Genomic DNA, 71,718 nt, shown 5'->3' on the forward strand with positions numbered 1-71,718 from the left:
TGGCTAGGGACGCGTGGTGATGTTTTGGCTTGGAGGAACATCCTTCTACCGGCTCCTCCGTCTCCTGGGTGAGGATCCCCGTGCCGCAGGAGAGGGGAATGTGCTGATCCCCGGTGTTTCCCTGCTCCCGCACCAGGGCCCCGCCGCACCCCGACTGAGGGACCGGGACCGGCTGAGGGACTGGCTGAGGGATCGGCACCGGCTGAGGGCTGCGGCGTGCGCGCAGGGCCGCCAGGGGGCGCTGCGGCCGCGCCGGGCCCGCGCCTGAGGGACGGATCCGCCGGAACAGGGGGTAGGGGAATAGGTGGGTATAGGGACAGCGGGACCGGGGATACGGGGGATAGAGGGACATGAGGATGTGGGGAAAGGGGTGCAGGGGAAATGGGGATGCAGACAGGAAGATATGGGGAAGGGGGAGAGAGGGACAAGGGGATACAGGGAGATGGGGACAGCAGGATATGGACATATGGGAAGATGGGAAAAGGGTGACAAGCACAGTGGGTTGTGGGGAGAGGGGGATATGAGGACAGGGGGACAGCGGGATTTGGGGAGAAGGACAGGAAGATATGGGGCATGGAGAGAGGGACAAGAAGATTGGGGTGATGGGGACAGGGGTACAGGGACAGCAGGATATGGTGACAGGGGGAGAAGGGACCATGGGGAAGTATGGAGCAGGGGGATATGGGGACGGGGGGAGAAGGGACCATGGGGAAGTAGGATATGGAGCAGGGGGATAGGGGGACAGGGGGACATGCAGAACCTCCTGCTGAATCACTGCCTCCTGCAGAGGCCAGTCAGGCCTCTGGGGAAGTCACCTGTTCAGCCCCTCTGCTTGGCCCTGCTGCTTAAAGGACACTGTTAAGAGCTACCATCAGGAAAAAAACAAACTAACAAACAAAAACCAGAACAAAACCGTTCAAATGCCATTATTTTGCCTCAGAATGGATTTAGAGGGGTTTGGGGGCTTTTATTTGGGTGATGGTTTTGGTGTTGTTGTTTTGGTTTGGGGGCTTTTTTAAGCCCAAGGTGGAGCATTGAGGGGTGGCACTGCTTCTCAAAGGGACTGACAGTGCCCTGTCCCTCCAAAGCCCAATTGCTGCTGGGGACAGCCAGCTGGGTCCTGGGGCTAGAAGGGACAAAGGTGACACAGGGCTGTGCTTCCCGTGGAAACAGCTGCCAGCAGAGCCTTGAACGGCCAACTGCAGTGTCCTCACCTCAACCATTTCAGGAAGGGAGAATAGCCCAGGCTGGTCAGACACAGCAAAAAATACATCCCTGCCTTCCCCCTTCTCCACCACCTGTTCTGATCCCAAACCAGCCAGCACGCATTAGTCTGGACGTGGAACAAATGCTGCCTGTGATCCAAGGAGACAAACCCAGCCCTTCTGTCTAGGACAGGGTGGCTCACAGCCAGTGTAATTAACTGATGGCCACAGGCTCCAGGTGCTCAGTGCCCCAAAGAAAAATCATCTGATTCACTCCCTCTATTGCACAATCACCCTTCAGGAGCTTATACACTTAATTACAGGGAACATGGTGCATTAGGAGCCCAGATCCAACATTCAGGAGAGATGCCATGGACTTACCAAGAAGGCTTGGGGAAGATAATCCTCGGATCAGGGTTGATTGTGCATCGGCAGCATGTTGGAATGGAAATGACACTGTGTTAATGCACAATGCATGGCACATGCATCCCAGACAGGGCCCAATATTTCTTCCAGTCTGTACAAATTATCCTCACCGTGATCTTGAAAGCAAAAATTAGCGTCCCTGGGAACTTGAGCATGATCTGAAGAAAAGAGAGGACAGCACAGCACTGAGCTGCCATCCTGCTGTGAGCTGGCAATACACACCCATCACTACTGCAGCAGCAGCAGAGCAAAGTGTCAGCTAGTAGGTGAGCAGTGCCCACCTGGCCATAGCAGCAAGCCCAGAAACAAGAGCAGGGAGAATGCACTCTGGCAGCAGCACCACCCTCTTGGGAGGAGGGCAACTGCAGCTTCTACCTTTAGGTTCCCCTACAGCCTTTGATAGGAGCTGGTCTCCTCCTGGGTGTCACATCCAACACAAGAACATCACAGCTTCCTGGCACCACAGTAACCATGGAAAATATTAGTGTTAGACAAGTTTCAACCACTGCAGTATTGGTATTATCATCACTAATAAATGTACACGGTTTAAACTGTTGGGGCTAATCTCTTTAGCTTTTAGTTTCTTTGAAGGATGAGGGAGAGTTTTTTAAAATGCTGCTTTCAAAAGAGATATTTCAACTTCTTGCTCTTTTTCATCTTTATTATGCCACGCTGCTGCAGGGAGGCAATGCAGCCATGTTTTTAAGGGAGAGGTTGCTGTCAGAAGGAGGGTGCCAGCAGGGAATGTGCTGTGATGCCAAAGGGTGAACAGCAGTTGTCCCTTTACATGTGCTGAGGAATGGGCCTTCCCTGCACTCTCCACTCTGTCCAGCAAACAGGATTTGAAATCAACAATGTTAATGAAATGTGGAAGTTGTAAAAGAAAACCAGCCTTTTTAGAGCTCTCTGAGGTTAGAAAAACAAAGTTAAGACATGGTTTGGCAGATTAATAGCCTGCTATTTTACCTGTTAATTACTTCATGACTAACTGCCTTCTTCATTACATACCTGGCTCAGAAAATGTATGGCAAGGTTTACCAAACTCTTTCTCCCTACTTATTCTCTAGGCTAAAGCAACTGTAATCACAAGCATTTTCCACAGTCATTCCCTCCCTGCCCAGGGTTTCGTTCTCAGTCTGAAGAGCAATCAGTCTCTCAGGGCTTTGCACCTCAGAAAAGTTTACAAAGGATGTGTTATCTGTGCTTTTAAAGATTGAGAAACTGAGGTGTCTGTAGAGAGCAGCCAGGAACAGCAGACAATGAGACCAACTGGGCAGCAATTCTGTAGCTCCTGCTTGAAGTTACCCATCCATTACTAAAGTTAAGCTTCTCACATTCATGGTCTCTGTGCTTCCTTGAGGGTGGTCCCTTCCCAGCCCACCTACCCTCAAACATTGAAGGGCTCAGGGGCCCAAAACCATCTCAGCTTTGCCAGGATGACTGAGTTCAACTGTGAAGCAGCTGGGAGTAGAGGAATAGGCTGAACCAAGCAGTGTGAGCATGTACCGTAGACCTGACAGTCCTAGAGACAAAGATGACTTTGAAAAAATTAACATGCCACCTGTACTGACTGCAGTCAGATTCCCCAAAGCCTTCCAAGAGAAGCTAACAGACTGCTCCACTAAGGGTTAACAGACTACACTAAACACTGCCTTAATGCAAAAACATCACACTGAACTCATTACTCTGTCAAGCAGGACTGGAAATTTGATATTAATCAGCTCCCAGGATGGAAGAGCACAGTGTTTTTACAGCACTACTGAAGAGGAAGTTTTTAGCAGTTAACCTGACCCCCACCTTCCAAGGCTTTTAACTCATTTCCCTTCACCCCAAGCTCCTCTACCCAGTTTATAGGCAAATACCATCAGCATCTTTGTTCAAACCTGCATTTTAACTTTTCTTTTCCAGCATTAAAAACAGGAAAGAAGTGCTGCCTAGGAGTGGCAGAGCTGAACTCCCCTTTTTCTGAGTGGTGACATAATTCACCCTTGCACTGCAGCAGATTGAAGCTCACCAGGAGTAGCTGTGATGTGTAGCATTCCCCCTCAGTTTGCTCAGAGCTCAGCTTGGGCAGGTAGTCCTGGCTCCAGCAGGCTAAATAATCCTGTTCACCTTTGCCAAGCCACCCTCTTCACTGTCCACTTTTGGGGGGGAAAAAAATACCCAGTTACTCACTGTTCATGCTCTAAAGCAATCATTTTATTTTACAAGTTATTTCAGGACTAACAGAGGGACTGAAAGTTGTTTACACAGAAACTGTGCTAAGGCAAACCTGAAATCTTATGTCACTGCATTTTTTTTGCCCAAACCTAATCCCAAACCTGCTTGCTGCCCAGAGCAGACACTGTTGCTGTGTGTAAGTCCTGTGGGAGCTCACTTTCAATGCCAACCCTGAAATATTTGAATTCTTAACACAAACATTAAATAGAAGCAACTGGAAAATTAATTCTCATATTGGAATTTTATTTTGATATTAAAACAGCAGCTGTTACTCTGAAATACAATCCTGCACCACTCCAGAGCCCAAAGATGAAGTTTTGCACCCTAGCAGTCAAAAAACCCCAATGTGTGTGTGAATTAAGTCTACCTCAGGTCCTGGCTCTGTAGTTTCTGTGAGGCAACATTTCTCTATTCTTACAGGAGAAACCATATTCAAAACAGATGCAAGACAAAGCAATGCAAATGTCACTGTAACTGTTTCAGCCCAGTAACTATTCTGTTGTTACTTGTGCTCCTTACCTCCATGAGATGCAAGGAATTGAAGGCAGGTGTGATTGGGTTAGCCAGGAGAGGTCTCTTGCTCAGCACTGGAATCTTTAGTTATGATCCCCATACTTACTTATTTTCTGGTTGTTGCTTTTGAGTGCATCTTTTTTTTTTTTCATTCCTTTTCACAAGACAGGAAGACAACAAGGCCATGCTAGTTTCTCCATTCACCTATTGCAGACCTAGCCCTCAGCACACAGCAGGAGCATCCCTTTCCCAGGTTACATGGATTGGGTGGTAGACAGCTAATACATCCCATACATCACCTACAGATTTATTCTTCTTGATGATTGCAGTGTTGAACTCACACAGGAAAAGAGAGGCTAGCAGATCGGTTCAATATCTGGCAGCATGTTATGAACTCTCAGCCTGGGGTTTGGACTGGGTTAAGACTGACCATGCACAACATATTCAGGTATTTCCAGCTGGAAGAATTTTCTCTTCATCTTGTTTTCTTACCTGACCAAGAGGCTCAACACTCCACTTTATGGACACACGCTTCAGTCACCTACTTCCACCAGAACAGAGTCTGCAGGAATTTCTCCCCTGAGACCAGCAGCCTCTTCTCCCTGAGTGTGCCCTTCAGATTCCCCTGCCAAAGATTTCCCTCACCCACCCCAATCCCTTGGTTGCCACAGAAGCAGTACAAGAAAGAACCATCTGTGACAAGCCCAAGGGATTAACTGCTTATCTTTTGGAAAGAGTTTTGCACTCAGGAGAGTCCTGCAAGGGGCATGAAGAGATGCCCATGTGCATATAAACTGCTCCACAGGGAACAGGAAGAAAGGCCCCAAAGGTGCACCGACACATCCTCGTGAGGCAGTTTTCAGCAGTAACTTGGGCACACCAAAGTAGAGTTCTTTTCAGATACCAAACCTATGGATAATTCATCCACAGCAGAACAACTTCAAAAAAGGTCATCAGAAGGAGGGACTAAAACAAACAAGCAAAAATCCAAACAAGCAAAAAATCCAAACAAGTGAACAAACCCCATCACAAAAAACCTAACCAACAACCCCCTACACACAACAAAAAGGTCTCACAAAAGATCTCCCTCCTTTCACTCTTCCTAAATCTCAAACAATTACACAGGGCTCTTTACCCCAATATCCTTCAGCACATCCATGATCCGCAACACTGACTGTTCATAATGCAGTTTTATTTTTTTCCTTTGTACAAAAACAAATATAAAATTTAAATCCAATAGAAAGTGTATACTAGCAATGACAAGTTTACATTACAATGAGACAGGACAATGCGATGTGTATTGAACACCACATTAGTTTTAAAACTCTCGGTGATACATGCACTATATAAAAACTGCTAGAACTTTTATTCTATTTCTACCAAGAATATCCAGGTACCAAGATACTTAAGAACCAAAAGTAATCTTGATAGGTGGTATCTACAAAATTAGACCTTTTCCACACACAAGAAGAAACCAACATTAATAGAAACATTTATCATTCTTTGTTAAAATCCTCTCACAAAAAGCCATACATAAAATTCTTAGTAGATACAGAAAAAGCTCAGAAGCTGCTAGCATAGGTAACCATTCAGTAGTTTAGAGAATCTTTTAGACATTTTGAAGAGATACTGTAGTTTTCAATCTGTATTTTCCCCACAAAGCCAGAACTATGTCGACTCCTGTTTCAGAACCTAGTCAGTGGTTAAAACTAGTTCTTGAGTGAAGTCAAAGAGCAGTGTACAAAATATTTAACAGAACAGGGGTGTGCCTGTTTACTTCTTGAAGAAAGTCTTTTCCACATTCAAGGTTTGTTTATTTGTCCCATAAACAAGATTGTACCTGAGGGATGAAACAAAAACAAGGGTTACCATCATCTGTAAATAGAGTTAAACTTTTCCATGAAAGCATTAAGTCCACAGAGCACAGCCAAGCTACCTCGCTAGTCTTGTCCAGCCTCCCTGAGGTCTGTGAGCCAGGGAAGTGCATGTTTGGATAGGTGGCCAGCTCCTATTTCTAGAGAGACACAGCCCTGTTGATGCTCTGTGGAGCCTGGGGCTGGGGCCTGCTGCCAGCAGCCTGCTCTTCCCCCAGTGCTGGCACCAGTGCCTGGCTCCCCACTAACTGACATTGATCATAGAGGTCACTGCAAGAAGGGCAATTCTACTCTGGGAGACTCAGCCCAAGAAGCTGTGAGCATTATATTGGAACACTCACTTATGTTCAGGCTGGAGCAGTACTCCAGATCCCCAACCCCCTATTCTGCCTTGGCCCTCACTATCTGACTGTCCAGAAAGCTGGGTCCTGTTCAGCAATTCACTACCAGTAAAGAGCTATTTCTTCTGCACTTAGAGAAACTATTACTATTAAATACTCTTATACCCATAACCTGCCATGCTTGTTTCTGGTAACTTGACAGCCAAAATATATATTTCCCTGTTCCAAGTTGTATTCCCAATAAAATAATATAAAATTAAGGGGAAAAAAACTCATGCAAGTGCATTTTTATAATAGTTACTGCCACTATATTACATAGCTGATACTCAACTTCTAAGCCAAGAAGTACTTACAGATGCTGCTTACCTGTAGGATTGTGCCGGATGAAAAATACAAATGGTCTGTCGACTATGAACCAAGGAGGGGACGACCTGGCTATTAAAATTGCAGCTTGCAAAAAACAAACAAATTAAAGGTTTAGAGTGAGACAAATCAAGCCCTGTAATGCATTTTATACTCTATCAGAGTAAAGGTTCCTTGTAGATATACGCATGCATGTGTGTATATATGTATCTATAGGCTTGAATAGGTGCAGACAAATGCCTAAAACCTACTAACTTGGACATTTAAAGCCACACAGGTCACATGATATCCTTGCAGGAAGCATTTAAAAATACAAGACCCACAGAGAGCTGGAAGTCCTGGATTGTCACCCAAAGGCTGTAGTAGCTTACTCCTCCTTGTAACCTGGATAGCCAGACCCTGCTATCAGTGGCCTGATATAAAGTATAAGCTATGACAAGACACTTCTCTAGAAGTAAGCCTGTCAATATTTCTTACAGTGATCAACAATGGCAAGTTGAGATTTGACTGAGAAATCAGATAAAACCCCTTAAGTGATCTGAGTCTGAGCATACTGCTGCAGTGATCTCCAAGTGGGCTATCTTTGCCTAGTGCCAAAGCCTTCTAAAGGAGTTTTCCCAAGTCTGACAGTTATCAGCACAATTGCTTACTTGTTGCTGCAGAAGCTTTGGTTCCATCTTCACTAACTTCAATTTTTGTCTTTTGCAGAACATTAGATACATGAAGACCTTCTGTTCCTGAAAGACCCAAGGAGAAAGGCACCTTCAGTAAAACTCACTGACAGAGTCCTGAAGTACTGTGTAGCTAAGCAGCTCTGTCAGAATGGCCCAGAATACTAAAAGCTGCTACAATCCTGCTGGAATCCCAAAGCTGCAGTGCAGAACAATACCTTTGAACACAGTCACTAAGTGAATAATTACAAAAATAGGGACTAACCTCTCTTACTCCTCCTTCCTCCCCATTTTCTAAGTTTGCTTATTGTTGGTTTAAAAGTTAGAAGTGCTCACATGCATTTTCAGTTTTAATTTAAAAAAAAACTGAAAAATTTTGCTATCTGAATTTAAGTTACACTCCTACGTGTCTCAATGTCAAGGAAAAAAAAAAGCACTTAGCAACATACCTTGCTTTTAATGAAACAAAGCACAGGCATTTGTTTTCAAATTAAGTCAGCACAAGGTAAGCTTTTTTGTTAGACAGTTCTATAAAAGCTCATCAGGATTTTAAGGAAAGCAGATAAGAGAAATAAAGTGACATTTTACAGCCATGAGTTCAGAAGTGTTTACACCCTGTTTTCAGATACTAATATTTACAGCTCTGAGTTGGTTCAGTCCCTTAAAGCGTGAATGTTTTTCATACATGCTTTCTTACAGCTCAAGTCACTAAACACATACTTCAGGGAAGGTTACACACTGTAGTTGCAGTATTTGCTACAGACTAAGGTATGGTACTGTTTAAGTCCTGCCAAAGATTTCAGACAATGCTTGAGACCCTCAGGTTGCAATATCAAATCTTAAGAAGCTGACCAGCATGATTTACTGCTGTAATGTAAGATGAGGGAGTAAAAAAGCCACTGCAATGTTGAACAGAAGCAAGCAGTCATGCCTGGCTGGCTACAACATAAAACCAGCTCCAATGTCATGGCAACACTTAGCCAAAAGAAAGCAGACAACTGCACTGGTAAAGCAGCACTTTATTCAGAGCTAGGAACTATGAAGGACCACCATGAATTAAAACAAAAACACCCTTACTTGTTATTTTTGCAAAGTTTGCCTTTGACTGGTCAAACATATCTGTAATACCAAGTGCTTGCAGAGGTTCCTTTAAGTCTGTTTCTGCTTCTGCTGTAAATCTGGTTGGAACAAAAAAAGAATGCATCAGTATCATGCAGGAAAGTCACCTGAAGTATTCCTTCTCCTTTATCTGATGAGATACATATAAATAACCCCACACACACTCCCAGAAGATGAATGGATTTATAAGTACTTACTTTGGTAAAATAACCTGCACTCTTTTTGCTACCATGGTTGTCATCCAGCTTCCTATTGTTTTAGTGCTGATGTGGGGGATGATAGCAGAGAGTGGCGTTGTGCTTTCAGTGGGCAGTGCAATCAACATGCTGATCATTTCCCCGTGGTATGGCAGCTCAATGATGTTGTACCACAGCTCATTTGGGGTACTTGTAGTGCCTAAAATAATAGAAACCAACAAACCCAAACTAGTGAGCCATAGCCATTTTAGCCTTAAATCTCTACCTTAACACAACTACTGCTAGAAGAATCTGTCAGGAAAGCTTTTCCCATGCCTTAAAACCAACTCTAAAAGTTCCAGGCTTCCTGATGGGCCTTCAAAAGGCATGGGCTCTGTAGAGATGCTAGTATGACATAAAACACAGACAGGATGACACCATGGAGCAAATATTCATTTAACATACATACTGTTTCCCAGACAAATCTCACCAGCCCAGAGCAGCAAGCCAGCTATGCTAGCAGAGACCAGGTCTGTGAATTAACTGGATGTCTGCTCCTGATCTCAGCTGTACCAGAACCAACTGTGAATTGAGAATAAAAATAAAGCAAGGAATAGCAGCAGACTGTCTTTCCAAACTGAAGAGATTTTGCAAACAAGCTTCTTCCTCCAAGAGCTATTGCAAGATGTCCTGGTTCCTGTCTGAAGTAGTCTGTTGCATTTGCTTAATTTTCTTGCTTAATAAGGATCTGATTAGGAAGCAATCTGAAGTCTTTCAAGATAGTGGAAAACAGCCGCTTTGAGGCAGTGCAAGAGGCTAATTAGATGAGATGGAGGGAGATAGCAGCACATCCAAGTTACAGCAAGACTGTCTTTGAGCAACCCTCTCCTCCTCCAAGCTCCCTTTGCTTACTGTGGGATTTCTGGCATGTGGCTGGGAAGCAAATGCTTTTTATAGTAGTTTCAAGTTAAAATTTGTCAGTTTAACTACAGACAGTATTTCAGGCAAGGTATTAGGATAGCAACAAGATCTTATTGTCTTTCCCCTTTCTTCATCTAAATCTGTACTTGACAGTCCAAGTTGGAAATCAACAGCTTCATTACAAATTTAATCTTGTTGCCAGTGCCATGAAAGCTGCTCTAAACTCATATTGCTACCAAACTGGTTGTATTGCATCTCTGTTTTGCAAGAATCATGTCAAAGTTGGCAGTTTCACTATTCCTTTTTTTAATGGCAGTGGTTCTCAGGCTGGATCCTACACATCTAACACTGGTTGCAGAAGTCAGCTCCAGGACAGTCACACAAGGCAAACTGTCCAATAGGTAAATGCTACTTTCCTGATTTGCTACTATCATTACTGAGGCAACTGAACAGGAGGGAAGCTCAGCTTCAGTCAGCTGATGGGACTGAAGATACTTAAGATATTTAAACTTTAAAGATCCCATTCCAGGCATGGATAAAATAGAAGCCCTGTCTTAAGATATCCAGAGATAAAAAAACCTCATTTGAGTCCTCAGGAAATGAGTAACTCAGCATTATTTCTTTTGTTCCTTTTTAGCCTTAATAGTTTCTTTACCTTAAACATAGGCCAACATAATGAATATTATAACCAGCATCAGAAGTCAAAAGCCTTCAAGACAATAGCCTTGCTAAACCCCACCTTAAATTATGAACTCATTTGAAAATCCAAAATTAGTATACACTGCAGTACATACTCACACTTTCAGCAGTTAAAGTATTACATTGCATCTGCTCTAATGTACAGGTTTGGGACAGTCACAGCTGTTTACTTTAACATAAAGTCTACTAATATTAGTTGAGCACTACTGACAGTACAAGTAGGCATTTAAAAGCACAGTGTGTCTTGCTTTTAGGTTTATAGCAAGCTGTATTCTCAGGCCTACTTCTCAGAGAGTATTTAGCACACATGGAAGTAAGTTCCAGGCAGCAATTCTTAGAAGGATGCAACACCAGTTTTTAATCAGAGCATCCATCTTACTTTGACCACCAAAATTCCCATTAGGCTGCAAACTGGAGCTCTGAAATACATTGTCAGTCACATCAAGCTGCTGGTGTCAGCTCTGAGAGTCTCTGATGGAAGTCTGGCAGAACCTGCTGAACTTCTTTTCACTTGTGACTCAATCTGAAGAGCAGTTTCACACCTCAGGAGATAGAGCCAACATTCTAACCCAGCTCCTCTGGCTCCCATAGGACTGGAGACTGTGCAAGTCCCCTTTCTCTATCTGACGTAAAATATAAACTGAAACTCCAGTCTCTCTCATATACAGCTCACCACCAGATAAACCTCTACCATTCTGCCTGTTGGCAGCTTTCCTTTTTTCTCAGCCCTTATAAACATGTACTTTTCTTTCTTACAGCAAAGCTTAACCAACATGCAAATTTCTCCATTTGGGTACTTCAGACTTTCCCTTTTGAAGGCAAAGGATAAGGCAATACATGACAGAGTATACAGCCTTAAGGCAACTGTTAAGTACCTTGCCCATGCCTCAGCAGCAGGATACACCTCGGTAACAATCCATCTATATCAGCTACAAGAACAGCATCTTTAAACACCACAAGCTCCTAGAAAGAGCAAACTCTACACCCTTTGGTGGTGGTAGTGGGAGTCACTGGGCTTACCACAGCGGAAGATGGACAGCTGGGACAGCATAGGAACTTGGTAGGTCTTCCCGTCAGCTCCATAAAATGGGCGCTTCTTGGTATTTTCAGGTCGAAATCGTGACTTCCATAGGCCCTTGAAATACACAGCATTCACTAAAACCAGTCTGGTCAAAGGGCCTTCAATATCATCTGGAGCTACAACCTGATCAATCATACCTAGAAGAAATAAAGGCATTATTGAGTATTTGCTGTTGTAACACTGACCAACTGTTCCTGAAGAACCTGACACACATTACTTTAGACCCCTTGACCTGTGAGTGTGCCAGCTCCTCATGGGACAATATATTTAAAATTCAAAAAGTCAATGCTATTCTCTGTCAAAAAGTAAAGTGGGATAACTAGAAATAAACATATCTTGCTAACTGATAGCCTGATGTTTTAACAACTAACAAGGCTCTACCCTTTCCAGCATGTAAGCAGATCTAGGGCTACATGGAATAGTTTCAGCTGAAACACCTCCCCATTCACACACTGCTTGCAACATTGCTATGCAAAACTGGTGATGTTGTCGAGAAAGAATTTGACAGCCTCATTTGACAAATACCACATCCAACATCATTAACACACTCCTCACATCCAGGAGGGACTTGTTTTAGCTCCAGAAGGTACCAAACGCATAATTCCCCTAGACTGGGAACATGCTGCAAAATGTGATCTCTGGCTTTAGTGTATGTAAGCTTTAGGACTGGTTCAAGAGGCTTGAAGCATGAGGAGTTCTGTCAAGGCAGGGTTAGTTAAGAATCCTCCACTAAATGCAAGTCCTAAGAACAGGGTCATATCTTAGGACAGTTTAGGGCAGTCAGAACAAAAGCTGAACTGCCCTTTAGCTTCCTGTGAGTCTGATTTACTGAGTAAAACATCTGAGTTGCCCGAAAGCATCTATGTTTGAGAGAAAGCATGGATCCAAGATAACTGTGCTTGGATTTATCACCAGGTACATGAATGCAAAGAAGAGTAAAAGCTGCTCTGATCCCATGGATGAACGGGATGTACACACACCCCAAACACATCCCTCCAGGCCACCACACAGGCACACCACACAGCACACCACATCTGCTGGGGCAACAAGACTGCTGGCTCCTGACCCACCAGCTCTAAAGCATCACACTAATGCCAGCTAAAAGACAGTTTTGAGCTGCAGAACAGAGCCTACTCTACCTCCCTATATCATTCTCCAATATTTCCATCTAAACTGGAGGTCTCAGACACCACCCTGCCATGCACAAAGGCACTCGCCAATACTCACCCCTTGTTTCATTTTTCACCCATTGGTTGATGGAATCACATGCTGCATTTGGGTCCTCGAAGTCCACACTCTTGACACTGCACTGAAACACCTCTTTGTTCCTTGTAACAAAAGGCACTTCCATTTTAAAGCCACTCTTTGCAAACACTGCATTAGCAATTGTTACAATGTCTTTATTCTTTTTTGAGACTATCAGCCTGTTTATCTTCTTTAAGGCTTTACCAACTCCTAGTTGGAAAAAACAGCAAGTTTAATTTAGAATAACATGATAAACACAGTTACTTTATATGCAACTATTAATGACATGAAAAGTCAAACATTAAGTGCTGGACTAGAAAAGGAAGACCAAAGCAAGCATTCTGAAGGGACTTCCAAAATACCCATTTCTGATGTCTCATCTGCTGATTCCCAGCAAAAACATGAACCTCCACTATGGTGCCTGCTGCACCTCTAGCTGTCTGCTGAGAATGTTAGACATTTGGATTACCCTGAGGTTCGAATATTAGTACAGAGCTACAAATCATGCTCTTCCACAGAACAAACTGTTCCAAAAATATTTCATATCATGTAAGCCAGGTCAATTATCAGTTCTGTGATGACAAAGAAAGTCAAAGGGTCAGCCTACTCACTCAGAGTTCTGCAGGATTTGCATAACAAATGGTCTTGAGCCTCAGAATATAAAACAAAAAGTCAAATAGTTTCTTTACTTCCTTTCCATTTAGTGGAGAATAAAGGAAGCTGTCAAGAGTTTTATAATAAACTTCCAAGTCAAGTCTTAGTTTCCTTAAAGACTAAGTCCTGGCCAAATCAGCTACAAGCAGGAGTTAACACATAAGCTCTTAACACATGAGCTTGCCTCTAAAAAAAACGAAAAGGGAAAGTAGTAGGTTCCAGTGCTTAGTCATGATCCTCAGGACCTGAAAGCAGATTGTACAGAGTGCTTGCTAGCTCCCTCACTGTGTGTGAGGGAAAGCAGATGGCAGCACAGAAGAACTGCTATGCTCACCATACCCAGTTCTCCTGTGTTACACCTCATCAATGAGTGCCTGTCTACACAGGGAAGCTATTGCCAGGCAGGCAACTTCATGTTCAACCACTGTATCAAACAGCATCCTTGGGTGGCTGTTATTAAAGTTCCCTCTGTTTCCCAATACAATTTAGGCAGAAACATTTCCTGACTTTCTTATGTAGACAAAGAAGAGATATGAAAGGAATAAATTAGTTCAGAGTTATTCTCTTAGCTGCATGTAAGAAAAAACATCAGATGACTTTGCTGTTTCATGTATCATGAATGCTTTAACAGCACCACTGGTATGAATTTCTACATGTTCACTCTCCAATATTATGGGCAAATTCTTTTGGAGAACATACCATAACAGAGGTTCTCAAACCGTATTCTGTGGACCACTGGTGGCCCACGGAGCACTTGCTGGTGGTCCGGGGAGAGCTGGCTGGTCTCATGATGCTGGCTCTCCTCTTTGCTTCCAGCTGCTAAATTGCATTAAAAGACAGCTAAAGACAAATTAAATACTTTTCAACTAATACCCTTCCAGAGAAGCAATTGCTACAGTTGCCAAAGGACTTTAAGGTAGTCATGAACAAGAGCAGGGGTAACCTGTGCAAGGACAGAGGTAGCATCCCATAACAAGCCTCTAACCAGGCAGTGGCTACCTTCTAAGGTGTTTGAGAACCTCTGTGTCTCTCAGTGAGGATTAGGAAGCCTGAAGGCCAAATAAAACCAGTTGATATAATACTTCAACATTTTTGCAAGTACATAATTTAGATGTTAAGGTGTCAAATAATTTTGTTGTACTTCAAATCCAGGACCAAAACAGCAAAGCAAATGAAGACAGGACAACATGTTATATGACAACATGTTATATGACAATACTGCTCAAGATTTAAATGTGCACTTACCTCCTGGAGGGTTTTCTATTCTTGGAAGTAAGGCAGAATGCTGGCACTAAGATGTTAAGTCTTGCTGGCAAACACTCACAAAAATAGCATGCAAATTAAAGCAGTAAGAATCTTCAGCCTACTCCCTCTGGAGGGGCAGACATTGGCAGAGGAATATGAACACAGATGCATGCAGTGTCAGAACAGGCAAGCAGAAATGGCTGTTTCAAAAAGAGGGCACTACAAGAACTACACATGCAGGGATTCTGACAGCAGAAAACTGAAGAGCAAAGTGAAAGTATCGATTGTATGGTTAGTTTGCACTGCTTTCAGTGAGGTGCCAAGAAATATCCTCTTGCCCTGTTATCTAAAGAGTGGCACATTAAAGGTTGTTCAGTACAGCTTGAAACCGAGTACTGCCACCTTTCTGCTCAGAGCTAGCAGTGGACCCCCATCCTGTTCTGGAATACCAATTTGGCAAGGACAAAGGCAGTTCTAGCCAGGGCCCTGAAGTCATTAACAAAGCTGCTTATAAGCCAGTTTGGGTATATGTACATACCCATGCTCCAATTGCCAATTAACTTCAAGCATGTCCATTCTGTGCTTTGGTAAACAGAGTTAATTGGTGCATGATGCAATCTACCACACTTTGAAATCCATCTCATACATCATGAAGAGTCTTTACAAAACACACCCAAAACCACCTTAGGATCACTGACCATTTACACTGTATCTCATCATAGTTGTCAGCTGCTTCTTTGTCTTGCCATCAGCTCCCAGCTGCAACACCCCCAGGACAGATGCAATCCCGTGAGGAGAAACAACAACATTGTCCTGAGGCTTAGCTTTCACTATTTGATTGAAGACCTGGATTCCAACATCAGAGCTAAGCTCCTCCAGAGGATAAAAACTGAACTGGGAACATACAGACATTAAAGTCCCAAGAACAAAGAGCAGTGAAAAGTGCCAGTTCATGATTCCTGGTTGGAGATACCTGTAAGAAAACAAGAGGGGGAAGTTAAGTCAGCTTTCACAGGCACTGCATTTTTAACATAAATTCTTATTTACCTAAATACGAATGTGGCACCTAAAATGGTGCCACACACCATTCACAGAGCTCTGGCAATGGGACTCACACAACTCACTGTGTTTTACTTAGCACTACCAGGATTTTAGGTCTAGGGGTTTCCAGATGCAATGATAGTCATGACCTAGCTAGATATCACTGCCTATATACAGGACAAAAGCCACCAAGTTAGGAAACTATCTCCCAATCTCCCACAACACCCTAGTTCAGATAGTTTTGTGTCTCAGCTAAATGAGCCTTGGCTTTCTGTTTAGACTGCCCTTTATGGTAAATGAGTGCTGAGAAGTGTGGTATGGTCCTCACCCACTAGTATGTGATGCACAGTACACCTCATAGATCATTTTCTGCAGTGAACAGAAGCATATATACATATGCAAACAGACCTTCTGTTGTGGGAATTTACACCTGCCTAGAACAATAAGAGTTAGCTGCATAATTGGCATGCTCAATAACGGGAACGTAGAGGAAAATTTTAGATTTTAAAATGCAAATGTTGAACTTGGATTTCAACCTGTACTTCTCTATTTAAGAAAATAGAGCACCTAATGTATACAGAATGAAGTTAATATTCAAAACAGGTGTATCTTCACCTGCAGGTCTAACACCTGCTGACAGAACTCAGTATTATTATCCATGAGCTCCAAAGAGCTGAAGCACAAGCAGCATCAACATTTTGTTCAGGACCTATCAGCAACTGATTATAGACAGCCAAACCCAAATGTCAAACACTGAGCACTGTAACTACTGTGCTGTATTTCCTCCTCATGAAACTGCATTCAACCCTTTTTGTTAGGGCAAAGAGATACTTAGAAAAACATGCAATAATCTCCAATTTCCTTACATTATGTTCCCTGTTCACAACATCTTTAAGACATTTCATTTACACAGTTCACAGCCCTGACTTCTGCTTCCAGACCAGCCAGGAGCCTGTTCCCTCACTGACTTCAGAAGAAGGTGTACAACCAAAAGAAGCATTATTCACAAAACATGCAGAACCAGGTCTCTGCTGCCCTGGAGCCCCCTGTGCAGCAAGCTGGCACACTTGCTGTTGTAGGTGCAGCAGCCCAGGGCGCTGGGGCCGAGCAGAGGCACAGCCTTGTCACTGCCAGCCTCCTCCCACACGCCCCAAGGAGCTGTGCCATCGCCAGCCTACCTACGCTGCGAGTTCAAACCATGCTGGAGCACTTGACTACCAGAAACCCAGCTGGTGTTTGTACAGATTTGTTTAATCATCTTTTAATAGCATGTACTCTAACTGTGCTAAAACACTTGAAAGTGACAAATACAGCATTTCCACTTTCTTCTACACCATTTCAGGGGACGAAGTAGGCTTTGTCGCAGTTTGTCATTGCAGAATAAGCCAAATGCTGAAAATGCAATAATGCAGGAGTTTAGACATCTTTCTCCCCCAAACCCAACTTTAGTGTACTTCTGATCAGAGGAACTTGCTGATTTAAGTTATGCAAGAAAAAGTGAGAACAGTCCTACAAAGTGGGGTAACAGCCCATCCAATAATTAAGTCTTCTCCATAAACCTACTAATTCCCCAGGCAGTTCTGAGGTCACTTAAGCACAATTCCTTCCAAAGGAGCTTCATATCAGCCATCTACTGCAACTACTCAAGTTCAGTCCAAAATTTAGACTGGACTGGGCTAGCTGCAGCTGAGACCAGCAGGAACAAAACCCAAGCACCAAGGATTGGGTTTGCACCCCTGAAGCAGGTTATGTGAGTCACTCCCCGGTTTGTCTTGCACCCCTCATCACCAGCTACAGCAAGAAAATGTCATGGGGGAGAGCCAAAAGCCTGACAAGGAAAGTAAACTTGCACTTTTCAAAATAAATTGAAATTGTTACGGAACATTTTTCAGTGTTCTTTGATACTAACACAAACCACCTGCAACCTCTAGTTTTGTTCTTATGGCAAGAATTCCTTCTGTCACAGGGAGCAGCTCCACACTGATGGCACTGCTGCAGGAGGAACTCCAAGAAAAGCTACTTTTAGGGCTAGCTTTTAGGGTTTTCTTTGGTGGTTTGGTGGCCATCTCTTCTCCCAAACCTGGAAATCCAAGGCGTAGTTTAAACAAATTCTTAATCCAGATATTAAGCAGACTTATAACTGGACCTATTATCTTGGCAAAAAGAAACTTCAAGGCCCTAAAACTATTACAAAGTCCTACTAGATGCACTTTGAAGCAAGCAACGGTGCATGTTGGTGCAATACAGCCTGTCCCACATAGTGATGGACAGTACCAGATAATCACAGAGCACAGTTTGAGCTGCAGTCTGAAAACCAGGCTTTTGACCAAGGCAACTCCACCTGATCCTGACAGCAAACCACAGGAAACTGGGCTATTTTGAGGGCAATCTACCCTTGATACATTATATGGCAAGACACATACTATGAGGGCAGACACAGGAATGGCACTTTGAAATCAAATAAAACAATGTTTCATTGTCATTTCGGTGCTTCATCTGCACAAGCCTAACAGAAGTCAGACACTTCTCTTCTTGACTCTCTCAGAATATATTAAAAGTCTCCAAGTTTTCTACTTCACTGATGACAGCCCCTGACAGACTCAGGGTGACAGCCTTGTATTTTCCCCATCACATGTGAAGCCTTGTCAAAACAACCCAACCTGCTCCCAAGGCCACTGCTGCAGAATTTTGGGGGATTTTCTGTTTCAACTGATTACCTCCCAGATCTGGTTTCCCCAGAATTCTCCATATTTGCCTAACCTCTCCCTCCTCACACACCATTAAGATGGGTTGGTCTCTGTTTTGGAGCACAGTCTCTAGCAGATACCTATTCAATAAGTGAAATAAAGTCGTGCAGTGCTCTGAGCATGGAAAAAAGAGTAAAACCCCTTTTGATCACAAGTTATGGAGCAGTCACTTCTTGGCCTGGCCCTGCTATGGCCACTGTGTAACTTAACCAGGTAACTGGGGAGACAACTGGGTCTTTGAAAAGTGGCATCCCTGCAATTGAAGTTTCCATCATGGACTTCAGTAAAATCTCTATGCAGTCCAGTATCAAGAAGTGTATTTGCATATCCTGAAAGAAACAGCTTAAGCACAGTGCTGGGAGAAGAAATCCAAAAGGATGTATGATGTGTAGGATGGAAAACAGCTGACCTGCTATACAGAATATCAACAAGCTTTCAACAAGCTTTCATAACACTGAAGCTAAAAAACTTAGTGATAGTTAAATCTGAATCTAATGCTTCAGAAAACCAAACAAAAATACAGGCTAGGCATTTCTTTGCCTATGACCTTTATATTTTTTACAAAGTTAAACTGAGGAGGAGGAAAGTGTATAGGCGAATTCATTTACATAAATGTGGGCTTTTGAAAGATGCTGGATCAAAAAAAGTCCCTCTGTAGGGTAGGCTGCCCACTTCTTAGACTGAGCACTTACAGGAAGGACAACATCCACAATTTAAACTTCTCAACACAATGGAAATGCTGTCACTAACCCAAAGAAATGTAGCCAGTGTTACCATACATTGCAATTTGTTATGCAATCCAGTTCTTAACCCTAATGCTAGAGCTTCTGAGCAGAACAGAGCAGTGTCACACATTCATCTCTATGAGAGATGCCATCTCCACAGCAAGCACACCAAAAACTCAACTCCCCCTGCCTCACAGAGCAGCACCACCCCAAGTCCTGCACATCACACTGAAGTACCAGTTATAACTCTAATTGCAAAGCCTAGCCTAAGCCACAAAATAATTTTCAGACAACTATTCCAGTCAGGCACAGAGCTTGGAGGAAGGCAAAGGAGGAACACAGCAGCATATCCTGTGTACACTGATGGTTCTGTGTTGTTTCATGACAGATGATGCAAAGTCTTCAGGCTCCCAATCTTGGGATGAGCTCAGCTTCAAGCTGGGGTTACAAACACTGACTCTCAGATGTATTGGGCAGGATACTCAATTCTCACTAGGCTCAACTATTCAGATCACCACCATAATACCTAGTTTAAATTTTTTAGATTAAATTATTATGGAAGTAGTTATATCAACAAAGAGCACTACACACTTTCAGCCTACATTTATAGAATGCTTGTTACAAAAGCAAAGTTATATTAATACAGGCTGTTTAATCTGCGTCTAGAAAAGTGCTTGGTGGAGCAGGGAAAAATTACATCTTCAGCCCCAGGCACAAAATACTGCTAACAAAGAAGATCCTCCTACAGCAAAAAACTAGCTTAGGAAGGACTTCATTTTCAGAGAGCCAAACCAAGCTGCTGCAATCTTCCCAAGAGGAAGAACAGAAATTAGTTTGGTTCAAGATGAGAGGCAAAAACATGATCTGAAAAAAATACCCATATTTAATATCTAAGTTGGAGAAAAGGCCTGCCCCAGAGAGGCTGAAGAACACTTTGCAGTGGATTGATGATGAAATAATCAACTGTACATAGATTTTTAGATATCTGTAATGACTGCACTATAAGACACCTTCAAGTGTTTATTCTGAAGCCTGACTTCAACAGGAATAATGTATAATCCAAAAGGCTCCTTCTTGCAAGATTGATTCTGTGATTTCTTTAAAGATATATCAAGCACAAGGAAGTTTAGACACCAGACTGCACTTCTGTGAATAGCTGTAACCAAAGAGCAGCAAGCACAGCTAAAGGGAATAAAACTGAAGAGCAGTCTCACAGCATTGCTGGTCTTACTGTATTAAGCCCAAAAACCTCAGAGCCCCTGAGCCCACGTGGCAGGCACTGGGCAGCCTCTGTGACCAGAGAAAGCCAGCCTGGAGCAAACATTCAGGGACCTCTCCAAGTCTGAGATGCTGATGTTTCCATGCCACTGTCATCTGGGCTACTAATTTAAAAGTCTTATTTCAATTGACATATGAGCTGAAAGAAAGCAGCTTCACTTCAGGCATTTAACCAATTCCCTCCAGCAGGACTGAATAAATATCCAACCAAACTTGTTAACAGTCATTAAAGGAGCTGGCTGAGCACACAGCAATTGTTTCTCACAAGCAAGGAGACCACTCTGGTTGCAGAGGGAAGGTCATGTGTTGGGTCTTGTTTTCCAGCTGATGGGCTTAGCAGCACGGTAAAGCACTCCAGCCTCTTGGTATGCTTCCCTGCACCTCACAGGTGTTCCTGACTCCCCTTCTGCCTAAGCCTCTTACATACCAAAGACTTCAACTTCAATATCCTCTCCTCATCCTGAACCTGAGTTCAGCCTGCTGAAGTTCTGGCTTCTTCCACATGACAGATCTGGGAAATGTTTCATCCTCCTTCCATATCTTCTGGTACGCCCTGAATGCTGGCTCTTCCTTTTCATCTAACAACTCCTATTATTACTCAATACCTGGAAAGTTTAGTATATGCAGAGCATTTCCAAGAAAGGATGATTGCTAGGTTTTAAACAGCTCAGTACTCCCATTGCTCTGAAGAGGAGAAAGTTACTGTCAACAAGATATAAACCTAACTTTTACACAGAGATAAGCTGGAAGGGATGGGTTTTTTAAAAAAATAGTTTTATATCTTAAGACAGTGGTCTGACTTCAGGCACAACAGCCAGCATTGCATATGAATGCAAAAAGCATGGCGTTGGTTCTGAAGATCTCCTCTCCCAACCTTAATCCTTTCTCTGCTACTCCTATCTCTCTCAGGTTTTTAGTGCATTCTGGAAAGCCTGTTCAGCTATATCCAACCAGCCTCCCCTGCCAAGTGGGAATTTCTCTGAAGAGCACCAGCTTGTAAAATCAGCTGGTCCCACAGAGAAACCATCTCTTTGTCCAAGCACTGCTCCCCCATGAGCAGGAAGCTGGAGTTCAGTGCTTCTTATGAAGAGTCCTGACCACCAGCATTTCCTGGGAGTTTCTGTTAGGCATGAAGTACAGAGAGACCAGATCCATTTCAAACTGTCTGTAGCCTCATGACCAGGGTCTCCAGTCTACAAGCCAGACTAATTTTTCTCACCAGTATCTATCTTCTACAGCATTTGGTGGTGGTTCATGGTAGTTAATTACAAAGATCAATTTCACATCATGCAAAGCTGACCAGAGTTTTTTACTTCACCACTGAGTTGTGACTGTACAACAACTACAGAGGCACTATTCAGAGTTTCAAGAACATAGATAGGCTTCTATGCATAATTTGCTTTTACTTCCATCCCTCATTTATACATGATTATAAAGCCAAATTTAGCTCTGCTTCATGAAGCAAATACAGTTGACAGGGCAGGGGGCTTATAGAGACTATTATGGTACTGTACAATTCTATCACCATTCTCAAATTTTGTGTTCTCTTGTTACTGTAGGCTCAACTACAATTGCTAAAGTTTCTAGGTATTATTTATTCCTGTATTTAAAGTAATTCCCACAGAATTCTCCTAGTATCAAGTCTTATAGTATCAGAAAGATTAAAGAGAATGAGGTTTTTAATTTACTGGTGTCCCTTTATTAAAGAAGTGGTTTGGTTGATCTTAAGTTCTTTATGCAAGTATGTGGGTACTTTAACATAATGAAGAAACAAGCATGGGACAGTCAGCTCACCAAGAGTAACGCGGCAGAACCAGTTTCCCCAAAAGAGGGAGCACAGCAGAGCTCCACAGCATGGTGGGGAGGCTGTGCCCTCTTCTCTGGACTCACCCCACTAGAGGGAATGGGTTTTGACAAGCAGAGCATTTGCCTAAACTCAAGCCCCCACTTTTAGTTTTTTAGTGCAAGAAAGGCCTCATGGAACCACAGTTCCCACATTTATTGTACATTAGCAGTGCTCACTATGCAACCACAGGCTTGTTAGGAGCCAAAGGCAAACCTGCAGCATTGCAAGCTCCCATTAATGAGGCACAGGGTATTAATTCTTACACTGGGCTGCACAAGTACAGATTTATGAAGTAAATAGTCCACAAGGTGCTGGACTGACAATGGCTGGTGTCTTATCAGGTACCTCACCACCACTTCCACCCTAAGTCCCACCTCTGCTTTAGGATTTTACCATCTTTTCCTCCTTAAAAAAATAAAGGGAAACCCAGTACCCTTATGCATTTTCACTTGGTGCAGGTATCTCGGCATCATCTGATAGCAAGACTCACACCGCTACATCCCTGCAGCACAAACAAATCTGGCTCTCCTTTTCTCAAAGTATATTTTCATCTGCTGGCCAGTGACACATGCCCTCCCTGCCTCTTGCACCTACCAGGCTGGGAGAGTAGAAACAGCCTGGTGGAGATGGCTGCATGGCCACTTGGGAACTGTGCTAGGAAAAGACTGAGTGCCAAGACCTTTCAGGATACATCCTCCTTCAGAAGGGCTAAGGCACCAACATCTCTAACACTTGGGCTAAAAGAGCTGTTAAGCAAAGGAAAAAATAAAAACCAAAACTGTGTAAGAAATAAAGAAAACTAAAGGTATAGAATTGAGTCCTCAAGCAAACAGTTCATATTTCAGAGCTTTGAAAAGGCATGTGAGTCACTGCAGAGTAGGGGAGAGATGACTGTTGGCCTTCAGATTCTACAACTGTTAGGTTTCGGTTACTCTACAAAAAAGGAACTTTCATTTCCTACTAAACAATGCTACAAAGCCCGATTCTCATCACTCCACACTCTATGGTTCAGTTAGGGTTCACAGCATAACTGAAAATTAGGCTTTCTATGGAGCCATACTATTTTTCATTATTTACATTTTTATTACTCCTGGGAAGCTGAGAGAAGTGGCAGGATCTATCAGCAATACAACATTTACCTAAAGCCAACTGGGTTTAGAGATGCCCAACTGGCAGCAGAAGATGGGGAGACAGTCTTGCAAGAGGACTTTAAGAAGCCTCACTTAAAATAATGCAAATAATATTTAATTACTTGCATTATTTCAAGTTTTTACTTATTCCTCCTCCTTCAAGAGGAAAGACTACAGCAGTACAGTGTTGGCAGTTGCTCTAAAAGTACATACAGTCAGTACAGTCATTTCACTATAAAAATGAATTGGAACTCCAGTATTCTCTGCTCATAACAATGAAATTCATAAAAAAGTTGCACTTACACAAGCTCATTGATAGCCAAAACCTGATACTTTAAGCATTTGTACACAGGGAATGCTACCAAATGACAAATTACTTAGAGAGATCAGGAATGCTGTTCTAACCATTTACTGCACTCGTGGTTGGAGATCTGCAGAGTAATGGGTGACTAGCCTTTTATTTATTTATTAATCACACTGTACATCATTAGCAATCAACCACTTCCTATTTGCAAGCTAATTTAGAAACCTTATCTGAAAAACTAGATAATAAATATAACCCTTAAAGTGTAATGTTGCCAAATTATTAACATTTAGGATGAAAAATGTACATTGATTTTCTGTATTGAGGACAGCATCACTGAAACAGACCTAAGCTCACAGGAGATACTAGTTTTTAGTGGCCTCTTCTCAGCCATTCCAGCTCTAGCTTGAAGGTTACCCAAAAAGGATAAGGACATTTACATTTCTATTCACAGCACAGACATTTACTTATATTCATCTTTTCCCCCCAGAAAGCTCCAGAAGCAGAACTAGCCAACCACAAGAGCACCAGAAATCCCAGATGCTGTAAAGATGCAGGAATGAAGCCTTGTGCTGGGAACCTCATCCCTATGCTCAGGTAGACACCCCCTCAGTCATTTGCAAGAAGACTTACATTAACCAGTTAATAAGAGAATTACCAGCTATTTAAAGACCTGTATTTAAGAAAACACTCTTTTTGTTAAACTGACCTCACTTCTGACTGATCCCACCGGCTTTGCTACAGGTTTCTGGGAAGGCAAGACTTAAATTTCCATAGTAAAAAAAAAAGGACAGCAGAGTATGAACTATGCACAAGAATGCTCCAAGAGCAGGTCATGACCTGGTATATTAAACTGTCTGATTCAGTTCAGCCTGAGAGTTTGTAGGCTGAGTTGTGAGCTGTGCTGGCTGAGCCTCCACAGAGTCCATCACTATTTCTGTAAGGCAGATGACAAACCTCTGCAGAGGAAGTAGGCAATTAGCTGGGAAAGCAACCTCTTCAACTGAGCTGCCAGAGCAGCTGGAGGCCTCAGCTTGTTGAACTGCTGAGAAAGACACATGAACAACTCTTTCTGGGAGAGGAGGCTGTGTAGCAAGATAGAGACATAGAGATAAATAGATAATGCACCAACTTCTACATGCCATTTCTTAGACTTCTTAGGGGTAAAGTTATAGGATAACAGAACGGAATAGGAAAAATTAGTCGTGTTCCTTTCTCCTCTTGGTTTTGTACCTGTAATCTGTCAGGGCCAATGGGAAACTGCCCCTCTCCTGTTCAAATAAAAAAAAACCTGAAACTTGTTCAGCTTTGGGCAAGCAGAAGCTTACCGTTCACACCATATGACAGAACCATCTCAGAAACAGTAAGAAACATCACTAAATACCTCAACATGTCCTACTGCAAAAACAGTAGCTTAAAGAGTGAATTGTTAAATAGTACAGAAAGCATATAGGTAAAACACAGGCTTGGTCAAAGCTATATAGCTGATGAACATAAATTCATATCCCCTGTACATCAGCCAAACTAAGAGAGCTAGAATGTACCGGCATTTCTCACTAGTGCTTCTGGAGACTCCAGGGGGATTCACTACAGTGGCTTACAGTCTCTTGGTAACTCATATTTCTCACAAACCAACCTACCTGCATGCCAAGGCCACCACATGTACACAGCCTTGAACAGGCTTCTTCAGCTCAGCACTCACCAGCCATCAGTCCTGATCCCTTCCACAACCGCTTCCATGGTCCCATAACACTGAGGAGAATTTCAGGCTGCTGTCTCCAAAGTCCAGGATGCCAACAGCCTGACTGCCTCACTTAGCACCACATGGCTGAGCATGGTCAGCAAAACTGAGGTTTTCTCCAAGGGGACAAGATGAATATGCTAATTCCACAAGATGAATATGCTTTCATACTTAAACTGCTTTGTGGCATAATTATTGGACCCCAGCACCTTCTGATTTCAGCATGAAAATAAGGGGAAAAAAACCACCTTCCTGGCCATTACAGGTGAACACCAGACCACAGAAAAGACAAAGCAGCTGCCAAAACACATGTTTTTCCACAGACATTGCTCAAGGAGAGGTGCTAATGGATTTAGAAAGCATTTAAGTGTATTTCAAGGCCATGATAAACAGCTCAAGAACCCACAGCTTGTACTAGCATTGCCACTAAAATTGCCCCATACTTTTCCAGTCCACCATTACTGGCTCTCACTTCAGCAGAGACCTCAGCTCTGCTTACAGAAGTCAAGTATGAACTAGAGTCTCTCCCTAAAGAGACAGGAACAAGCAGAACACAGGACAGCTTTCCCCCCCAGCATGCCAGCCTAAACGTTTGTGTAGCTCCAGCTGCAGAATGCTACCACCACTTATTGCTCCCCTCCCACCACTGTAACCATCACAGAGGAGACACCTGAACACATGCATGGTTGCACATATTCAGCTTTCCAGTTTTTACACAAAGAAGCTATCTACTTTAATAATAAAAACCTTCTTATATTTTCATAGATGCCCAAACCTACACTGCATCTTTACATTTCCACTAAATCTTTAAATTCACACATAGGTGATTGACTACTCCATGCTACCACTACCAAAAAGAGGCAATTCCTTCTATCACTACACTTATTCAAAAGATGTTTATGGCTAGTAGAGGTCCACTGAATGACATGGTTCTTACAGGCCAGCACTTTGCTGTAAAACTTGATTCATTAGCTATGTCACAGGTGACAGAGAAGATGCTCAGAGGCAGGTAAAGATGAGTGTATCTAGCAACACTTTACAGATTAGTGATGGTTATCCATCTTTTCCCTGTCTTCTCATGTATAAAACTTCGGACCCCAGAGAATCACAGAATTCAGTTAACAAACCAAGTTGACTGGAAATGTTTTGATGATTAGAATTAATTTCCCCATAATTAGTATTACAAAAGCATGCTCTTTCATGCATGCTTGTGATTAAGCAATTCAAGCAGCTCAGACAACCCTAACCCCAGCTTCCAAGAAAAACCCTCCACCAAGCTTCAGCTTTTTCAAGAATGAGCACAGTAGTTCCTATCAAGAATCAAAAGCCAAAACCAGCTGTATGAGCCAGGTAGATGCTGTGCCCACCACCACAAACCTCTACCCAGAGCTCTCTCTGAACTGATCTCTTGCTGTGGATCCATGAAATTTACATGCCTCTCCATTATAATTCCTAGCAGTAAGGTGAGGTGATTATTTTTCAGTATTTATACAGACACATTCACTTCAATCTGTTCTAAAAATACCTGGTGCAACTTGCTGGCCTCCCTGCTTGCAATTTTTCTGCCTAGCAGATGCTGGTAAGAAACTCTAGGTTGGGAACACGTTTCTGCCTGTGTGATTTAGACACTCAGGCTAGAAGTCTCCACATGCCACTAAGACGTGCTATTCTCCTGGTTGTCAATGACAACACCAAACAGAAGCTCCAACACTTCTGTATACACCTTGAGACAAAATCCACTGCGGGTTTCTGTTTTCTTTTTTGTTCTGACATGAGTTTCTATTGCCTCCCACATGAGATACATAGAGCTATATATAGATATAAATGTATGTGTGACTATAGTGATGGCCATATCACCAATCAGAGTAAAGAGGAGTTCTTCCACCATCCTCATACCTGGGGAGTGCATAAAACAGCAATGCCCAGAGAAGCTGCCTTGCAGCATCTCAAGAGCACTTGACACAATTTGCTTATAGGCTGCCTGATATACACCTTGTCTGTAATTGTGAAAAGCTGTGGACTAGCATTCATCACTCAAAGTTTGCTCCTATCCCAAACAGCTGCTATTCTCATGAGTTTAATCACACCCCACAAAATGCTAGATCTCCAACCTAGTATATCTTACATGCAGCTGAATTAATCTACTTAATAATTCTGCCTTTTTATTTGCACTGGTCTTCCCTTCACACTCCAAAGGCTCACTCTAAGCACTCAGCAGGCATGCAGCTGCTCTTCACTTTCCTCAAGGATGTCTGCAGTTTCTCCAAAGCTACACAGCAGCACAGCTGCTTACACCTACGTACATTTTGTGAATAGTCCCTACAAAATCAGGTTTCTAATGAATTCCTGTGGCAAGCTGGGGACAAGACATTACTAAATGCTCACACTAGAGAAAGTGAAGGAACAAGAGGTCACTTTTCAATGCAGTGAAAAAAAATAAAGTAATTCTACCAGGTTTCTCTTTCAGGAAGTTGCCCAAGAATGCGATTACAACCACAAAAGCCAAACCACGTTTAGAATCATATGCAGGCATGAGAAAGGGGGAGAGAAATAAATCAAAGGCCTCTAACCCATAAACAGATATTCCCTAGTTTTATGGGAAATTTGACATTTGAACACCTATTTGTTCCTACAATGGTTTAGCCAAAGGTATTTCTCTGTTAAGATCCTCCAACACTGCACAGTACTGAGCCAACATAACAAGCACCATTTTCACCAAGAGACAAAGGAGTCCGCATTTCCAAATCTTCCCAGACCGCGATACACGAAGCAGCTCCCATATCACTCCAAAGGGAGCCGGGGTCAGAGTTTTGGCTAACCAGCTCTCCGCTTCAGCACACAACGGGATGCCACCAGCCCTATCTCAATCCTGTTACAGTATCACAATATCACCCGCTCCTCCCCAAAGGGCAATGGCCGAAAATGTTTCTCCCCCGTTACTCTGTCATTCGAAAAGCCAAGAAAATTTCAGCTGCTAACTGAATGATGATTTATTACTTTTATTTAGCACAACACCAGCAAGCTCTCTCTCACGGCAGACAAGGGACACGAATGAAAGCGAGCAACTTCCAGATCCCAAGCTCTGCCAGCGCAGCCGGTGCCCGGGAAGTGCCGCGTCCCCCGCGCCGCGACGGCGATGCTGCTCCCCGCGGGCTGCCAGCCTCAAACCCGCTTCTTCTGGGGCAAAAACCCTCGCTGCTTTCACAAAGACAACACGCAGGAGAAACTCGGCTGCCCCGCTCCCGGCACAGCGCCCACGCACCCGGCGCCGGGAAACTTGTGCGAGCAGGTAACAGGAGCGCAAAGCGAGAAGCCGCCGGAGCGACCCCCGCGGCCTCCGGGCTGTCAGCAGCCGAACTTTGGGTCCCCGGTTCCTCCTCCCGGTGCCCCGGTTCCCTCCCTCTCTCCCTCCCGCCGGCCGGGCGCCCCTCCGGCGCGGCGCGGCCCGGCTGTGCCCGCACGGTGCTGGGGCCCCGCTCACCTCCCGCGCCGCTCTCCGCCGCTGCCCCGCCGCCCCTCGCCGCTCGGCCGGAGCGCGGCGGCGCCGCCCGCCATTTATAGGGCCCGCGGCCGCCCCGCCCGCCCGCCCGCCCCTCGCCCCGCGCCGCGGGCCCGCCCAGGGCAGCGCTGCCGCGGCCGGAGCGGGCCGGGGGGCGAGCACCGGGACCGGCTCGGCCTGAGCTCCGTGTCACACAGCCCCTCCGGCTCAGCCGTGTCGGGGAGAAGGGGAAGCCGAGGCAGCGGTGGAGGTGCCCACGGGGCGAGGCTCGGCCCGGCAGGACACCCGGAGGTGGTGCGGGACAGGGACCACCGAGGGCAGCTCCATGCGGCCCCTTCCCGGCAGTGCCGTGCCGGGAGGTTGGAGGATTTTGACCAAGGGGCTCGCCCCCGTGCGCTCCCCAGTGCGCCCACGTCCTCACCAAGGGATGAGGAAATGGCTCAGCCTAGGACCTCCATCCCTTGTATGGCCCTGGGGTTTTAATCTGCACAAACAGCGGGAGGGATCGGAGAGAGGGAGGGAGGGAAGTTGCTGCTGCTCCAGTGTAACACCACAGGCACAGAGCAGTGTGGCAGGACAGAAGTGTAAACCTGGGAAAACACATGTTAACCGTAATACTGACTGACAGCCCTGGACTCCTTGACTGATAAAGTACAAGAAGGAATTTCCACTCTTTGTACAAAGCCAGTAGTGCTGACAACTTCAGGAAAACCGGCAGTGTGTTGTGCGGCAGTGGACAGCACTGCTTTGTTAAGTCATCGTTTCTGCTCCCAGTTTCCATAAAATTTTTCATGCGTGGCACAGTTCAGCTTTGAAGAAACAGGATGAGTATGCAATAAACCACATTTCTTCCCTCAGGAGTTTGGACTTCTCTGGATAAAAAATCAAAACAACCCATCTCCTGGCACAGAGTAGCAGCAGTGGCCTCTGCTGCTGGTCTTTACGGTGGAGAGCTTTGTCCATGCAGGTGGCTCTCAGTGCAGAGCCTCTGTGCCTGGGCAGAACAGAAATGATGGAAACATGGATGAGAAAGGTGGCACAGCAAGGCAGTGCTCAGAGGCAAGGAGCTCAGCCTCAGCCAGGGCATGGGGAATCAGGCCAAGATAAGGGGCTGGTGCTAGAAGGCTGGGCTGCCCAGGAATGGTGTCTTCCTGGGCAGTGCTAGCTGAGGTGGACATTTGGTAGGCTATTTACTAACCAGCTCGATTTTTAAATTTTAATCAAAATGTTCTTTTCCAGAAATGTTTCATACCACCATTTCTACTCAGACCCATTTCTGAACTGAGAATGGAGATTAAGAAACCCAAAAAAACCCCACAAAAATACCCAACAGCCACCTTTTGCATGATTTTTCATATTAGCAGAGACAACCCTTGGGTATCCATTTTATCTCAGGCATGAAGGCAGAAAGCTGCAAAGACAATGTCAGATCCCTTGCTCAACCCCTCAGCATCATGAAAACCACATGGGAAAATACCACTGAATGATTTTAGGAGCATTTTGGTACAATCTGGCATGTGGAAAAGTAGCTGAAGAGCTAGACCCTGACTCGCTAGCTGAACTCAGAACTTGGAGCAGGAATCCTGGTTCTAGTCTGACACCCTGAAGACCTAAGCCAACAGCCAAGCCCCCAAATGCCCTCCTCTTGGGTCTGAGCCCATCCTCCTCATGTGCAGCCTTTGTAGTCTGTCTTCAGTAGAAATGGGACAGGGAAAAGGAAGTTGTGTTCCAAGCAAATGAAAATGACATGAAATTGTCCAAGTTTTGATTCTACCCAGCTTGGACAGCACAGTTCCAGTCCAGTGAAGCCAGGGCTGAAGAGTAAAAGCCAGAAGTGCAGTTCCTCCCCTTAGCTGTTGCCACATTGCCCACAGCTCATTCAGTTCCTGGCTGTGGGCAACCACCTCCCACCCAGGCAAGAAGGCACCGTTCCTTCTCCTTAGCAAGTGGTTTAAGTGATCAAATTTGTGCCCACTAAACAGTTCACAAGTCAGGCTTTTTGGAAAGAGCGAGGCACCACACCTATTAAGTAGTTTGCATCAACAAAGAACTAATTTGTGGAAATCAGGCAAAAATAGCTGAAGTCAAGAGGAGTTTGAGGTGAAGCTGCCTGAGATTTGCCCACCCAAGCAAACAGCTGCCAAAAGGGGAGCACTGCCATCCCCTCCTTTTCCCCCTACCCTGCTCAGGGCCTCAGAGCCCCACCAGCTCTGCTGCCTGCCCAGTCCTTGTGTGAGGCATCTCATCCTGGTAGGGGAAAAAACCAACAATGAGCCTTTTTTCCCTGAATTTATTCTCTGATTCCTTTAGGTGGGACACACTTGGTTGCTACTAGAATTAATTTCATAGATAAGTACCTATGCACAGAGATGAAAGATGCGTACATGAAAGCAAAATTCACTGACAAGCTGTATGTGCTGTGAGGCTATACTTAAAAGCAGAGAGGTTCTTCAGATGGTATCTCACCTTAGAAAGGGCAGATTTCAAACCCTGCACCACATTGCTAATGAGAGGATACAGGAAATCTCATCCATTTTTTCCACTTGATGCAAAACATCTCTTCCCACAAAGGGAAATGTTGATGTTTCCCAGTGTGATTTAGGCTGAAAGAGGAAACTGACAGGCAGAAAGTCACAGTGAAATAGAAAAACTGGCTCCAACACAAACAAGCCTAAGCTTGACAAAATAGACTGTAGTTTTAACAAGCAGGTTAGGAGAAGACCAAGGCGGAGGCCCTTAAAGAAATTTACTGCCTTTTGAGGCCAAAAATTTGAAAGCAACATTTTTCAAGCAGTTCAGATAGGAAATCCTACATAAAAGGAGAAAAAAAGAGAAACTTCCCTGTTCTCATCCATGTTTTATAAAGCTAAAGAAAAAAAAATATGGTAAAAGTGATAAGCCTAAAGAATTTATTGTTTCATGTATGGTTTTGACAGGTTGCCAAGAGAATGGTGCTGCTCTATGGAGAGTAGAAGAAATGACATTTTCTTTGCTTTAGATTGTTATAAAATTTTCAGTTCTTTACAAGCCCCCAGATGGTTTTTATAACCCCTTCAGGGGTTGCAACATATTGACTGAGAAATACCGATTTATATAGCAAACTACACTCTCTTCTTGCTGGCAAAAATTACTGCTTTGTATCTGTGTATACACACAGTGGCTGAATATAAATAAAAACCCAAAAATAATGAGATCTGAGGCAAAATCCACCACCTGGCAGTACATTAAGTTGGATGAAATTTCCCTAATTTTACACTGGTGTAAATAAGAGGAATACTTGGCCCTAAATCATTTAGGTGAATTTGGGATTGAGGACTAAAAAGTTTGTACTCTGTTTCACCCTGCAAACAAGCAGGCTGCCTTCATTGGTGTCAGAAATAAGGAAACATTTCCACCAACAATTCTTTGGAAGTGGGGGATTTTTTTATTGGCTTTCATTGTGTTCATCTGCAGTGTTTTAACTGGAAAGTATTGGTGCCTTGGGACACAGCAGGCTTACAACACAACCACCAAGCAGGTGACCTTAGCATCTCAAGAGGAGCAACTCTGAAATGCTTGGCCTGTAATGAGCAAATAATTACTGAAGTAAACAGTGTGTCCAGTTTTTGGGTTTTATAGACCACTATAATAATCTGTATTTTGTACATTCACGAGGGTATAAGAGAATTCCTACTGAATGGTGACTTCACAAAGAATGTCTAAATCCACAGTGGACCATGAAGAGCTCGTATCCCTAAGCCTGAGCTTCTGCTCTTGCCCACGCTCCTGTACAATCAGGCTGGTGGTTTGGCTCGCTGAGTGACTCTGGTCACTGCTGAGACTGCCTAGGTAAAAAATACCACAGTATCTGGGCTGTGCTCCAGCTCACAGCTGGGCAAGAGGTAGCACCCCATTATTCCTGAGCCTCAGGGTTAGGTGGTCACTTAGAACACAGGGAGTGTGATTTTAATTCCAGTGAAGGCAGGAGGAGAGTTGCTGGTGTTCCCAAGAGAAGTCTCTGTCTACCCTGTCTGAGGCTTTTCTGGAGAAAGAGAGATTTTGGTGCCTTCCTACTTTGCCTTAAATAATTGAAAATGCATTTGAGCAGGCAGAAGGAAAGGAAGAACATGCCATCGTAGCTTCATATTTAAATTATCCTTTGGGAGGGTGGAGACTGCAGCTCTGCCCCTGGCTTGCCAGGCAGAATATTTTTGTATTTTACAGTAGTCAGCCAGTGGATAAAATACTTGAAGTACCCTTAGGCTGGTCAGAAAGTTTAACTGATATCCTTGTACTCAGCATCTCACTGCTCCTTTGCATTGCAATACCTCACTCTTCTTGGAGCTGAGCCTTAACCTGTGCCCTGTAGCTCTGCACGGGGAAAAGCAGAACTGCTGCACTAAACTTTCTGGCAGTTTTCATTATGCAGATTTTGAAACCTTTAGATCACAAACTTTCTCTGTCAAGGCACGCACACAGCTCCCAGCTCCTTCAGCCCCGTCTCAGGCTGCTATTAAAGCAGCAGCGAGCTGCTCCCAGATTACCTTGGATTTGTGTGGATTTAGGGCTAAGTCCCATCAGCGAAGCCGCTGCTTAAACTTTTGCGCACTGCGTTTAGGTTGTAGGGCCCGAGTGAGCAGAGCTGCGAGGTTTTGGTGTTGGTTCAACTCTTCCTGCGCACTTGGACAGCTGTTAAAAGAGCAGGCAGCAGAACAGCTCCAGACCTGAAAGAAGGCAGCAAAGCAGACTTGGCAGAGGGAAAAAAGCACAGGCAAGTCAGCTGGCTCAGGGGAGGCGAGTCGGAGGAACGAGCCCAACGCACAAACAAAGCCAATGGCAGCCTGAGGCTGGCCCAGGGCCTGTGGGGCAGAGCCCAGCCTCGGCCAAGCAAGGCAGGGCTGCTTCCCCAGGCCGGACAGACGGACAGACGGCGAGGGGGATGATGTGCATGAGTGGCACCGCGCTTTGGCTGAAATTTCTTCAGGCTAGAAATGGTGCCATTTGCCATTGTAAGTACCCTATTCAAAACCACGGTCTCTATGGCACTCAGCTGAAGGACTAAAGAGCTCATCTGCAACCCTCAGTGCTAGGAAAAGCCAGCACTGCTGCGTCAAGCCTAAATTAACTTCCCCGTGTGGGCAGGATGTAGCGCTTAAACTCCTTTGACATGTATTTCCTAGAGACAAATGGCAATTCCCTCTGTGGCCCATCATTTACTATCTACATAAAAGCAGAAGGAGATGATTAGAGTGGGGAACTGCCCTGCTTTTGCTATATTTAGTGCCCTGTCAGCTCAGCCTATAACATTCTGCTCTTCAGTTGTAAATAATACTCTAAGGAAGGGAATAAAATGAATATCAAACATGGAGAAGCTGGTATAGAAAAGCAGACAAAAGAGTGTAGGTCCAGAACACATGGGAATAAGCCTTCTATTTGGGTTTAAAGCTGAAGGAGGCATTAATGGAGCTCATCCCACATCCTGCCCCACAGCTGAGAGCAATAGAGGGTTGCAGTCTTTGGGGTCTTCCAGCAGAAAGCTGCATAAATCAGTGAGTCTGGCTGGCTCCTTCTGCCTGGCACCTGACAATATGGTCTGACGTGAAGGCTTCCAGCACTATACCTAAAGGAATTCTCACATTTATATTTCAAAGAGTTCTGGGAGGCTGCACATATTTCTTTTACGTGTATGTATTTAAATCTATTCAAATTTGTTCCTCTTAAGAGTGAATTCCTCATCATAAATCATCATCGGGACTTATTAGCTTAAACTCTACCAGCACACACTTGTAAGGAAAAATATAAACTATATATATATGCCTTAAATAATCCTGTGGTATTATTTAGTACCAGCTGGACATCTTACAGCAAGAAATAGATTTTCTAGCAACAGCCTCCTGAGGTAAAGTGGAATATTCCCATTTTACAGAACAGTAATGGAAGTGTCAGTCCATGGCTATTGTGGACATCTGTAGAAATGACCCCAGATCTCTAGTACTTCAAAATCTTTGCTAACCCACAGGACCAGCTTCTTCTAAAACCAGATGGAAAGGCAATGCATAAAGGAAAAGTACAAAGAAAAGGGTTTGGTTTGGTTTGTTGCCAATGAAGAGTAAAGGAAGAAAGCCATTAACAAAGCATTTTCCCATGTGATTCAAATTAGGGCAGCCCATAATGGCTGAAGACAATTGTGCTTTTATTCTTTTACGGTGATATTTTCAAATTTAGGAAAGTTTTTGTTGTTCTTTTGCCATTCAACATAAGTAAGTTGGGTTTTGTTCCACTACCAGAATGATTCACTGCACTGAAGAAATTCAGAACATCCCCAGTAGAGGAAGTACATTGCTAAATTTTAAATCTTGACCACATCAATACAGATTTTTCTGTGCCGGGAAACAATTTGTCTGCAGTCTAGAGGAAATGCTCTCTAACAAATGAAAAATGAATCCTGTACTGTAAACCCTACTTAAGTTCACTGGGTTGTTGGTTTTGGGTTTTTTTTCATGAGTAAGAAATGAGTAAAAACAAACAAACATCCTTTTGGAAATGCACCAAAAAGACACATAAAACATTAGTCAGGCTTTTAGCCATAACTGCCTGGAGATCCACGGTCTCAGTGAGTTTTTGGTCCTGCTCTTCAGGAAATACACAACACATAGTTTATTCAAGATAACTTAGTGCAAACAGCTCGAGGCATTTTGGTTACAAGCTGTAGGTTTCTCTATTACTGACTCATTCTTCTGGATACCTGGTGCTGGCTCTGCAGTCTGCCTGCGACTGGCTTTTGTAGATTTTAGTTTCTTCAGTTCTTTCAAAATGAAAAAGAAGAAATGGGGTTATAAGAAATATAAAGAAAAAAAAATCACACACACAAGAATTTCAATCTCGAAGTTTCTCTTCACTGTTTTATGGCTTCTTTTGTCTGAAAACTCCCAAAATTCAATTCTTGAAATAAATATTTATGAAACAAGCATTTGTAAAATGTGCTTGCCTGCTGACTCCAGTGAATACTTACTGATTAACCATTTTTCCAAGACTACCTGGGTGTTTTCATACTCTCAGTTCATAATACAGTTCAGTACATTGCCTTCTCTGGGAGTTCACACTCTGAAGCAGCAGCACATGAAGGCACTTTGCATTTGATTGAACAGAGTTTGGATCTGTTCTGCTCCATATGCTGAACATGTCTGCATAATCTATCTGCAGGAATAAACCAAAAAGCCTGGAAGAAAGGACATTTGATATGATAAATAATGGAAAGTTGTAGAGGGAGGCATTTAGGACTACTTCCTGCATTTTATTGATAGGGAAACAATAAAAAGCTAATATTCTCTGCAGAGATTTAGAGATTAAAAATTCAGGTTTTTGGTTTGAGGTGGTTTTGTTGTGTTTTATCCACCCATTCAAGTGGCTTTCGGGGCTAACAAGTACATTGTATCCTCTGAGGATAAGTTCTGATATTCAGGGCAAGAATATGAAATCAGTTTTGATTACTGTTCTCTTTCAGAGACCTGTAGAGATGAACAAGGTTCAGGGGTTTGATTTCAACCTGCTTGGATGAAGCAGGCTGCTGCTGAGCCTGCTGGAGACAGCAAGCCACGGGCCTGCCCAGCCAGCAGTGAGTCCCTGAAGGACAGAGTGCAGCAGAGAAATGCCATGGCTGTGATTCCCCGCAGGTTTGAACCACCCTCTGAGGTAATGGGCAGCTGCAGCCTGTAATCACAGCCCCCGGGGCAGGAAGGAAGCCCAGCAGCAGCCAGGGCACCATGCAAACATCCCTTGCTCCTGCCTGAGCCAACCTGGCTGCATTTGTGCACCAGGGCTTGCCCCGAGCGCAGCGCTTCCAGCTCTCTGTTGCCACGATCTTCCCCCATCACAGGGCTGCCAGAGCTGACACCTCAGCATCTCACCTCAGCCTGCCTCTTCCCAAAACAAAGGCAGTTTCTGAGCTTGCAGGCTGAAGTGACACACAGGAAATCTTGCCTTGGTGGTGTTGCTAAAATAATGTGTAAGATGGCAGATCAGGCAGTCTTTGGCTAAAAGTAAAGGTTTCTTGCCTTTCCAGTAATAAACAGACTTCAAGGCTTGCTTTGAAAACCCTCTTATTTCTTAGCAAGATATTTCTGGTCTCTTTATTTTCCTGCCTGCCCTTGAACTCTAATCATGCTAATGATCTTCATCTTCCGTGCCTTCTGTCAGGCTTTTTTTGTGACCTCTCTAGGTCTCTAGGGCTTGGCAATTAAAAACTCAGCTCTGGGTAAGGTGAGGTTTTTTATATTTATATATGTAGATAGATAGATAGATAGATAGATAGATAGATAGATAGATAGATAGATGGATAGATAGATATAAAATTTTAATATGTGTAAAGCACCTACAATCATGTTGATAAACATTATTTTTCTATTTTCATCTATTTATTTCTCCACTCACCACCTCTGGTGTATTTGATGCCTCAGTGTCTTGGGTTTGCCCACTCCCTTCTGCCTTCCAGCATGAGCTTCTCCCAGGAATCCTCTCAGCTTGGGAGGAGAGGTTCTTGCCCATGGTTCAGTCCAGACATCCCATTGAGTCAGTTTGGGCTACAACAACAATAAAGACAGGATTAACTGGTTAAAGCTTAAAGAATTGATTTAAGACTTGATGGGAAAGGTCCTTTCCCATGTCCCCTTCTTAGAGATGGAGTTCAAGCTAACAATTTCTTAAGTTTCTGAAGTTTGTGACATTTCATTTTCTGAAGGCAGACGTAGACTGAATGGTTCACAATTCAAACTCATTCTTTCAGAGGAGGGTGGAGTTTGTTTTAGCAATGCCACAGTAATTTGTGAATTAATGTCTCAATTTTCTGAGGTGCAAGAGCAGTCTGCTTCAGAGGAGTGGTATGTATGTAACGAAAAGAAAAAAGATGAGGTCAAATCTAATTCTTTAAGTTTAGTTTCTACTGTGCTCTAGGACTATAAGACCAACTACCCACTATCAGTCAGTCTGTAAGAAAGGTTTAATATATTATAATACATGGTGAAGATATAAAAACATATGACATAAATATTGTTTGGGGATTGTTTGTTTGTTTGTTTTTGTTTGTTTGTAATTAAAAGGTAAAACCCAGCAGCACTATGGGAGACAGATACTCTTAAAAATAGAGAAACAGTAAGGTTCAGAAAATTTCTTTACAACTACCAATAACAGAATGAGCACCTTTAATCACAAAAGACATTTCTTTAGTACAAACAGCTGGACTGAAGCTTAAATACATCACATCTGCTCAGGTCAATGCTCACAGGGAATGATACCACAAGGGAAAAACAAAGGAAGCAGGGAACACACAGGATGCTGCAGTGTTCCCAGGCCTCAGCAGTGCCATTCCCATGGTGTGTGGGTGTTGTGGACAGATGCAGCCCATGCTCTTGCCCTGTGGTTATCCTCCACAACTTCCCACCCACCTCATTTATTTCTGTCCCTTTGGGTGGCAGTGCCAGCTCAAACTCTGTCCAGATGGCCAAGGCCAGCCCCTGCCACACACGAGATTGTCTCTGCCTGTGCCTGCCCCACTGCACCAGCACAAACTCCTTCTCTTTCTGAGGCTGCAGCAGATGCACCCATCATGGATCCTAGCAGCACCAGGAAAGGGAGGGAGGATGCTCAGCCTGCCCCAGGCTGGTCACCTTTCACCATGCCAGAAGTTGGGAGGCTGGGCAGTTGCACCAGCCAGTGGTTCCCCAGCAAGCAGGAATTAATTAGGCACACTGAAGTCATGGGGTGAGGCTGGACAGCTCTGGGGGAGCACATTTCCCTCCCAAGTCTGAACCTCTGGCCCAAGCACCAGGAGTATCCCTTCCTGAACAGAGGATGTTACCACAGTGATCCATCTTGCTGGGGCTCCACAGAGAGTGATTGCCATTTCCACAGCTATCATAACAGTTCTGGGGGTGTTCCAGTCTCCAAGCTGTGTATGCTGTCTGCACTCTGAAACCACATATAAGCTGGTGGGCTCATGGACCAATCTCAGAAAACCTCAGCTCTGCACCAAAGTCTCTCTCAGGGTCCTCCCTGGGTCAGCACCTTTTCACCCCAAACACACACAGCCCAGCAGACCAGAGATTAAAGCTGCCCCTTAACCAAGACAGGACACAGTGTACCAGAGACTGTCCCACATCCCCTCCTTCTAAAAGAAAAACATGACTTTTTCTATTTTTGTTGTGCTGGATTGATAGTTCTGCCTTCCCCACTGTGTTCCAGTGTCATAAGAGGGGACATAAATCAAGGTCCAAACTCCCAAGGCTTCTCTGTGCCCATCACTGCATGGACTACCCTGGCCACACAAGAATCTTTTTTTTTTTAAACTGGGCTAAGATTATCTATATTTTATTTGCAGCTTTTGTTTTGCTCTAAGACTGGTTTGCCTGGCTTGCTTCCATCCACTTTTGTCAGCTAGGTTTTTGCTGCTTTGTTTTCCAGTTGCACCATTTGGGCCCAGTGGATAAGCTGTTCAGTCAGAAAGCTCCCACACAGGCAGCAGCATCCTTGGCTCAGCCTTGCTCTTGCCCCATCAGGCTTGACAACCCTTCAGGAATGATTGATGTGGTAGCCCCAGTGCCCTCCCTTGGGATGACCACTCAGGAAAGCTGTCAGTGCTTGAGGAGAGAGGATCACCCCAGAAATGATGGCTCATTTCAGCTTGTCTCCAGGGCCACTTACTCAAGGATCATAAATGCATGAATTGGGATTTCTACCTTCATGAGTTCCTGGATAATTGACACTGAGAGTTGCATTTCTACAGTAGAACATGGGTGTGCCTCCCCCAGGTAACAATGCCATGAAGCAGGCAATATCTGCATTCATTTGGTGCACTCTGTGGTTCAGGGGTCAGGGAGGGCCATGTGGAACATCTGCCCAGGTTGAAATAACTGCAGATAAGTCCCCTCACAGGGATCTTCTAACTGTGCCTGGAGGGGTCAGAGGCACATGGTGTGTGAAGCAACAGGAGTCAGACACCTTATGTTGCCCTGGCCTTATGTTATCATTCCCATGTCCTGTGGCATCAGAGGAAGCTATTTTTGGCAGTCATATCATCAGGAAGGTCCAGGAAGGTAATCCAGATGGCAATGAGCTGCATAAAGCAAATTCAGCTTTTCTGAGGAATTTCCCACTTGTTTCACACACTAGACCAAAGGTAGTGCTCCTACCTGGTGCCTTCATGCCTGCCCCTTGTGACTGGTATTTGCTCAGGCTGAGCAATCATTTGTGTTAAATAAATGGCACATATCAAAGCAAGGGTTTAGTAACTAGTAGGAGAAAGGCTGGGTATTAGGCCTAAAATAGTTTTGGGAGAGCTCAGAGCTCCAGCATGTCTCATCCATCCAATTCTTCCAACAGCGCTTCAGATTCCTGGTGCTTCTAGAGAAATCATTTCTCACTATCTCACTGTCTGGACAGACCTGACCCCAGAAGTGCTCTGGACTTTGCTTTCTTAGGGTGGCTGTTTCTGTTACAGAGGAGTTCCTGGTAGCTTGCCATGGTTTCTCTCAATAAATCTTCACATATCTAATTTTTATAAGCTTTTTCTCCATGTTAAGTGTTAAGCAATCTAATATTACATCATTTGTACTGAGTGTTCACTGTCATCATGAACAGAGAACTGCCTACTGGATATTATTTCCTTTCAGAGGCAAAACAAAGACATTTTTATTAAGCCTGTTTCAGTCAAATACAGCAAGTCTGACCCCAGCTTTTCACACGTGTGTAGAACCAGTGTCAGGCAGCCACCAAACACCACAGATCTCCCTCACCTTTCAGGAGTGGTCTGTTCACACTTGCTGAGCAGCACAGGACAACTGAATTCCAGTTCAGCAGCATTTAGAGTCCAGTTTGCATGGAAATAAATAATCACCCAACATCAAAGACAGAGAGTCACACTATATTCAAGATGCACAGAACCTTGCTGGTCTCTTTTTGTGACCATCTTGTTCTCAGACACTGTTATTAAACAGATTCAAGGGACATTAGATCTCTGGTAATGACCCCCACACCTCCAAGACTCGAGTTTTGAGTTTCCTGTTTGCACACACCACGTCTCTTGGCACTGGCATGGCAACTGTGTGCACAGCAGTGGCATCTGTGCCCACACATGGCCAGCTGCTCACCAGATGGACCTGGACTGTGCTCCTAGGTGGGACACACCTGTCCCTCAGACCAGCTGACTCCTACTCTTATTAAACTTCTGTCGAAACAGTTGCAGTACTAGAGCAGCAGAAGACAAAACTGAGCTTACAGCTCACTCAAGCAGTGCCAGCAGCTCCTTTTATTCTGCATCCATCCTTCCTAAACATGCTGCATTCAGCAATTCACACCTCACACCTAGGGCTAAAACACTTCTCCTGTACAACCCTCTTGCCAAGCATCCCTTATATTTTATTACCAATTCCTATTGTTTGGATTGTTATTCCCTTGGCATGGCTGGCTGCCTGACAGCTGCCTCTGACACCAACAGAGGTGAAGTGGGGGAAACAAAAGCAGCAGATACTCTTCCTCGAGTCCCACTGCTCACTGCTCCATCCCCAGACCTCAGTCCTCTCTCCATCCTATCTGGATCTAGAGTGGGAGAACTCACAGTGCTAGCAAGTGAGATGATGCTAAATTCCATTTTCTTCTTAATTCTTTATAACGATTTTCACTGGAATGTTTTAAAAAATCAAAACTAAAAAAAAAAAAAAAAAAAAAACACCCAAACAAAAAAACCAATACCAACCAAAAAATTTCACAAACCAAACCAAGTCAGCCAAATTCCATTGTCCTCAACAAATCTCCTTGTGCTCAAGCTCTTCACATTTTGCCTTTTGGTGCCTGTTTAACAGAGATTCCCTTAACACTGGCAATTATCATGGATTTTGCCAGTCTGACTGGAAATCTCTAAGCAGTCATTTGAATATCAGGCACTTTAAGATACATCATGACAGCACCATCTCTATTCACACTTCTCCAATATGCCCTTGATAAATCATCTACTATATTTTCAACTCCTTTTCTGGATTGGCATTCAAACCTTCACTTGGTATTTCTGGAGTGTTAACAGCTGTCTCCCTATTCCTGGTGGATGCTTAGTGAAGGTTCTTGAAAATAATCTCAAACACCCAGTGCTGTGTTCCTGGGGCTGCTCAAGTTTTCCATAGATGCACTGTGGACAGCGTGAGGGGCACTGCTGCTGCAGCCACCCCTTGTGACACTGGTATCTGGGTTTGCTGAACACTGCTTGAGATTAGAGATGCACTTATAAGAGACAATGCAGAGGTGGGATGGGAGATAAGTTGCAACATAAAAAGAGCAGATGGGGAACTGAGGCACACTTGGCTTTCAACCAAATATGCAGAGCATGCTCTATATAAAATACAAGAGAATGAGGAGGTGGCACTGAAAACCCTTAAATCTGTCAAAGGAGAAAAGAATAACAATTCTGGATTATTAACAATGACCCTTTTCACAACTCAGAAAAAACCCCAAACTTCCAGTGGCCAAAGATGTAGCTAGCTCTTTGGGGACTTGGGATCAGTCCCTGACCTGTGAACAAGCTCTCAGTGCAACCTTCAGGAAATCACTTCATTTGCTTTCATCTACCTCCCTGTCTGTAAAGTGGGAATAGTGACATTTCTTTACTGTGGTGCCAGACAGCAAGAATTTGGAGCATGGAGATGCTCAGATGTCACAGAGTCTACTACTGCTCCTAAAAAGTTGAATATTCCTCATCTTTATGAGTGGTTTTTGATATGCATGCAACAGAGGGTAGCTAGCAAAATGAAACAATTAGTTCTGTGACATTTTCAGCTGCCTAATGAGTTTCTCTTCTGCTTGTCACACAAGTATTTCAGAACTGGAGCTTGTGTTACCAGTTCTCAATATTTTATGCTTTTTCAGCCTGAAATTCAACAGCTGTTTCAATATTGCAGTTGGAGCCAACATATTCCATATAGACTTTCTTCAGTATGTTGCCAGTTTTTAAAACCTCTGCCATGCCTCTTTGCTTTTTGTGGCTTGATCATGGCTACCTCTTCATTAGAAATCTGGCAGTGGAGTTTTTCTCCTACAAATGTGTGAACTGAGTTTGTTTTAATGTCAGTCAGAATAATTTCTCAGGAAACTCAGGTTTCTGTCCCAGCACTTTCCCCCCACTCTACCAAGCTGCATATCATGTGCTTGTTAGTCAGTTTTCCACAAAAATACCACAAAAGTCATGCACAATAGTGCTCTTTCCAGCCTTTCTGCTTCTCCTTCTAGGTTCAAGAAGGTATTGTATTTATCCCACATGTTATTGGAGGGATTTTTTTTTTTTTTTGGTCCAGACCTTGTTTCTTGGAGCTGGTCCAGAAAAAAATTTCCTTATGACAGCTGTGTATGCTATTGTTGGTATTATTCTCTCAAAAGCACTGTACTGCATTGAGGATAAGCCTCCTTTTTACTCCTCCTGACACATTAAAAATCCATCTGGTGGGATCTATACTCTGAAACTGGCCTTTCTCTCCCGTCCTGAGCCAATCTCTCACTTATGTTCCCTGTCCTGACTTCACCAGCCCTAATGACAAGGGACATAAGAGTCTTGCTTCCTGCTATTAGAAATAATTACAATGCTTGTATTGATTTTAAAATTAAACTGACACTATCTTTGTCACCTGTCCATAGATAAATATTCTTTCAAGCTTTTCATTCCTGCTGTGTTGCACATCCCACAAGAAGGAGCTCCTTTCTTTGTTGGAAGGACTCCCTGCAGCAGATCCATCACTGTCTAGGGCTGGAACACACCTGCAGATTATTATCTTTGAAAAGCTTTCAGCCATATACTTTGGGCCACTTGAAACAGATTTTTTTTTTTTTAATACAGTATTTAGGACAAAGGCAAATATACCTTTGTATTTGATAGTACTTGAAAGTACTGTGAGAAAAATGGAAAAGAGTACCTCTTATGTGAGCCTTCCTTCACTGCTGGATGCCCTTTTCCCTTGGTTCCTCCTTTCTGCTCCTGGGGACCACGAGCCCTGCCTGCTGAGCCTTCTCCTGCCGCCCTGGGGCTCGGGGGCACAGCATCAACAAAGACAGCCATGGGCACCCACAGCCTCCCAGGGCTGAGCCAGGCAGAGCAAAGGGTTAACAAATGGTGAGGGATTTCTCTGTGAGCCATGGAAAGGGCTCAGCAAACGGAAACCAGGCTGAATTTAAACTGAGGACCTCATTCTTCTGCCAAGCCAGTCGGTTTCTTAATCAACTGGGGCCTTGTTTCACAGTCAGTCATCAGAGGCTTTAGAAAGTCCTTCTGACAAATCTGTAAGGGGAGATCCACAAAGGATGTCTTTTCTGTGCCACTCTCCACCTAGAATATGCAATGCTGGGGACAGGGCTGCCCTCAGTGGTGCTTCTGTACCGTGGAGCACAATGCACAATGGTGCTATAGGATACTTCCACTGCCGAGCTCCTGCTTATTTAAATATGCATTTAATTAAGGAAAGTACCCTAGGAAATCAAACAACGAGCTTTCCCAATGGTGCTTCTCCTCCTTCCTAGGAGAAAATCTTTCTCAGGTTTCGGAAGTGCTGCAGCCTGCTCCAAGTCAGACCTTTCTTTCTCTCATTAGCTGTGCTGTCCTGTCCCTCACTAGATTTCTAGCTCCTAAGGAAACAATTCCTCTTTTTTTTGTTCTTCTCAGTCTAGTAATGCTTTAAATGATTTCTGAGAACTACACTTTTATTACTCATTATTATTGAGTCAGGAGAAAAAAAAATACCTCACATAATAGCAGAAATCTAATTATTCTGGGAAACTTTGAAATCCCCTTCTCTCGTGGTATTCTTTGATGTGCCTATTAAATAAATAATGATTTTTACATCTAAGGTTTATCTTACAGTGCAAATACACCATTATCCTCTGTGTAAAAACACTTTTCATTGTTAGCCACCATAAACATGGGCTGAAGCTGTGATTCAGGAGTGCTTGAAGCTGACCTGCCCAGGTATGGGGCAGTGTAATTTTTTCACATTAACAACTTGTGAAGGAGAAATGGGCCATGGAGACAGAGGCACTGCAACAGGGGGAGGGAAAGAAGAGGTTAGATCAAAATAGAAATGTCATGCAGGCAAAAAGAAACTAGCAGGTACTCTAAAGACAGAAACATATCTGATTAGAAACAGAATATGAGTCTTTTCATAAGATTTTTCAATCACAGCCTCAGGCACTTTGTATGACAGTGGGAAATAGGGTGAAATTTCTGGAATAGTACATAATTAAAAATAATAAAAAAAGAAGATCAGAGTTTACTGGAGAAGGAACTCACTAAAGACTTCAGCAATGGTACAGGCAGGACATTACTATATAAAGTCACCTAAAGTAATGTATTTTAATGTATTTACTTGGTGTGATAATGGCTTTTACTGTTGAGTGTGCAGTCTGGAGTCCAGCACTGCTCAGTACCTGTTCAGCTCTCTCCAGGTCTGCCAGTGCTCTGTGCCAGTGACTTGCTCCCCTCCCTGTCCCCCTGGGAGGAGGGAATTGCCTCACTTGCAGCCTGGCATGGAGCTGTGCCGCTGTGGGCAGGGGCAGGGCCAGGCTGCACATCCTGGCTGCACAGAGGGGCTCTTGTAGACCTGCAGGGGTTCGTGGGGAGGTGTGTTATGTGGGCACTGAGAGAGCCCCAAACCTCTCTTCATCATCTGACTTTCACCCGCGACGTCCCAGCTCGGGGGAGCCCCTCTGATGCCGCACACAGTCCCGAGCTCCCCTTGGCTTGGGTGCCTGGTGCTGGGCTGGCAGCAGGACACCTGTGGAAATGCCCAGCTGCCTGAGGTGGCATTTCCCAGCTGGGCAGCCTCAGGCTGGGTGTGCCACAGGCATCCCTGCAGCGCCGTGCCAGGAGGAGCGTGCGGGACTCACTGCAGGGGAGACGCAGAGCAGCAACACAACCACAGCAAGCACGGGGGAACAGGGAGCAGACAGGGAGGAGAAGCTGGAAGAACTCCCATGGGTTTTTTTTAGCTTTTATCCTTACTTTTATGTCCTGAGTTCTCAGAGGTTTTGCAATTCTCTGAGGTTTTTTGGTTAGTTTGGGGCTTTTTGGTTTTGTTTTGGTTTTTGCATCACAGATTAAACCCAAAAGTCTTCTCCTGTCTCACTTTCAGTTCCTACCTATGTCTTCTCAAAATTTCCCCGATCTGCTGTTCCTCCCAGAAGTTTTGTAGCACCTTTTGTGTGCAAGCACACTCATCAGACAAGACTGGAGGAAGCAATCACCACAGGTGTCTCACTGCAGAGAAGCAATCTTGTGCTCTGGCAGCAAGGCTCTGTGCACCAGATTGCTGGCAAATGGGAACTTACCCTGGCAGAATGCTGCTCTTCCACTTGTTTCCCAAAATGAATGTCCATTTCCATAAACCAGAGGTGATAAACCTGGGATGTGTTTACACCTGGAATGGAAAAGCTATGTTTAAAATGAAGGCACAAGAAGGGCAGTGATGAAAGAGTGTTTATTTTGGGTTGTGTTCCCTCACAGCACCGCGTGAGCACTGAGCCCCAGCCCCTCTCCAACCCTTCTCATCCCTGTCCTGAAACAGGAGCAAAGAATGGGAAAGGAAATGCAAGTGAGCTGTGCTCAGTAATAAAGTGAACGTGGGAGGGGGCATTTATCAGGAAACCAGAGCTCTTTCCTGGCCTGCAGACTGTTCACTTGTACAAATGCATCAGCAAACCCATCAAACCATCCTTGGCTGGCTGGTTTTTTCCAAAACAAGGCTTCTCATTTTGCAGTCATGCTTACTGCAGCTTGGTGCAAGGCTGCAGGTTTTGTTTGCTTCCTACATGAAGCAGCTAAGAGGAGCTTTCAGTGGTTTTCTGATTTTTAGTCTCCTGAGCTGCTGGATGGAGCTCAGCCCTGAGCATTACTCACTTCTGTGCAGTCCAGTTTCCTTTTATGCAATCCAGCCGAAGGGAAGGCTACCAAACAGAGCAGCATTTCTCCTTCAGCCCGAGCAGATGGAGCCTCCTAGGTCAGATTCCTGTGTGCATAGTTATGGCCTGACACAAACTGAGCCTCCAGTGAACGTCATCTGCTTTGTACTGGGAGAACAGCACGGTCTGAGTCAGCCTCGCAGCCCGGGGACACCCAGGGGCAAGAGAAGGGAGAGGGTGGACGTGCACCTGTGGGATCTGAGGAGGCCACCTCTGCTGGAAGCAGCTTGCACTTAAATGGGATTAAGCAGTTTCATGAATTGACACCCTCAGTTAGATGGGATTTAGCTTCCAGGCCACTCTTAGTCATCACGGTTTGCAGCGTCCCTCCCAGAGGCCGCTCCACGACGCGTGTGCCACAGCACACCTCCACTTCCAGCCCTTCTGCTCCCTTGTCTGGCCTGGCAGCTGATGGAAGGGTTTCTGCATGTCAGCCTCACTGGTTCCTTACCAGTCAGGGCAGCCAAAGTGTGAAGATCCCTCCAGTGCTCCTCTCAGACTCAGGGATGCAGAGCCTTGGCCCTGGGCTCTGTCCATGTCACAGCCCAGCAGCTGTGCCTGCTGGCACAACCAGGATAACATTGCCGTTGTCCATCAGTCAGCATCAGCCCAGCTCCAGACAAACATGCAGCAGATCCATCTCCAGAGCAAGCTGATTATATCCTGGGCAGCACAAAAAGCCACAGGCAGGTAAATTGACAGAGAACAAAAATTAGCTCCAGCCTGTGTGGCTTGCCAAACTGCAGCTGGTTTCATGTCCTCAGCTGGGTTCAAACATGAACACAACACAAGACTTAGAAAAAGCCCTAAACCTGGCACTGTGGGGATGGCAGCTCCTGCTGTCTCAGAGGATGAGCTAATCAAATTACACAAGAGGGAGAGGGTGGCAGTGCTCAACTTTCACCTTTTCTGAACTGTTGCAATTTTTCCAGGAAGGGTGTTGGTTCTTTCAAGAAATCCACTCATTCCTGTAGATTCACATAGTGAAAGTGCTCACAGGTACTTTGAAGAAGCAGCCATGGGCCACATGTGTGGCTCTCAGCCCCAGCTCTGCTGAACAGCCTTGCTTCTCCTTTTCTTTACATCTGTGCCCAGGCTTGGTAGCACCGTCCCGGTTCAGCACAACTTGTGAGCCTGCCTGGAGCTTTACCCAGCTGCTTTGGCTGCAATTCTGTCACTGGGCAAGTGAACCTAAAATTGACATCACTCTGGTCCTCTCCTTGCCCTGGCACTGGCTGCATGCTCCTGCCTGCCTTCCTTACATCAGTGGTGATATTTTTCTGACCTCTGGAGCTGAGTGGAGCTCCAGCTGCCAATTGGGCAGAAAACTAAGCCCACAAGGAAAAAGGAATATGTTTTTGCTGATTTAAACCATATCCATAAACCCAGAATGGATCTGAACCCTCTATAAGAGAATTTTCAGTTACTGTAAATTTAGGCTCCTGTTATTCTGCAATATGTCAGATATGTTTCACAACCACAGTTAAATTTTTGAAAATATGAGTGTATGTAAAGACTTTGTTCTTCAGGAAGTCTTTCTTTCTTAACTCAGGAAAAAAAAAAAACCAAACCAACAATCTCTCTTTCTTTCTTAACTCAGGGGAAAAAACCCAAATCTGCTTCTGGAAATTTCTTTTTTAAAGCATTTTCAGGAAACAAAAACTTGCAAGTATATTACCCACCTTCCCAAACAATGAAAAACAAAAAGAAAAAGGAAAAAAAACAAAAAACCAAAAAAATACAAAACAAAAAAGAGAGGGAAGAAAGAAAATTTCAGTTGAAAAAGCAAAAATCTTGGATAATTTCTCATAGTCTTTTACTGGAATCCAATAAACACATTACCAAATTACACTGTATATTTTACTAGGCCAACTTATCTCTGCGTGTATTAGAGGCAGAGCAAGAAGAAAAACAATAAAAAATATCAACCTCCTTTGCATAACTCAGTAGAGTTATAAAAGATCCAATTGAATAAACTACATTTGACAAGAACAAATGGTGACATTTCCATTTAATGTTGTCTTTTTGGCTTCCTGACAAAGAAAAGCTTAAGGAACCACGAGTTTTGTTTCCTAAGGGCAAGTTCTTCTCCTTGTATCAACTCAGCAATCAATAATAAAGTATAAGCATAAGCACTTTTAATTTATGAACTGTATTCTTTGAGTTTCATGGTTTCATCTTACGCACGTTGCTGTGTGTTTATTTTTGTTGTACTGCATAGAACTGCTTAATGGGAAATACTGCATTAAAGCAGTAAAGGAGCCATATATGTAGAAAAACAGAAAAGGAATAATTGAGACACAGTGAAATTAACACTGTGCTGATTTCTTGTAAGCAGAAGAGCAACACTGCATTGAGGGGGAGCAAAACCCCAGACAGGGAGCTTGCACTGGTATCATCTCTCAGCAAAAGGGCACCAGATGACCCTGACAATCATTTGTCACTCTTCTTTTTCCCTCAAAGAGTAGAGTTCAGCACTCCTGGATTTTGGTACCTGGCTTGGGTGCAGCTTTGTAGCCAGTTCCCAGTTCTGGCAAGGTGGCTTGTCCAGCAGGTCCCCTCCAAACCAGCAGCCAGTGGAGCTGCCAGCTTGCAGGAGTCAGCCAGGAGGGGCTACGTGTGTTGGTTTAGACTGACCTAGAAAGGGCTCACCAACAATAACACTTGCCTATAAAATATCACTCCCATTTGTCTCTGGGAATAAGGAGGGGACTTTATGAGCCTAGCTGTGGAGTGAATCACTGCTGTCCATTACTCACAGCTGCAATTGGACGTGACCTGCACCTGGTGTTAGGGAGAGGGTGGCTTTTCCCACCCAGCTCTCTTCCAGACCTGATAAGGGTTTCCACAGTGTGGATTTCTCCTGTCAGAAGCACGATCTTTCACTTTGGACTATTGATGTTAGGCACAGATGGGCTTCTGGTTGCCATGCAGGTGATAATGTTCCAGTGAGTTTCAGTTAATATTAAATGGAAAGTGGCTCGATCTGCATGTCTCTCTAGAAACAACAAAGCAACCATCTTGAGAATCAATACTGATGATACTCTGAATTTGAAGCAAAAAAATAAATACAGCAACAAGGAACACATATGATGTGGTGAGCCCAATAGCTGTTAAGAAACTTCAGTATCATGCAACAGGAAAAGCAGGACATTTAAAAGAGAGAATTTTTCAGAACTGTATTATAATTAAGACCATGCATTAATTATCATGCAGATCATCTGTACATAGCCACAAGCTTTACCTGCCAAATCCATATTCTGGTGTGGCTGAGCACTATGGGCAGGAGCAACACACAGGAAGAAGAGGCAGACCCGGGCCAGCTGCAGTGCAGGTCATGGAGCATTCAGGGGCTGGAAAGAGCCCTCTCACCCCTCTTTGGCAAGGGAACCCAGGGCTGAGGCAAGCCCACATTTGCATTACTGGATGTGGGATTTTTGTTCTTCTTGGCCTATGAAAATGAGATGAGACAAAGCAGCAGGCAAGGAGGATTAGTTTTGTAATTCTAGCTCAACCCACATCACACACAACAAAGAAAAGAGATACTTGCTCACTGAGGTGCTTCAGGCAAGGATAAAGTGCTCATGACCATGTGTGGGCTCAAGTAGCTCACATGGACCTTACCTTTCTCTGAGAAGTTTAACTTCTCAACATGGTTATGCAGTCAGTAATTCATGGAAAACGGTATTATCTGGCATTTCTACACCAGCCAAACTGACAGCCTGCTCTGTTTTATTCACATCAGCTTTCTTACTTCTAATTAATGAAGGAAAGCTTTTCAGGAAAGCCTAGACTTATGGTCCCTTCCAACCCAGAGTGGCCTGGATTGGAAGGGACCCTAAAGACCATCCAAGCTGCAACCCCCCTGGGTTTTTACACTTTTTACTAGACCAGGTTGCTCAAAGCATATGGAGAGTATATTTCTGAGCTCACTTTATATTACCAGTAGCCTGGCTTCTGCTAAGTATTTAGCTAAAATAGATCTAATCAACTCATCCAAACAGAGGATTGTTCAAATCAAGATAGTTGGTGTATCTCATCATACAAGCAGGATTCTCTTTTATTTAAACATGAGTGTGTGTCTGTGTACGTGCAAGAAAATTTTTTAAAAAATGCTGTGTTCTAAACAAATTTAAAGCCAGCAAAACTCACAGGAGACAGAACTGGGAAAGACATCCTGTGGCTGGTTTGGATCTGAACAAAGAGAAATGCATTTTAGCCTTAGTTTGTCAATGTGCTTATCCCAGGAAAGCCCATGTTTCATCCTAAGCTCCTCAGTGGAGGATAGCACTGAGATTGTGGACACAGGTGAAAGAAAAAACATGCAAAACCACTGAACTATGGGCAGTGCTGGGGCAAACCCTGGTTCAGGGCTGGTGCTGAGCCACAGCTATTCCACCAGCCTGGATGCAGCTCCTCTGAGGCTGGAGGCAGGCAGCCCACTCATTTCCTGATGAGCAGGGCAACATCTTCATCATCCACGTGCAAACGCAGGAGAGGGATGTCACAAACTAACCTGGAATGCAGAAACAATTTGTGCATCGCTCGGCAGAGTGAAGGAAAGCAGTACATGAGTGATTGCAGTCCTCGAGGAAGGGAAAACAGAGAGCAACATTGTCCAAGCTTAAGTAAAACACAACTGAGAGTGTTTGTGTGTTCCCTCATCTGCAGTCTCCGCTCTCCAGCCGCTTACGCAGGCTCACCCCTCACCACGGCAGAGAGACAGGAAAAATCATGTGCTCAGCTCAATATGCCATGATTTAATGCCCTAGAAATCAACTTAATTGTTAACTTTTTTTTTTTAATGGTTTGCAGTTTCAGTTGGACCCAGATCACTTTTTCAAAAAGATCATCACAGTTTTACCTTTTCGAGTAACAGCGAAGTTATTATGGATGCAAATGATCACATTAGAGTTGTTGCCACGGAAATAAACTGCAGTGTCATAAGCACAAAAATAAAGAGCCTGCTGCAAAAGAAGATGTGGCAGCCACAGCTTCAGGGAAGTGCTCTTCTGGTAGCAAGAGTTGAACCAATTGCTCCAGACCTCTTGAGCTACAGGAGGCAATACAGCAGCCCCATTTTACAATTTTATAGGACTGTGCATAATGCCTCAAGTGATTTTAGAAACAGAGTGCCACCTACCTCATGGCTTGAGGTTAAAGGGCACTTTTGTCATACCAGGAACTCATGTGGGACCTTCTGAAGGGTGCTTGCACTACAGCCTGTTCCTCCCATGCTGAAACACAATCCCAGCAGCACAGGTGCCAACAAACCAAGTCTCTTTTGCAGTGATAATGTGCATTGGTGAGCATGACTAAGACACCTTAGAGCAGACCCATCCTTTCAGGATTTCCCCTTAGGCAGGAAGATTTCTCCACTGGCCATGTCCTTTGAGCCATGTGACATCCCAGAAATGTATAAGGGGGCCAGAGTCTGATGGGATTTAGGGAGCCATTTTAAAGGATGAAAAGAAAAACTCATTAAAATCAGCCCTGCTTAGTTATTCTTGCATGGTGAAAGCAAAAAACACACGGACAAAAGAACTTCACCATCAACTAAACATGGATTTTGAGAAAAGCCATCTCCTACTGTTGCTGAGAGGATCCAACAGAGCCCTGGGAACACCAGGGACCCCAGGCAGGCTGTGTGTGGAGGCAGCTGCTGTGGGGGGCACACCAGGTCCTGGGGTGGGAAGCACAGGAGTGGGTGGTGAGGAGGGCAACACTCACTGCACAGAATTCCTGGTTGGCACCTTGTGGAGTCTGACTTCAGGGCACAGGGAGGAAGGAGCTGCTCCCAGCTGCTCTCTGCTGCCTGTTCACAGCGAGCAGTGGGTGCCTGGCTTTTCCAAAGGATGTGTCTGTGCCGGGGAGGGGACAGGGGACAGCAGAGTTAGAGGGGACACGAGCCCGCCACTGTCGCCACAAGCACCTTCCTTCAGTTAGCACAAAGGTTTCTACAGAGACCCTCAATGTTTTATTTTCCAATCTGCTTTTCCAGCCCCAGCACGTGGCTCCCATCCACATCCCTGCCTCACCTGATGCTGCCCCACCCTCTCCAGGTGGGATTCTGCCTCGCCTGCTGCCGCTGCCCGTGCCCACCCTGCCCGGTGCTGGGCTGCTGGCCAGCCCCACCAGGCACCTCCTCGGGGAAAGCAGCCTCCCCCAGAGGCACAGGGGCAGGCACAGCGGGCCAGGGGCAGAGCCTGGCTCCTGGAACACCCAGGGGCTGCCGTGGAGGGGGTGGCACTGCCAGAGCCCACCCGCTGTCCCTGCACGCAGACCAACTCTGCTCTCCCAGTCTCTGGCAGACTCATGTCACAAACAGTCAATTAGCTTTGTGAAGTTAAATAAACAAACAGAGAGGAGATTAAAACTGATTAACTGAAGGGCAGGAAACATGAGAAGCTGGTTTGCTAGAAAGAAAAGCTCTTGTGCTGAGATCTCCAGTAATTAGCAGCAACAAGACCTACAGAAATTTATGAGGGAAAAAAAATTCCATGAACCCTTCCTGTTTAAATGTTCTCTTTTCACATGTTTTGCTTGGAAGGCTAACTTAAAACACAAACACAGACTGGGTCTCAAATATGGAATAGATTCACGTTCTGCAGCAGTCATATACTTGGATTGCAAAGCAAATGAATGTGTATCAGTGCAAGTCCTTTTTTTTCCCCCTGCAAATTATGTATTTTGTCAACAGCTATCACATTGACAGCTCTATCCCTCCCTCCAAGCACCTGGAAGACAATTTGGTTACTGCTGGCAAATGCTGGAAGTGCTCCTTGGAGCACAGTTGAAGCCACTGGAGAGCCAAAGGCCTTTGTCAGGAGTGAGCAGTGAGATTCAGCAATAACTCAGCAATTCCAGCCCAGCAATGGCCTGTGTGACCTGTTTGCAGTCTGCAGTGCTGCTGTTGATTATGCAGAAGCCTACCTGCTTTCATTAGGCTCAGCAGTGTCCTCCACCTGCTCCTGGAGCAGCACAGGTAATGAAATCCCCAGGCAGAGCTGGAACCTTGACCTAGATTTCAATGGCACTCCAAGCTGTATTCCTGCATCTTCAGCATGGCTGTGTTTACTCCCTTAAACTGCAGATAAACTGAAAGTTAAAGAGAGCCCTGCAGATTCCTGTCTGCTTTGCTGTCCTGGCTTTGCCTTGCTCTGTTGGATCACTCAGAAGACAACTTGAATCAGAACTGAGACCTGCTCAGATTGGTCCCAAACCTTAGCATGCCCTCGGAAAGGCAGCACGAGCAGGGCAGCAGTAATTTCATTGGGAAGGGAGATGGCAGGTCTGATCCTGGCTGAATGCATGGAGCTCATTAGCATGGAGCTATTATCCTGCATTATGGTGTGTCCCCAGTGCAATTACAGCTCCAGCAGGCAGCTCTCTGCACATGGCTAAGCATGGTGATTACACTCCAACACAAAGGTGAAGGAAAGAAGCATTATTCTATTTCTCTGACAGCAGATTGCAAAAAACTCAAGGTAAATCTATGTATCAATGTGAAGTGACATAAAGAAGCAGAGCTCTGTGGCCTGATAGCTCTGCAGAGCCCATCAGCAACATTGCTGGGTGTCCTGCCCCCTTTCCAGTGCAGGCTTGGGTAATTTGGACTCCCAGAAATGATCAGCATCAGTCACACACTTCCCAGTCAGCTATCAGTGGCAGCAGGATAAGGCCACTGCAGAGGATTCTGAAAAACCTTCAAATACAGGGCAGCCCTTCTTCCCCTTCCCAAAACAAACAACCACAGATGTGAGGAAGAACCCACAGCCTGACCACGTTCCATTACAGCATGTGATGGTTATTGCTGTGCTGGGGAGGTTGTTACCACCCAGGAGCATCTTGTGGGAAAGGAGCAGAGCAGGGGGCTCCTATATTTCCTTTGCTAATTTGCCACTTTTGCAAGTGTGGAGCCCTTTCTCCAGGCTACAGACACAGGAAGAGCTGTTTGAGCAGTGATCTTGTCATTGCTTAAAAACCTGCCTGTGGACAAGCCCGCTGGCTGGGGCTGCTCCAGGGCAGAGTGAACGTGGGTATCAATGCTCTTTGGAGCCTGCTGAAGCCTTGTTCACATTAAAAAGCAAATGAGTGGGTGTATATTAAATATACACAATTAAAATGGTGTATATTTATATTTCTGTCTAAAAAGAGCTCTCCCACAATCCCACTCCACTTATTTCAGCAGAGTGCTGAGCTGCCATTAATTTACAGCCACCAGAAGAGAGAAGAAATTAGAATATTTGACTTCTTTAAATAAATATTTTCTATTTTAGTGCAGCAAAGGTTGACAGTACTTGCAAGGGTACAAATACATTTTGAGAAATCCCTGTCAATTTCTGGGTGCTTGTGGAACTGTCCCCCCAAAAGAGCTGTGGGCCAGCACCCACCCTCATGGTGACACAAGGGGGAGGCTCAGGTCCCACAGGTTGGGCAAGAGCTCTGCCCTCCTCAGAGTTTGCACTCACAGTAATTCTGCTGAGGAAAAACCAACGGGGCTGGGAGCTGGAGATGAGTGGGAAAATCAAGGCTCTTCCTGCCCTTGGAGTCAGGCAGGGCTGGAGGAGCTTTGGAGATGGAGAAGGGAATCCCAGTCAGGTTTGCATGCATGGGAAGCTGCAGCCTGAAGTTCCTTTTCACCTCTGGCTCTGTGTGTGTCAGGTACAGCTCCTCCCCAGCTGCTCTTTGTGTGCAGACCCCACTGAGTTCACCTCAGCTCTGTGCTGCTCCCAGGGTCTCAAGGAGCCATGCCAGGAATAAAGCCCTGCTCTGCTTTATGAAAAGTGAGAGAACGAGTGTCCAGCTGAGCAGGAGGTGCTGCTCCCTCCCTGCTGTGGGCTGCACCCTCACCAGCCCCTCTGGGAACCCCCTGGCCACTCAGTGGGACAGACTGCTCTCATTTGGCCCAAAGCCACCCCACAAAATGCTTTGGGGTGGCACTGGCAGGAGGGAGAGTGGGGGAGCCAGCCCACCCCCTGCTCACAGCCTCCCCAAAGCCCTTCCTGCTGTGGGAAGTGTGTGAGCCCTTGATGGAGCAGCCTCCTCCTGGGTGTGCACTCCACACCCAGGACCATGTCCCCCAGCCAGGCTGGCAGCTGGCCAGCAGGAGCAAGGCTCTGTCCATCAGCTTCCCTTCCAGCTGTTCCCAGAGGGAATGTTTGGACAGTGCTCCCCATAACGAGGGGTGTTACCCTTCTGCTGCTCTGCAGGGGCTTGTGAAAGTGCCACTGCCTGGCACTGCCCTGCCTGCAGCAGCTGGGGCCATTTCTGCTCTGCCTCTCCCCACAGATCCATCAATGAAATTACCTCTGCTCCAAGCCCACTGCTGCCCTGCCTGTGCAGCCCAAACACTGTCCTGCTGCTTGCAGGGCTGTCAACAGCCCTTCTGCAGGATGAAGTCCCTGTCTCTGAAGCACTTGCTTCAGCAGCCTCTTCTGTTCATTGTTAATCTCCAAAGCATGACTGCAGAATGACACAGTTGGTTAAATGAGAAAATCCATTTTTTCAGCCACCCTGCTGGCACTCTCGTGCTCTGTTGTGCTGGCCATGACCACGTGTGCACTACAGTGCCCAGAGAGTCTCCCCATTTGGCCTTACCTCACCAGTGTGGCTTGCTGGAGAGGCTGCTTGGTGTGTCAGCCACCCTGTCCCACTTCCTCAGCTCCAGGGTTCCTCTGCTCCTCCACATGGCTCAAACGAGGGCTCTGGTGCTGATTAAAAAGAACTTTAAAATCTATCTGGTAAATTAGATACATTTTTGAGACAGGTCCTGTTTCAGCATATGTGATGAAAGGTGAAGAAGCAGAGGGCTGGAGAGATGAGTGAGGTGTGGAGCCCATTTTCCCTCCTCTGGCACCTGGCTGGGGCAGTCACTGGGGGCTCACAGGCACCTGGCCAGGCTTGGCCCTGCCTGGTGACCATGGGCAAGTCCAAGTCCAGGATAAAACTGAATTACAGGACGTGGGACGTGCCTGCAGAGCACCATGGCAGCACAGAGCAGCACGTGGTGGCACAGAGAGGGACACGGTGGCTCAGATCAGCACACAATGGCACAGAGCATCTTGTCCTGGCAAGTCCACTGGTGTGGGACTCAGCCTGCCAATTAGAGCTGCCTGAGAAAAGCAATAAGAATGAACAACCAAGTACCAACCAGCAGCACTTGCAGATGCCCTAAAGGTGATACAGGTTCTTTTATGTTCTCCTAAATTAAATTCATGGGAATTCATGTGGCAGTGCCAATACTGCAGGCTCAGGAGCACTACATCATCCTTTATGGGCACGTTAATGTGGGTTTCAGTCTCTGCCACATTTAGTATCAGCAATTATTTCACACACAGCTGCAGATCAGCTCCCTTTTGATCACAATCTGCCACCCTTTCCCACCACTCAAATTTATAGCAACATTAATAGTTCAAAAGTAATAGTGTTTACTGTGTACTGGGTTTCAATAAATGAGAGAGGAGCAACACTTCCTGAACAAAGACTCCAGAAAGCACCAAAGATGAACTGAATGTGAGCTTTTTCACCCCCATTAACACATCCTTGTCTATTGGCAGAAAGTTTCCATTGCAGCTGTGAGAAAATAATTCCATGGATTATGTCACATCAATTCAAAGTGAAATTCAAAGCCAGAGAGAAAGAAGAAAAGTCTTCCCTGTGTTCTCACAGAAAATATCACTGCTTCAATTAGGTGCTACAGATGCTTGGGGTAAACATATTTTCCACTGGTTTTCTTAGAACCATACCCACTTAAATCTCCAATATTCTTCTGCATGCTCATTTCTCATCCCAGTTTAATACCATGCCTCTGGGTGTTAGTGGTTAGGGGGATGCTGCCAAGCAGTGAAAGCCAAGGAAAGCTGGGATAAGAAGGCAAAATATGGCCTTTATATAGTAAATAAACTTTTCAGCCTTAATGTAATGGCTGCTGTCAGCATAACTCAGAGGGGAAAAAAAATAACCCAGTGCCAGTTGTACTTTTCAGTTCTTGGACCATGTGAATGTCCAGTTCTCCAGCTTTGAATCTGCTCCCAACCCAATGGAAACAATGCACACAACTGAGCATTCAAGCCTCTAATAAATCTCACCTTTGTGCAGAATCCCTGGGATTCAGAACAAAACCAAAACTAGATAAGACTTCTCAATATTTCAGCAAATACCATCCCTCCAGTAAAATCTCAAATTCTAGGAACTCTAGACATCCTTTTGATGTAACAATAAGGTTGGAATTCAAACACTGAGTAATTAGTACAGGTGAACTGCACATGAATACATGTCACACATCCATGGGTCTCTTCAAAACAACAACCACAGTTTGCAGCCTCGTTGCATCCAAAATATGAATGCTCTGAAGATACAAACCTCCTCTCCCACCAAAATCCTTCCCAGAAAATTTTCACCCCAAGTTACTACCGTGTGTATCCTTCCTTGCAAAGGCCTGGGCAGAGGAGAATAGGGGAAGCAATCACTGTGTTTATAGGTGTTGAACTGCAGCTCACTTTAGAGCTAAAACATCCTGACAGATGGTACCCAGCATCTGGGAGAATGCAAATGCCCAGATATAAAATTTGTTTTCTTTATTCCTCTTTATTGGGACTCCATTTGGTTACAGTGTATTGTGGTAAGATCTATTTCCTATGCTTGTCTCTTAAATTTAAATCTCAAAGCAACGTTTATAAACATTACAACCTATCAGTTATTGCTGTAGTGCAGAATCACTGATCTGAATTCAGATCAGCCACAGTGTGCATAAATATGTCACATAAAAATACATCTAACAACACTTTCCCAAACAAACATCTAAGATTTTTGTTTTTAAGAGATGGCTGAGGAAAAAGAAAAAATAGATTACATTAGCATACCTCATGAAAACAAATGGTTTGACCTTGCAGGAATAAAGGTAGGAACAGCTCCATTAGTCAAGTAAAACCCTCTAAAATGATAAAGGTTGGCTGTTTGGGGGGCAAGAGCCATCTCTCTCCATTGCTGCTTGAGAGCAGCAGGCAGCACAAGCCAAGGAGGGCTCTGCTCAGCCCTGCTCAGCCCTGTGCCACAGTCCTGGGCATACGGGCAGCACTCCCCAGCAGTGCCCTGAGCCTGTCCCACTGCTCCAGGGAGCTGTGAGGGCCCAGGGGGAGCACACCTGGGGAGCCCTGCTGGCCTCTGCAGCACCCCTGCCCTGCCCTGCCCTGCCCTGCAGTAAGTGGGACAGTCTGGGTTTACCTGCTCTGAGTGCTGCTGCAGCTCCCCCAGCCCCCCAGGGATGCCATGCAGATTTTGATTTTCATCAGTGGTGCTGGAAAACCACAGGACCTCTTTGTTTAGGATAGCAAGTCAAGGCTGCTCCCAGCTGAATTACTGCAGGAGAAAGCAACACTCAAAATAAGATAGCTTCTTCCCATTCCCAGCACCATGCTAAGAGCCTTCTGTGCCAACTTTCCCGGGGCTGAGGGGAGTGAGCATCTCTATTTTGCTTGCTAAATTATTAGCTAAGGGTATCAAGGGCTATCTTCAACAGCTGTGCACCTGAAAAACCTAGAAAATATTCCCAGCAGAGGCCTGGGAGTAAGAGACTTGGAGACATGTCTTTTAAAGGTTGGATCTCTCCTTAGCATCGCTCTCTTCTCCTGCCATAAACACGAGGGAGAGCAGACAGGCGCCAGGAGGGTGCTGGTAAACACAGCCTGCTGCAAAACCTGCAGACAGCCCAGCTATTACCAGCAGTGTAGATGGAATGGGAATATTTTCCTCAAACCAAGTAAAATCTAATGCCAGCAGTTTGTTTCCACAGCCCAATCCCCTCTGTAGGGCAGCAGCTCCAGCCCTTCCCTCCCTCGGTTCCACATCCATCTCCTGAGGTCTCTGCGGAGGAGCAGCATCCCTGCTGTGCCCAGGCTGCTCCCCAGCACAGGCTGCAGGTCTGTCCCATCACCTGAGGGCACATCCTCCCCTTCTCCTGCCTGGGCTGGCTCCCCTGCCTGCACCAGTCCCCAGCTGCAGCTTTCAGATTTGGGTGGCAAGTGCCAGTCCCACACAGACAGGCTGACGAGAGCTCCTACCCATTCCAAAGCGTTTGGGAATCAAGTTGCTGCACTGTTTGTCTAATTCTGAGCGCCTCAGTTACTGACTAAGCTATTTCCCTATTGCTGCCCTCGTGCTGTTGGGAGCAGCTGTAGATTTCCCTCCTGCCCCCTCCTAGCAGGGGGGTTCACTGCTCCCCACAGTGGCATCTGTCCTGCCTACTGTCAGCTCCATCACTGTGCTGGGGATGCCCAGCACCAGGCACAGAAGACCCCTGGGCAGTCTGCTGGAGGAATCTGCAGCCCCCAGGTCCCTTGGGGCCGTCTCAGGGGTTTTGCTGCTCCTGAGGGTGTCACAAGTTGCAATAAGCTAAAAGAGGTTTTTTACACTCCATACCCACAATGGGACATTACTCTGCACCAGGTCAGGGTGTTGCCCAAAAATTTTCCCTTATCTCTGGCCAAGTAAATAGCTGCATGCATGGAAAAGAGAGAAGAGAGAAACTCCTTTTTGCAAATGTTAGCGTGGTCTGCAAGAAATTCAGAGGCTGACAAGATAAAATGAGAGCGTGCTTTTAATAGCAAAAATATGTTTTCTTTGGCCTGAATGCAACCCAGGGTTTTCCAGTGCTCCAGTGATATTAATTATTTAACAGGCACAAAAAGAGACCTGAGGAAATTATTCCTTCTTCCTCCCATTCAGTGGAAGGGCACGGCCAACCCTGGGTCTGGGACCACAGAGGGATTTTTCATCTGCTCTGAAAACATGATTCTTAATTTTCCCTTCATTTCCTTCCTGCTAATGACCTCCCTGTGCACAAAGCCTTGGAGTTTATCCATGCTCTCTTACCAGGAGCCCAGCTCTGGGTGAGCCCAGTCTGAGGTCCACTGCCTGAAGACAAGCACTGACCCTCAGAGGTGCAGTGATCCAGAAGTTTCAGTTCTTTGTCTGGTGTCAGGAGGGAGGTGTGGGGTAGCATTGCTCCCTTCCCAAGAGCAGGGAATGCAGCTTGCCTGGAAGGTGCCACAGGGACCAATGTCCATGGGGAATGTCCTCCATCCCTGCTGGCTGCCCGTGCCCCCAGACCCTGGTGCCCATGGCTGCTCATCCTGCTCTCTCCTCTGGCCCTGCTGATTGGAAATACAGGCAATTAATCTCCTGCCTAAACTAACAGCAAATTCTTCCTGTCATGGCACAGGAACTGCTCCAAGGGATTGTCCTGGGAAATTGAGAGCTGTAACAGTTTCCAGAAGCCAGTGAGTGTACAGGCGGTTCCCAGGGCAGATGATTCAGTGGATTCATCTTGTGCTCTGTTCTCAGCATCTCAGCCCCTGACACCAGAGGCCCCAGGAGAACCTTTTGCCTCAGCTTTTGCCCCACAGTTTCCTGGCTTTACACCTGGCATGAGACAGGCACCCCTGGGAAGACACAGGGGAGTTACTGCCCAGGCAGGGAGCAGCATCCCTGAACAAACACCAATAGTAAACTGATGTAAACAGGATTTTACCATCACCACCATCAGCCTTGTGGATATTTGCTGACTGTGAAATTTAATGCTGGCTGCATTTTTTCACAGGAGTTTGCACAAGCTGGGACTACTTTAACTCAATTCAAGAAACCCAAACCAAAACCAAAACCCAAATGGTCAGAAATCATTCAGATGAGTCTTTTCTTATTCTCATTTTTCAGGCTGTGTTGAATAAGATTTTCTCCACACATAACTGGGGTAGAAACAATGCAGATTTGAGGAGAAGCCCTCAGATAAAGGTAAGACATACTACAAAAGACAGATTTGCAAGAGAAAGGAGCTGAAGTGGGGCTGAATGATACAGGCAAAAGGGACATGTTCCTCATCTATCCCATGATTATTTAAGATGCTGTAAGTGAAGTTATTTTTAAGAGCTGCCTGCAGCTGGTCTTCCTAAGGAATTTTCAAGAGAAATCATGGGAACTTACTTCATTTCTATTCATCCCTCCAAGTGGAATATCAGTGGGGTGGTGCTGGGGTCTTCTTTCCAGCCACTGGATCAAGTTTGTTATCTTTTATAACCCAGGTGTAGGATTCCTACTAAGGCAAAATAATCCAAATGTACCCTGTGAGCCAGCTCCCCTGAGCTGCAGCAAACCCCTCTGAGGTTGTTTTGGAACACACCAGCGCTGCAAAGCCCCCAGTGAAACCTCCCAACACTCACAGCCAACACAACAGCAGCCCAGAAGAACTGCAGGGGAACAGTGAAGAGTCATTTCCTGCTGCCAGCCCTGGGCAGGGAAGCTCAGCCTTTCCCCAGAGCCCAGCAGCAGCCCTGTCACACAGGCAGCAGGCTGGGGTGCTGTTCCTTGGCCCCACACCTGTCCAAGCAAGTCAGTGATCTCCTGGTTCCTACACTCTTCCAAGCCAAGGTTTAGCACTTGCTTCTCACTCACCCCATCCCTGCTGCCCACCACGCAGCCCCAGAGTGCAGGAGAGCAGGACTGCAGCAGCTGCAGCCCCAGGCAAGGCCATGCTCAGGAGCTTGGATCCAGCTCTGCATTGCTCTGCAAGGGGGGATGCTCTGCAGAGGAGCACTCAGAGCTGTGCTGCTGTCCTTGGCCAACACACTGAACTGCTCTGCCTTCCAGACCCATGTGCTTTCTCTTCATTTAAAATCACACTGCTGCCTTTGAGGCAGGGCTGATGACAGGAGGAGAACAATCTGCCCTGGCCATTTCTGTTGCAGCCCTTGGAAAATATTTTGGCTGTCTCTAGGGCCGCTGTGTATCTGTGTAATTAAGGCTGACTTACAACACCTTAAGGTGGGCCATGGGTGATGGTTCAAGAGTCCCTGGGTTTTCCCATCTGTGAAAACTCCATTTGGCTTTGTCCCAGATCAGAACAGAAAAAGTCATGGTTTTGCAACCTCCCTTGAGGCGTGGGACCTCAGAACATTCTTGGCTCAAGCCTTCCTTGTGGGGAATCAGCCACATGTACCTGCTGAGATGGGCAGCTGTGGAACTGGCTGGGGGCAGAGCACCTGCCCAGGGGCAGGGAATCGCTCCCAGGACACTGCTCAGCTGCTGGGCTCAGCCACAGCCCTGGCCCAGAGCCACTGCTGGAAAAGCAGACAAGGATCAGCATTCCATCAACATCTCCCAGAGGAAATGTGTCCTCCTGATTTCCTTGATAGAGAATTGAGTTACCCTGCTCCTCCAAATCAAGTGATGGACTTTTCTTTCTTAAAAAAAAAAAAAAACAAAAAAACCAAAAAACCACTATGTTTTAAGAGACACAGGCTTTCCGGTCAGGAGGTGCCTTTCCAGCCTGGTACATACACCACAGCACCCTGCCTGACTGTCAGCAGAGCCTCAGCTGGGAAAAACCAGGGGGAACCTGCCACACAAGCATGGGGGGATTTTGCTATACCAAGGGAGGTCCATGACCACATTCAGAACAGGAAAGGTACAGAAGTTTCTCAGAATTTGTACGAAAACTTATAAACAAAAAAAAACAACCCCAAAAACAAATCGACAAGACGCCAAAAAAACCCAACCAACCAAAAAAACCCCAAAAAACAAAACACACCCTGAGTTTTGGTTCTTAGTTTGGTCACAAGAGAGCAGATGTTTTCAGGCTGACAGAGAACTCAATAGCAAGTTCAGGTCTGTGTCAGATGAGAGTCTGTAGGATGTCAGTGCTAGGGACAAGATCACCTCGTATTTCTAGATTAGGGGATGACTTGAACTCAGTGGTTTTGCCACAGTTAAAAGCAGATTCTTCTTTTGGAAGAATGGAAGACTAAAGCAAAGGGATAAGGTGCTTATTCAGTTAGTACAGACTGTCTTTTTAATAAATTAACAGACTTAGATGAAAGATCTAATTAAAAGGCTCTGTACACAACAGCAGTTTAGGAAAAAACTTGAATGGAAAAAAATCTTTGGGAAAGAACTTTCACTTGTGAGTTGGAAAACCCTTGACTGTTTGACAAGTATCACGATGACTTCCAGAGATCAGGGATGGATGCTGAATCGTGGACATTTTGGCCAAAAAAGTGTTCTTACCAACAACTCTTCTGGGAAGCCAGGGCCCTTGTACATTTACAAACCTGCTGTGTTCTGCTACAGGTGCATAGACAGGTAACTGCCAAACCTGCAACCACTCAGAACACAAGATGCCCTTTGAAAAAAGGTGATTTGAGGAGAAGTGACAAGGGAGAACACAGCAAGTGTCTCCTTTGGAGCATATGGCACCAATGCCATAAGCCTGGAAGCTGATCTGTGCACTGAGAGCAGGAGTTTTCATTTATAAAGGCATAGCAGGGCAGAAAGCAAGAGTCTCCCAGAGATGTACTCCTAGGAGTGATGTGTGCTGAAACCTGTGCTAGCCCAAGCACAGCACATGGAGCCTGCTGAGCCAGACTCTCCAGGACATTTCCCTGACCTGTGCCTGAGAGCTGAACATGCAGAACATCAGTTTTGCAATATGTTAGTTGTACTTATTAAATAACTTTCCGTAACACGTACAGATATTATCTTCTGTCATGGCCTAAAAAGCACTTTAAACAACAGTTTCCTCAAAAATCAAACAGAAATTTGTATCAAGCTGAGAGATGATGACAGACTTCAGTGGAATTAAGCAATTTCTCTCAGCATTTTTGTGGGCTTAACTAAACTGAGAGATTACAAGCAGAAAGGAAAGAACCACCCCCAGATTTTCCATTTAAAAAAATAGTGAGGAAACATTCTGAAAAAACTATAGAAGATAAACAACTGTTAGACATGACGTACCACAGCCTTGACCTCCCATCAACAACTGCTATTCCCACTCAAATCAATTGCTGATATGGTTTTCTTCTCACCCAGCAGCTCCAGATGTTTTTTCCTGAACATTCCTGCTTGCCAAAGGAGAGCATTCACAGGAGCAAAGAACACAGTAAAAAAATAAAAAGCAAAACCAGTAAAGCCTTTGGCTCTCTGAGCACCAAGAGAACAACCACAACTGCAGAATCTCTTCCAAGAGCTCCTCGGTGCCAAGGCTGGCCCAGGCCAATCTCTGGGCAGGGCACAGCAGCCCCACACCCCTGCCTGTCCCTACAGCCAGGCTTGGGACAAGCTAGGCAGGTACTGGCCCAGCACTCACCCTCTGAGAGCAGCAGAAGCAGGACAAGCACCACAGATAAGCAGGCTGCTTCTCCAGAGCAATTCAGGCAAGTTGCAGCGAGTCACTCCTAGTCACAGAGGGGAAAAAAAAACCCACACAGAGGCATGAAGAAGTCAGATGGATTGATTGCACCATCTTCATAGTGGGAATCTCAGATTAAAGCCCCTCACCTGCTGCTTCAGGAGCACTGTACAGCCCTGCAGACAGCAGAGTTGGTTATTCTGATTGCACAGATGTATGATTGATAGGAGAATAAACCTGAATCATGCTGGCTGCTGCTGTTAGAACAGTTAGGATAAAGTGTCATCTGACACAGAAAGCCACACTGTAAAATTAGAGATGAAGTCTGCCAGGATGATTTAGTTGTCTTTATGAAGTGCCCATAAGTGATGTGGGTACTGTCCAAAAAAATGAAACAATGCACTTGATTTCTAGAGGAAGGACCAAAGATCAGCTGAAGTTCACAGAGGAGCTTGTGCCTTTTCACACAGGCTACAGCCAAGGTGTTTGTGGAATGCACACCCTGCACATAGGCTGGAACTTCTAATGGGCCTTTCTAACACATGTTGTTTTATCTTTTGGGGCATAAAAACGATGTACTGGAATGCACATGGCTGGCTGGGCCTGGGAATCCTCACCAGGTGTGTAGTTCTGACACAACCCCCAGGCTCCAGGTGCCCGCACTTCCTCTGCCCAGGGATGCACAGGAGAGAAATGCTGCCTCAAGCCTGGACAGCCCATTCCCCCCAGCCATCCCCCAGCTTGCTGGCAGACATGGCAGTAGAGAGATTAGGGCACTTTTTAGCTTTTCTGTCACCTTTACTTGGTGACACAAGCCCGTGGATGTCTTTCATGTTGCAGGCAGGAGATGCTGTCAGCTGAGATAAATCTCACTGCAAATGCTGCTTACACACAACACGTGGTTCTGCAGGTTAATGCAGCAATCCTCCCTGCCAGTGTGCCCGTGGCACGGTGTCTTCACACATCAATCCTCGCTAGGACCTGAAAACTGGTAACTCTCTAATGCAGCAAACCATAAATCTATAAATTCCAGGATATTTAACCTGAAATAGAGCAAAAAGAGCAAAGTAAATGGCAGTACACAAGAAAAGGTGTCTACACAGGTTTTCTAAATGAGGCTGGGAAGGCTGATTTGATTTCTCTCTTAAGTCAGCAACGAAAGGGAAACATTCACATTTTCACAGCTATTAGCTGCTTGTTCCATGATCACCAAAGAGTTAAGTACCCTGTTAAACACCCAGTGCCTGCAGTTTTTCCAGGGTGTTTTGCATTTTTCAGGCCTTAGACTGAGAGCCATTGAGCACATTCCCAGAGGCAAGGCTCTCTCCAAGCAGAGCCCGGCAGGCTGGGGCTCCGGAGAGCTGGGACAGCAGCCAAGGCACACGGACAGGGACAGTCAGGTAACTGCTCCCAGCAGCGGCTTCTCTGCTCACTCCTCTGCCTGCAGAGAGGCACACGAACCAAAGGGCAGCAGGGAGGCACGTCTGAGTGCGGGGAGCCCGGGCAGGGAGAGGGGAGCGGGACAGGGAGCAGCCCCACAGAAGGGCTGAGTCACCTGGACCAGGGTCAGGGGGAGAGCATGCAGGATGGAGTTGGGAAAGGCTTGGAACACAAGTGCCCAGCCCTCCTGGAATAGGGTCAGGGGGAGAGAATGCAGGATGGGGTCGGGAAAGGCTTGGAACACAAATGCCCAGCCCTCCTGGACTAGGGTCAGGGGGAGAGAATGCAGGATGGGGTCGGGAAAGGCTTGGAACACAAGTGCCCAGCCCTCCTGCAGCCCAAGGACCCCGGGCAGGGAGGGAGGGGGACAGCAAGGAGCTCCAGGGGAGAACAGTGCCCGGGACAACACGGGGTCCCGCTCCACCTGGGCAGGTCTGGCCCCGCAGCAGCAGCCGTCTGAGCTTCCTCTCACCTGCAGAGCGTTTGTTCGTTATTTTCAATTCAAAATAAGCGAGCTGTACTCGCCCTGTCAAGGACACTGCCCCCCAGACTGCTCTTCTGCACAGCACACTGAGCTGATTTAGAGGGCGAGAGAAGCTGGGCTTGGGAGCTCCAGTGTTGTGGGGGTTTGGCAGTGTGACAGCTTCCCGACGAGAGGGATGCATGTAATGCCCTTTCCCTTGCTGTTCTCCTCAGCTCAGGCATCTGTAAGCACTTCTCCTGGATCAGCTGGAAGTGACATATGGAAGAAGTTAGACTGGAAGTAGAGCTGACTCTGCTCAGGCACAAGATTGTTGGTAACCTGGATCAGAAGGGCCAGTTCTCTCTCTGTCCCCTGTGGAGGAAAATTCAACAGATAAACTTTAATAGGGAACAAAACCACATGGGATTCACCAGCTTGGACAGTCACTACACTTTATTAACAGCCATTACTTCATCCTCTGCTACTACAGTTATGCCGAGTAACTGAAGAGAATAAATTGCTGTTGAAATACCTGTGCAAAAAAAGAACACATACCCAAATACTGGATGTGTTTTGCTACTAATAAAGTATTTATCAACCTGATTTTGCACGGCTCTGATTTCTGATTATGCACAATCCAAGCGCCTAAACACACAATAGCAATTAGCAGCTTGCACACAGCACAAAAGAGAGGTGCTCCCAAGGGCTTCATGCCTGTCTCTGCTCTTTCTTTGAAGTGGTGAGTGAGTTGCAAGTGGTGGTTGCTAAGAAAATAGGCAAACAGGGACTAGTACTTATCCAAACTGTGATCAGCATCGCAGCAGCCTGCCTTCTCCCTGTCCAGAGGAAAGGTTCCTTATTTTCCCAAGGCAGCTCTCCAGGCCAGCCCATGCTGCCCAGAGCAGGGCCGGGCAGTGAGGCAGGGGACAGGCTCTGAAATACTAAAATCAAAGCTAAACCAGAAGACTGTAGTGCTGTCCTTGACAGTCAGTGGTACACAGGCCTGGGCATGCTGATTGCAGCAGAATCCCTTCTCTCTGCAGACAGGTGCTCTGCTGTGTTCAAGCAGAGATGCTCTTCCATTCCCCATCATCTCACTCTTTCCCAGGACAATCCTCTCCTGTCACACAGGCAGGACCCACCATGCCCAGAGGGGAGCACAAAAAGCATCAGTTTAAAGTCTCATCACAGCAGTGGCTCTCAGAGATGCCCTGGCTGCACAGACTCAGCCATCTGCTGTGATATCTGCATGCAGCGAAGGCTCTCTCTGCTCTGCCAAGGATTCCTGTGGCAAAGCCTTGGCGAGTCACAGAATATTCCCATTCATTCTCCTCTCTCCATAAATTGGCCAAGGCACCTCCTGCAGCTCAGGCCTCAGCAGAGCTCCTGGGCAGAGGGATTATTTCCTCCCAGGATCCTACACACCCATAACCCCCAGTGCTCTTTCCATTAACAAGGTGTAAAACCCCAAAAGCAAGCAAGGATGAAAACCCAGGGGCAGCACGTGATTTGGAATGCAGCCCTAGGCTCATGCCCATCTTTGTGTGCCTCTGTGCCAGTCCCACTGGAAATCTGTGGAGTTTGCTCAGAAATGGAGTGCCAGGCAGGCCTTGGCTCCTACTTGAGTTGTTGAGGATGCAGAGGTACTTCTGCCTCATGGCACAGTCTTACCCCTTCCTTCTTTCCCCGAGTAATTTATACAATTATGTCCCAAAATACATGTTGTGGCATGAGAGCAAGAGCAGATATCTAAATACTATTTAATAAAAGATTTGAAATGAAACTGCTGGCTGTCTACAACTCTAATTCCCTCCCATCATTTAAAATTTAACCTGAAGCAGAATAATTATAGCTTTCTTTTTAATGATTTTGTGGAGAATTAAAGATATAGGTCAGTACCATGCAATTGTGCAGGATGCCCCCTCAGTCAGAAGGAGGAATTTAGACTCCATATCACCCCTGTGCTAGAAATGGATGCAGCAAGGAGGAGGATGGCAAACTCACCACAGAGCAGCTGGGGAAAGGGAGGGGGAGATGCAGACACTTAAGAAGCTTCTCACCATTTCAAAGCAGGGTTCTGCTGTAGCAGAGGAGGTAATAAAGCAAGGTGGGTGTTTCCCATTCCCTGCTGGGGTACCAGGGTGAATTTTCTCACCATGAGAGGGTGAAGAAGCTCCAGCAGCAGCAGTGTTAAACACGGGTTTTCCTTAAACACGAGTTTTCCAGGCTCACATACCATTACCTCTGGTGAAATACAACATGGACTTGGGCAGCCACCAAAACCTTCCTTGCCAAGTGCCCTTGGCCATCCTCAGGCCCTCCCAGAGGCTGCCCAGAGTGGCATTTGCACAGCACAGACGAGCCCTGACACGCTGGGCTTGAGGCTTTAGGATCTCCCTGGTGCCAGCAGCAGGACCCTCCCTGCTGGGCACCTGGGAGGGCACACTGCCAGGAAAAGAAGCACCTGGGAAGGGGGTCAGACACTGGCACTTTTTAAAGGCATTTTCTTGACTGTGTTTTAAAGAAAGCCAAGTGGAACCCAAGAGCGGGATGTGCATGGGTGCCAGGGCATAACCAGCATTTATTTTTAAATACATTGCAGGTTTTGTCTGTGTTTGGAGGAGGAGGCATGCCTGGCAGACAGCAGAACAGGAACCACACTGGGGAAAGGGAATAATGTTCAAATTAGGTGGGAGGAGAGGGAGAGGAGCAAAAATAATTGATTTTTCTGAAGTCTGAAGGTGCTTGGCCCAGAAACTACAAGCCCGAGAACAAGAAAACATTAATTATATTTTTAAATGCATATTTCAAAGTAGTTGTCGTTTCAACTCACCCAACATATATTACACTGCTTTTCTTTTCTTGGAGACTTGGTCTTTAAAATGTTAATTGGTGACTAAAGAATACCCTTAAGGAAACAGATTTGCTGGCATTTCTGGCTGGGTATGTTCAGATTATAGCTTTGAAAGGCTGGGGTCTTGGGGTGTTTTGTCTTTTTTCCTGTAAAAAGAAAGCAAAAAATAGCTTACAGTTTCATTACTGAAACTGTATTTCCTCTGACTACCTTCCCATCCCCATTATAAAGAAAAAAAGCAAGATTTGAAAGTTTGAGAGTTTGGTTTTTCAGTGACCAAGGCTGGAAGGATTTCAGAGGCTTCCAACTTCAAAACTGCAGTGGTGCCCAAATACCACATTGACATAAGCTGCTGGTTCTGGCCTTCAGAGGAGTGGCTGCACTCCTTGTCCCTTTGCTGCAGGCAGCCACATGAATCCTTGTTCTAAGGAGTGCACCAAGAAATGAGGTGTCATGGAATAATCTCACCTGAGGAGCAGAAAGGATGGGAGGTGTGACACACACAGCTCTGTTGTGAGCTGCTCTGGGAGCTGCCCAGGTGAGATGGAGGAGCAACAGGGCAGGCAAAGATCCTGCAGCAGAGGCTGCTTCACCAACCACAGCCTGGAAAACTCTTCCATCTACACCTTCAATTTCTAGTTTGTTGTCAGCTCTGCTAAATGGCAGTTAGATTTATGCGCACCGCAGCTCCTAATGCATTTTTGCAAGTGTAATTTACTCATTTTTCAGTTGGCCTACTTCAAGTCAGGCCTGGTATTAAAGAAATCATTCAGAAGGCACTACAAGCTCTGTGCTAGATGCTAAATATTGCAATAATGGGCGAGGCAGGGACCCCAGGTAGGTGCAAAGGAGAGCCCTTTATTGCCAGAAACCTTCTGGAGCAGTTAGCTGGTCATCACTTCACACAGCTGTAGGGCACAACAAGCCCAGGTCAGCCAAGCACCAGACACCACCATGGGGACATGGAGCAGGTCTCTCATGGCTCTCCATCCCTATTCCAGCTCTACCTTAGCTCCCTTCCACTCAGCCTAAGCAACAGGCCTGGCACATGATACAGGTTCCCTTCCTTTCCCAAAGCCTTACCTTACCCAAAGCTGAACACTCACCTGTGTGTGCCCCCCAAAATGCAGGAAAGGGAAGCTTAGAATGACAGCACTCTTCTCTAATTCCTGAAGGAGTTGCAGCCAAGCTGGCATGCAGGCAGCAGGCTCTGGCTGGTGGCCCTGTGCCTGGCCAGCTGCTCCCTCCCTGCTCTCAGGCCACAGCTGCCTCCAAACCTCCCCTTTCCAGGTGCCTGTAGAAGCTGCACAACTGAAATCAATCACCTTGAGATTTTTCCCCACCCACCCAAGCTAGATGTTTCCCCGAGGCTGAGTTTTTCAAGAAGATTTTAATGGAAACGTTTGTGTCAGGAAGAGGAAGGAAAAGGAAAAATCCTCATTTTGACTCAGGGAAAACCTGGCAGAAATTTATCCAGATGTGCAGCAATGCTTTGACATGATGGAAGGGCGATGTCAGCAGCCTTCAGTGTCCCTGCATCTGCTGCAGTTGGAGCATGTCCTGTGCCACTGCAGAGAGAACAACGACCCCGTGAGACAGGGGAGAGACAGAGGAGGAGAAGAAGTCAGGGATACAGAGATGAGCAGGAAGGCAGCACATCACAGGGATAACAGCTGGGATGAGGGGTTAGAGAGGAGCCATCAGCACTGCAAACCTCCCCAAAGCCAAAGCCAGGGACAGTTTTGGAAGTGGCTGTCTCACAGC

At 45.5% G+C, this 71,718-nt stretch overlaps 1 protein-coding gene across 2 annotated transcripts; it reads right to left on the reverse strand.

The window, feature by feature from the left end:
- Positions 1-5,535: 5,535 nt before the first annotated feature.
- SERPINE2 (serpin family E member 2) lies at positions 5,536-29,135 on the reverse strand. 2 transcript variants are annotated; one of them, XM_084212431.1, is made up of 11 exons: positions 29,047-29,135; positions 15,448-15,726; positions 14,754-14,773; positions 14,208-14,327; positions 12,837-13,064; positions 11,549-11,746; positions 8,930-9,128; positions 8,691-8,791; positions 7,593-7,679; positions 6,946-7,029; positions 5,536-6,204 (listed from the first exon to the last, which is right to left on the reverse strand). In XM_084212431.1, exons 1-11 carry the CDS (start codon positions 29,118-29,120, stop codon positions 6,167-6,169), a joined length of 1,428 nt encoding a protein of 475 aa, XP_084068557.1. In that variant the 5' UTR covers positions 29,121-29,135; the 3' UTR covers positions 5,536-6,166. The 2 variants fall into 2 exon arrangements, with proteins under 2 accessions (XP_084068557.1, XP_084068556.1); XM_084212430.1 differs by lacking the exons at positions 14,208-14,327; positions 14,754-14,773 and having other exon boundaries at positions 15,452-15,726.
- Positions 29,136-71,718: the final 42,583 nt, after the last annotated feature.

Source organism: Fringilla coelebs (assembly GCF_963513975.1).
Source record: "Fringilla coelebs genome assembly, chromosome: 10".
In the NCBI taxonomy this organism is placed as follows: Eukaryota; Metazoa; Chordata; class Aves; order Passeriformes; family Fringillidae; genus Fringilla; species Fringilla coelebs.

What these genes read in the sequence shown, in the direction of transcription:
- SERPINE2 (XM_084212431.1), bottom strand. Translation starts at nt 29,120, where the DNA reads ATGGCGGGCGGCGCCGCCGCGCTCCGGCCGAGCGGCGAGGGGCGGCGG. An exon ending in GGCGGAGAGCGGCGCGGGAG is followed by an intron (nt 15,727 to 29,046) that starts GTGAGCGGGGCC and finishes GTTTTCTTACAG; the next exon opens with GTATCTCCAACCAGGAATCA. An exon ending in GTTTGAGAACCTCTGTTATG is followed by an intron (nt 13,065 to 14,207) that starts GTATGTTCTCCA and finishes TTTTCCAACTAG; the next exon opens with GAGTTGGTAAAGCCTTAAAG.